Source organism: Hydractinia symbiolongicarpus, chromosome 5 (genome assembly GCF_029227915.1).
Source record: "Hydractinia symbiolongicarpus strain clone_291-10 chromosome 5, HSymV2.1, whole genome shotgun sequence".
Taxonomy (NCBI): domain Eukaryota; kingdom Metazoa; phylum Cnidaria; class Hydrozoa; order Anthoathecata; family Hydractiniidae; genus Hydractinia; species Hydractinia symbiolongicarpus.
Genome location: NC_079879.1, coordinates 6,498,891 through 6,561,230, shown reverse-complemented (window position 1 = coordinate 6,561,230; position 62,340 = coordinate 6,498,891). Strand labels below are relative to the sequence as shown.

The following is a 62,340-nucleotide window of genomic DNA, read 5'->3' as shown; positions in this document are numbered from 1 at the left end:
CAAGAAATCCAAGTCACATGAATAAAGTGCAGTAAAATAAACAAAACCTTTAGTTTAGTGCTAAAAATTATATTCTATTTTTAAGTTAGTTTTACATTTGTGATTATGAAGAAATATTATGTGTTGTGTAAAAGTTTTATGTAATAATTTATGTTTATGTAGTTAGTTTACTTGATTTATGATATTTTCATCAGAATCCATTTAAACTACAAAATAGATAATAGATTATACAGTGTAGCATGCTTAAAATGTATAGCTAGCTAGCTAGCTAGCTAAATCTATAGCTAAGAATGTATCGTTTATTAAAAGAAAAAGACAAAAATAATAGCTAGCTTTACCCAGTAGAAAGACCAAAGCCACTTGAAAGAAAGTGAAATGTATTGTGTAAAAGCTCCACGAAATTAGTAATTCCGTGTAAAAAAAGCAACTATTTCGCCTCAAAGTGAAATACCCTACGAAGTGACATACGACACGACGAAACATGAGATCGCACCAACATGAGTAATACGCCACGACGAAAACCATTACGCTGCGAAGAAAACCACGCCACGAAGAAAGATACGACACGACGAAAAGCATTGCGACGCGACGAAAACCATACACGAATATTGTCCCACATATAACTCCATAAAAATCATCCCGGGAACGGCAATCGTCACGTTCCGGCTCAGACGGGATGTTTTTTTCTCCATAAAAACACATCGTCATATATAAACAACCCCTTAGAATGAAAAAGTGTTTGAGAAAAAGACTGTAATTTGTTAAAATAGTATTTTCACTATATTTTTTATGCGAGAATAGAATCCTTACAAGTGTTTTGTAGGCAATGTAAGAAAAAAATAATTTCTATGGTTGCGCATTAACCTCGTAAGCGTTTCAACAGACGTATTCATTTCTTCCTCATATTAGAAAACGCTACCACCCTGGGGTCGAAGTTGCGTTGTGCATACTTTTCTTATTTATACCGTACTTTATTAAATAAAAGCGTTCTCTGATACGTGGCTAGCGTAAAGAAGCCCTAAAGTAGAGTGTAAGTGCTTTCATTCAACTCTTTCCATGAATAAAACTACGACTATCTTTTTGCAAAATTCACAGCCTCCAGGGGGTGAATCCAACTTTAGAAGTTATTGTGTTAAAGGGATGAAACTGAAACATTGAGTTTTTATCGACACCGACGTGAAAGAACTAGATGGATTTTACTACTCAAAAAAAAACTTTGAAATTTTACAATACAATAATAGCTATTCACTAATTTCATCTTACATTCTTTGTACATTGAAGCCATAATTTCACGGGTATAACTTTACATCATTGAGGTCATCACGAAATACATAAACCTATGAATAGGGTTCTGTTTTGAATTAGATGAATGTCAAAATAAAATATTTGGTAATAGATTGTCTTATTTTCGGAGAAGCTGGGACTTCTAGTTCAACATGTGGCCATTCAATAAATACGTTAAATACGTTGTTTTGCGTGTTACGAAAATTTAGGGCTGGTTGGGGGCACAGAGTTTTGTTATATAACAAAGAATTTTTATGTATTACGGATATTTTTAGTTATTTTAGTGTATGATCTACATCTTAAATTTGTTCTTGCCTCTCTCTGGACTTACGCAGAAGTACCAAAAAAGTCATCTTGTGTGCTAAATAAATGCCCAATTATATGTTTTTCTCATATAAGAGCACTAGTTTTTTGTTCTATAGGAAATGAATAGACGAAGTCTTTAGATTTAAAATATTATGCAGCAAGAAGTGGTGGGTGTGTGGACGGTACTAGATTTGCGTTGCCATGGTGTTATGTAATTATAAATGGCCCCTATCTAAAATTGCTTTGTTGCAGCATAACGTTTGCTGCAACAAAATAAAATAAAAGTTTTTAACCATCGAACGTACGTTTTCATGGTGATTTAATCAGGTGTACATTTTATAATTTTTGTAGTTTAAAACAAACTCTTGTACTGACAGCAACGAGACATTTAAGCAGCTCAAAAATATGCATTCTGCAAGAGAAGTGTGAAACATCCTGGGATCACACACAAAAGTAATTTTTCAGCTTCTCCTTTGTTTTTTAAAATCTATATTTTAAAAATGCTTTTTATATACTGGTGCGTTGAGAGCTACTAAGAAAATCACTGGTTACTGACTCGTTCCGGCATGCCGATGTAAGACAGATTACAAGATGCCCTGGGGACGAGGTTGGTTGGCAATGTGTTGACACGCAATTCAAGTGAAACTTAGTTAGGGTTAGGGTTTATATATATAGCATTATAAAACGAACTTTTCATGATTCAATACGATTGATTGTGCTACAAATCTATATAATACCCGTAAAGTCAGTCACGCAAAATGGTACCGCAATTAGCGAGACGCACGCAATGCGGTATAAAACGGACAGGCGAACCTGTGGATTTCCCCCGGTGCGACCGACTAGTATGCTAAAAAAACGCTCGAATCTTTTCGTTCTACCGTGAGAAACGATAGTATGAGACTTACGTTTTATATGAATTATAAAAGAAATAAAAATAAAGATGTTTTTACTTCTCACTTCACCACGACCTCATAAAGCTGGATTTCCACGAAATGAATTTTGAATTAAAAATATTTTTGATTTACATGACACAAAAAAAAAACATGTGACGTAAATAAAATACTAATTATGAATTTCGTTGGAAGTATTGAAAACGAAACAGTTTTTTAAAAATCATTGCAGTAGCTAATAAGTTTACCAAAAATAGACACTAATTCGTTCTGATTAAAATTTCGCAGCGTAATATTTTTTGTCGCTAAAAAGTAAAACTATTTCTACTTTTTGGCTTACCGAATTTCTCGAAAAAATAAACTAAACAAAAGAAAACTACGCATGGCTCCGATGTATTTTGACGAATTCGACTCCTGGAAATAAGCCTTAATGCCGTTTTCAAGTTTTCAAATTGTCATTTCAAAATTTACCGTTACGTAGCAACCAGTCTGTAATGTAAAATAATTCTTTACAATTATTGGTTACGCATGTCAATATTTTTATTGGCAAAGACAAGTGCAAACACCACAGTTGCTTGCTGTAAAAATAACAAAAATGATAGCTGTTTTAATAACATAATTTGCTATTGGGAGTTTTCCAGTAATTATTTTTTTATTGCACGTCAGCCTCCTTCCCAGGGAGATTTTTGTCTGTTTGATATAAAGAAGCCATGTTCTCATAAATCCCTTGGAACGAGAGTGATTGCGTGTTACAGATAATGCGAGCAGTTATCATTACGTCAATAGTCCTGTATTAATAGATAACCGGTTTTACAGGTCGTTAACAAACTGTATTAGTCAAACAACATTTTATAAAACCAAACCTTTTAAACTCTTTTTATTATTTAGCGATGATGACTTTGTTAAGTTGGTAACAGAGTTTTTCCCGTCAACATTAGGGTACCATATTGTAAATTACCAAATATGTCATCCACCATTTTTTATTTTTACAACTCACGGATTCTTCTCTTTTTTTAAAAATTTTTAAGGAGAGAATAATTTACTGATAAGATTTATAAAATCTTAATTTTCACTTTCGTACCCATAGCTTTTTTTTGTGTTAGCCACATATCAGAAAGCAACAAGGGACCGAAATTTTAAAGTTTTGAAAATCCCCTTACATAACAGAAAAAACATTGATTTATGTGTGAACCGTTCTGCTAATCCAAAGATCAGATGCGTTCAGTCGGCGAATCCGAATAAGTTATCTTTGCTCTGCCAGCTTAGGATCTCAATCAACAATTGAAGACCAATTAAAACGCTTTTTTATAAGAATATGCTTATAAGAAAATCAGGCTGGAGTTTCAGGTTAAAAACAATAGGTCTATTGTTAAAAAGAAGATTAAGAATAAAAATGAACAGCTTGATTAGAACTTTGATATTTTTTTTATTTTTTTCCCCCCTTTTGTATTCTTCTTTTACGTAAGTATCATATTTGAAAAACGGAAGTGGTAAGCGGTTAACTTTTTCGGATTCTATTCAAGGAAATACAGTAAACGATTTCGTAACGTAACAAATCACTCCTGAAAGACGGAAATTGTGGAAAAAAGTTGTCAGGCAAAATAGTTCACACCGTCAAGCTCTTTCATTTCGGACAGTCTAAAAAATAGCTTGACTTCCCGTGTCAAATGTTATGTCAATAGCGTTTCGATCGTTTCTATTTGAAGTGATCATATTTGTTTTTAAAGATTTATTATAACTGTGTTATTAGAATAAAAGGTCGAGCCTTTAATAATCTCATTTTCAACTGTCACATTGTTTTGTGGTCGTAAAATTAAATCTTTAAAATTAATCTCTTTTGTGCGTTTTATCGCATAATTTTATGGTAAAAATGGCATAATTATGTTAAGTTACAGAAAGAAAATTAAGGAAATTATTAATAAGGTACAAATTAAGTTAATCGAAGTTGTAATGGATATGTTTATTAGTCGAACTCTCGCATCTATTAAATAATAACAAAGTATAATCTTAATTTTAATTACAACGCTCCAGATAATTCTGTTTATTTTTACTTTTCTGCGTTCTCCTTCAAAAGATAAACAAACGAAATTTTAATACAATTTTGTTTTCAATCCCCCACAGAACAATGTGAGTTTGTAAATAAAACAGGCTTTTGCAAGAAAAACATTGACGATTTCGCAATAGCATTGACGCAAGTATAAAATTAATAAGAACAATGATCAATAACGTGCTCTGACACAGGCACATAAATGGGTGTTTTAAGCATAATTTTTTATTAGTTTTCAAATGCTACTGTCCCTTTAATGGAAAAAATCAAATCCCTATTAACTTCAGGTGTATTTCTAATTTCCAATTAGGACAAGTCAAGAATTAATTGCTGCATACACAATTCATACAATATATTTTTTTATTCACTTTTAACTAAAATTTTCAATTACAACTGTTTTATAAAAAAATACTTTATTGTGAAACTGCAAATAAGAAAACCATTTAAGAGTTGTGAACAAAAAAAACAATGTTTCACACATTTTAAAAGGACTAACCACTGCACACACAACTAGAAAATAATGAATTTAAAAAACAAACAAATGGCACACATTGGAAAAACAAACACACATTAAACACAAACAGATACAAAAAATTTATTAGGCATTGCACATCATTAAATAATAGGAGCATGAATATATATCATGCCTAACAAAATAATAAAAACACACAAAAAAACTAAATCAATAAAAACGTTTACTAATACCTTTTTAACATAAATTTTGAGTTTTTGGTTTGGTTAAGTAAAATACATTTATTTACACTTTAAAACCATATTGATGATAAAGTGTGTATGTTATTCCCTAAAAGATTTCATGCATATAGCTAATAATACTTATATACATATATATACGAGTATAGAAAATTTGTAAAATAAATCATATCCACCATGCTTATTTCACATGTCAAAAAATTAGATATACATGACATTATGAAGACTGTCATTTAGCTAGCTAGTTAAATATTAATATGCATATATATTATTTACTTATGTTGCCCAACCAATAAAGTTTTGCTTAGACAATATAAATCCATTATAATTGTCTGCGGATTTTTTTTTACAATCAACTCTGCCTTGAAACGAAATGGAATAATTTTTGCCATAGTTTGAGTCCCAATGTTCTTGGTTGTTAGCAGAGTAACACACTGCTAATTCAATATAAGAAATATCATTAATGCTACCTTTAGGAATAATTTCAAATGAAAAGGTATCAGTCCATCCAGTTGATGACCCAGGAACATATGTTGCATTGATTGTTTCATGTGTCTGCCAGTTATTTAATGTATACTTAACACTAACTTGCTTTACATAAGAAATGTTTTTAACGGCCACAGTGGCAAAAACACCATATTCTCGAAATACAACATTTTCCAAACACACATTATTATTTTCAACTCTCATTTGAAAGTCTTTTGTAGTAACTGGTTGTTTAAAGTTAAGCAATTTGTTATGTGGACTTGAAACATCACCAAACCCATCACAATTTCTTTTGAAAATGTCAACTGAAAATGTCTTTCTCGTGGTGCTTCGAAGACTCAAAAAGCTTAATCCAAAGTCTTCGTCACTATTATCAAACAAAGTTTTTACTGACTTTAAGGGTTTACCCAGAGTATCTGCAAAATGCACGCTTTTAGCTTTCTTTACAGGTACCCTTACCTCCGAATGTTCATCCTTTTGCAGCAATATACAGGATTTTAAAGGTGATATGGATTCATCTTTCTTCATTATATCAGATGTATCTTTGCTCATGCCAACCTTTGATATTTTTCTAGTTGGTGGTGGACTGTGTACAAATATACAAGGTGCATCCTTGTTGCTTTGATTATCTGAATTTCTCAACGTGTATGCAATCATTGTAGAATCTACATTAAAATCGTCAAAACAGCAATCAGGCATTGTACGATGTGACTTGTCTAGCTAGCTACCAGCGCTGCACTCAAAATATTTAATCATCTCGCTACATTGGATACCATCTTTAAAAATGACGAAAAAACAACATTAATATAAAACCAACCAATCAAAATTATATCTCTGCACGTGAATAACAAACAGATTAATACAATAATTAGGGGGCTCAATACAGACATTATTATGTAGTTAACTCTTGAATATTACCAAATAATTTAATTAAAAAAAACTAAAATTTACATGAATTCTTTTTTTAATGCCACAATTAAAAATCCACCGTTCATGTTTACAATTATTTACATCAAAATAGATTTTTTAGTGCAAGAACACCCTTACACGACCTTTCACATGGCCCAATGCTGTTACCATACCCGCGTAATACAAAAAGCGTTCGCATCCTCCCCGTCAACTTTAGGGTCAATTGAACATGGTTTATATATATATACATTTATATTTAAGTATAAAATTAAAAAACTGCAGCTGCAAATGGAGGTAAAGAGGGTGAGCAGAAGTATTAGTAAAATATTTTTCATGCACTTGCACGTGTTTTGAAAATAAACCCGAATTTTAAAGTACACGAAATTCCCCAAAAGCCGTAGTTCTTAATAAAAGCAGAATGAATTTCCTTTGTAGACAGAAAAAAATAAAACTGAGCTCTTTAATATTAATCACAGATTCTGTGGCGTTTTGTTCGACAAGACCTCCTTTTGGGATCTAGCCTTTATCTTCTCCGAGGATATCAAAATTCAGTTTCTCTCAAACCACACAAAAGCTTTGACGCAAATGTGTTGGAGCAAATCCCTGAAATTCAATTTCACTTTATCTAGCAAAAATAATTTCACAGGGCAAACCTCGAATTAAAATCAACAATTGAGAACAGCGTGGACACATTTTACCTCCTTAAAAAGTACGGGAATTGTTTATATTTGTTTGGGTAAGTTAGTGAGGCCACTTGCGCTCAAAACAAAAATGATCACGCGAGTAGGAAACAAATAAAGTAAACCAATCAAAATGCGCGGTCAGTATTCTGATGACCCGCAGGAAATTCGTTTGCGACCCAGCAAATTCTCAAAATGCTTTCTTTCTTTAAAAAAGTTAATTTTTTTTTTGTAAAATCAGTTTAGGAGAAAAACAATCGGTTATCAAAAGTAATCGTACGTACCATAGTCACTTTTTCTTGTGGCTATCATTACCTCCTGTCCACTACCTACATGCTCATAATTGTGGTCATCTACCACTAATAGTTTTAATAATATTGTTTTTTTTCGAGGACAAGTTTCTTCATTGGTTACATTAAGCGGGACTCTCATAAATATAAAACGCCTTCCAAATTCTTTTCAGTGTTGTGTCGGGTTGGTTTGGCTCAGGAAAGACAATACGATATCAAAAATCTTTTACTTTTTTTTTTATATTTTTTCAACGATTAAAGACCAAGGACAAAGCTTGAAAAATTAATCGTTACGCCTTTTGTTGAAAAAAAATTAAAAAAATTTCGGGAAAAATGTCCCCGGTGTCAGACAAATAAAGGAAGAAAAAGATGAACTTTATAATTTTTCAATTATTTTAAATTTAATTTAATTTTACGATATGTCCAGTGAAAGTCTAACAGAAAAAAAAATCACAGTGATAAAACTATTTTAAATGTTTCAAAATTATTATCGTTCTCTGAGAATTAAAACGCAATTAAATTTCAGACATGGTCAAAGAATAGCGCTAACAAGAGAACAAAAATTTTTTAATTAAACAATTATCTCCGTCAAGAAAACATTAAAAATCTTGTGTAGGCAAAAAATCTTAATCAATAAATAAATTAAGTCATGTCGTACGACATTAACCGATATACCACAATGTATATCGGTTAATGTCGGTTAACTTTCCATGCGATTTAATGTTTTAATTTTTTGTTGAGAATAAAAGGAATTCACACTCTTCTTTAGATAGATAATGAAAATAACAGACCACAGAAGTCAAAGAAATCGATTTAAGAAACGAAACATTCACTTAAAATTGGTAAAACTTCTTTTTAAAAGGAGAATATAGTTAAAAATAATAATTTATGTGCCTTTTGGATCTTGTGCTTCTAAACAATGAATTGTATGAATGAATTTCAACAACAACGTCTTTACCCCATGTAGACATGCCATGTAAAAAATACGCAAAGTTCTGTAAACTTTTAACAACCTTTATAAGTCATCCATTGTTTTAAACTCAATGCTAATCAACCTCATCCCCAGATCTCTGTCTCTGAAGGTAGGTTTCCATACAACTGCATTTTCCACTCGAGCGCAGAAAATATTGTCAGGGAGTATTGTTCTCTTGAGTTTGAACCTAATGGAATTCAATTTCTCGCTTGAGAGAAAAGATGTTCAGAATAAAATGGCTGCCGCAAACAGAAAAGAACATTTGGCTACGAAATTTAAAAATAATAACACTGTTTTTATAGCAGCGAATTAAAAGAAGACGTAACAGGAAACAACAACGAAAAAAGATGAGAAAATTTTTTCAATAAAAAAGGGAAAGTTGTTATTTATAGTGAGTTTATGAATTTAACTTCCAATGTCCCCCTTTATACGTTGAGTCAGCCGTCATTCTAATTCATTGCGCATGCTGGAGGGAAAAGCTCTAGCTTTTTTTCCACTCGAGCGGAAAATGCAGTCGCATGGAAATCTACCTTGAGTCTCGCGCTTTAGATGAAGATACAACGGCGCCCAACGCGCCAAAAATTAAAGAATCATGTCATTTTTTCGTAATCGGCGTTAAACCCTGCGAAAACTCAGTCAAGCTCTTAATCGATAAATTTAATTTGCAGATTTCCTTACGTTTTTTTTTTTAAAAAATTAATAAAAATTTCTCCGTGCCTATACCAGCGTATATGTACATAAAGAAAATTAAAGCATCAGATTGGAAAATAGCGATAAAAGACCCCAAATTTAAGACATTTTTTTCAGCTCTCCAATATGCAGATTCATCAAGCTTCTTCTTGAAGCGGAGCATTACAACAACTTTTTAATCAAATTCATTTCATCCTGTTGAAGATTTCCAAAAGCTGCTTTCAAATTGGCTGATGAACAGATCTTTTCGTAGAAGTTAGTTGAATATTCTGCTTCTGTCGCCAGCAGTAACATAATAATCGGTATGGCATTGCTCGTTTCCATAGCAACCTTCGGCTTAACTTGAATTAACGTTGAGGTAGGCCTGTGTTGAACGCACGGTCTTTTCTGTTGGCCATCATTACCCGAACTGTGAGTAAAAGGTTCTTCGTCTATTTTATGCAGCGCCAACTTGCGTTGCGCCAGAGACTCAGATAGTTCACCTTCATAATTCTCCACTTGCTCCAACAAGGTTTGTACATCCACTCCATTGTTAGGATCATTTTTACCGCTCGCCTCCATATCCAAGTAGGTGTCAATAAATTTGTATATTCTCTGCGTGCCAATGGACATTTTTCTGTGTCTTTTTTCTTCTTTGTCTTTCATTTCGTTCTCCCTCTCCTCCAACAACATACGTTCTAACTCTTGCATAGCCATTTGCGTGGCCACCGATGTTTTCCTGCGTGACGACATTTCGTTAAAAGGAGCAGGTTTTTACAATTATATTCTTCTATAAAAATTTTCACTGACAAATACAAGCAGTGTACAAGTTTAGCTGACTGACATGCCTTCTTCACTCCAAAATTTGTTTAAAAACCAAATTTGACAATATGAAGATCACATTCGAAATAGCCGTTTAAAATGTCGAGTACGTTTTTATCGATATATAAGCAGAATGAAAAAGGTCTATGAAGTACGTAAATTTGTTAGAGAGTATTGAAAGCGATGAATTGTTCAATAACGATGAACGCTTTGAATATGTTTCCAATGTTACAAATAAATAATCAAATGACGATGTATTCGGAACGCAACTTTGTTTGAATTCGCGATAGACAAAATTTTAATTTAGTCGGCGTTAAATGAGAAAAAAAATAAATAAATAAATTCACTGCTGGTTAAAAACCAGAAAATATTTGTGGGTCAATTCCATCCACCTTAGTTTTTAAAATTTACTTTCTGAAAAACATTCAATAGCTCACGCTTCGCTTTAGCAGCACATTTTTACGATAGCAATAATCAGCCATGAATGCAGTTACCATTTCATTGCGGTCGCTGAGGTTTTGCTTAAAGAGCTCTTATTAGGTCCTTGGCAGGAGAGTGACGTCATTTTTGGTTACAAAATGATAAACACTTAATTGCAGTAGTGCGTTGCATTCCCACAAGCATTTTAAAAATAAACATAAAAAACAGCGTCACACAGTCCAAGTCTGTAACAAAATAACTGGAGCAAGAGATTTTACTTAAATTCCTATTCCACACAGTATATGCGAGCTTAAGTTGCGATAAAATTTGAAATCTAAATCGGATTTATATATTAGGAAACATGGAATTGCATCAATGCACACTCAAACAATTATGTAAACGAGGCAATTTACGGAGAAAATTTAATCACAGTTAAGATATAAACCACAATTTATAAATGCGTTACTTTTTTTCCGCATTGCAAATTTGTTGATTATTTATTCTGCAAGTGAAATTTAAACGCCATTAGGTTCGTTACTTGTGTTAACTCACGTGTCAATACCCACGTGTAAAAATAACATGTGCACGTGATATTATGATCACGAGGTGAGATATCGACTTTGTAACGTTCGCTTCATGTAGTTCCAGTACTCTTTGCGTATGCAGTCGACATCCTGGGCCAGATGAGTACACAGCTAAAAGTGAGAGAGAAAATGAAAACAACTATGAGATTTCACACAAACAAACATAAACACAGGTTAAAAAACGTCACACAAACTTAACGCCAACTGAAGCGTGAATGTAAACAACATATACAATACTATAATACTAGTAAATATTACACTCAATTTTCTTTCGAATTTTAGGAGAAAACACTTAAACAAAAACAAAAAAAAACATTTAATATTTTAGGTGATTTTGACAAAATTTTAAAGGGAAAGATACTCATAAATAATAATAAAGTCTTCCCTAACATAGATAATGGTTAATCTATTTTTAAATGATGGTGATAATAAAAATAACTACCACATGTTAGGAAAAATAATTTTGGGGACTTTAGGATAAATCAATATCCCCCCCCCCTCCCCAAAAAAAAATATATATATATATTTTTGTTTTTTTTAGGTGTAGCTAATTGCGTTTCCGACATCAAGTGTTACCCTAAAACTTTAGAAATGTAGCGGTCGATGAAATCCAGTGAAATCAGAAACGTCATTAATATAAGGTACAGGAGTTTCAAGACAAATAAGAAATCGTACACGTTTTTTCTCAATGCTTTGATAGCATTATTTTTTTAAAGTTTTTAATACGTTTATTTTCTTTTTAAAGACAAAAAAAATATTAACAAAACTGTAAAACTGTAAAATATCAACATGCTTGGATTATAACAAAAAAGCGCACAAATTTGCCCTTACATTTTACTGATTGTAATTCTACGAAACTCTTATATGAACAGTGCTTCTACGGCTACCAACAGTTTTAAGGTAGCTAATTATAGACAACTGTAGTTAATACAGGTATCTTCTTATCACATGGAGTTACTATTCTCTAATTAACGGTCACTTTAAATGGCGGATACCAACAACCTACCTCGATCGCTCGTTTCGCTGTGTTTTCATTTCTTCCGTTTTTCTCTAAATCTTCTTCATAGAAATCGACAAGAAAAGAAATCAGATATGGAGAATCGCAGCCATTTAGCAGCATGTCTTCAAAATCATCCTTTAGCAATGAAAATTTATTTATTCCACCGGACGCCGATAAAATTCTAAATATGAAAATTTCTTTTTGAAATGGCAAACATTCGCACAAACAGGGAGGCTAAACCCAAGGCAATATTCACAAGTTCACTGTTTGCATTACGACCATTTGCAAATATGTACGCCTCGTATTGCGTTTAATTAACCGAAATAGAAACAATCGAAATGTCAGCACCAAAACATTCGAAAAATATACTGAACGTCACGGTTTCTTGAACGCTGTTTAAGCAAGTGCAGTGATTGTTACAATATTTTAGAAAAGAAGAGTCCCACTCGTTTGACACAAGAACTATGTACTATATTATTTGTGTCTCTTTTACTACAGTGTAAAAAATATGTTAATTTATAAAAATTTGGCGTTAGTTTGGCAAACGAATGTAATCGGAGCGATATTGATCTAATGGAGCATTGATCCGACAAAAAAAACATGTTCATTTTCTTCGACGTTGTATCATGTTTTATGACTATTTCCCATCATGCAACACCCATTATTATCAATATTATTTTTATTATTATTATTATTATTATTATTATTATTATTATTATTATTATTATTATTATTATTATTATCATTACTATTATTTACCCAGGATAGCCTCTTTAGTTTCTATAGGAACTGTTATCAAAGAGGATCCTGCGAAGGGGGTCCAAGTGCATTTAAAGCTCCCATTTGAGTTACCGAATGCATGCAAGCACAACAACCGCTGAACTAAACAACCGTCTAAGATATCAATCCTACTCTCATGCTGAACGTCAAGCAGAAAGGAACGATTCACACTTTTATAGTCTCTAGCATGAAACGGTCGGTGTTTGAACCCAAGACCTTCCGTACTGGAGGAGAGCGCTCTACCACAAGGCCACCAGTGTTGAACGCGTGCAACAATTTACGCTACATTGTTGCTAGACCAGATAATTAACAACAACAACAACAAAAACCTGGCAAGTTACATCTTAATAGAAGTAGCGAAAAAATACAAAAAACACAGAAAATTTTTAACTTATCCAGAAATAACTACGACCAAAGACGAGATCAACTTTGAAACATTCGAAGACTTAATGGGTAATCTTGGATTATTCCTATTTTAATAAATTCTTGCAACCCAAACTTATTTTAATTATTAGATATTCTCCCTTATATCAAACTAGTGCAGTGTAAAACACGTGGGTAGGCGACCGCCAACGGGCTGTACACGAAATTCTGAATGTATGCAAACCCCCGTAATTCGGAAAGTTTTTTCTGCGAAACTGCGTAAGAATTGTGTACCTGACAAGTTTCAACTTTCGCACTTACAAATTTTCACGAATAAAGCTTTATTTTACATTTCGCGGGTTCGGCAAAAATGTTTTTTAGCGTCTTTATTAGCGTTCCATCGGACCAAGCGTACGCGTGAGTTGATGGAGATAGTGCATTTTTATGGAGATAATTAACTCCGTCATTCTTTGCTACTCATTTAAAAAATGGTAGACGTTTGCAGCGAGTCGAGATTTCAGTCCCTTCACCGCTGGTGTGACCGTCTTTAGGCGGTCGATAAAAAAAGTATCACGTTTTAATTAGTTTTACCTTTCTCTTTTCTGCACCCAATAACAGATAATAAAATCACGTTTTGATTAAATTTAAAGTGTTCTAGAAACATTTCGCAAATATCTTTCCTCTAGATATCTCATGGGACTTAAGGCAAATCAGAAAGACAAAAAAAATGTAAATCGGTTTCAAAAATCCAAATTTTGCGAAAATTACATTTCGCAAAACAGTGCAAGGATTAATTTTCGTGTATTTTGTGAGTACACTAATAATTTTCGCGGAAACTACTTCTTGCGAAATTGAAAGAACTCTCGGAATTCGCGAAAATTATTTCCCTTAAGATAGTTCATCAAAGTTAGGTGGTAATAGGCTTTAAAGCAGCATAAACTTCAATAATAACGAGCGTAGGGAAAGAAGCAACATGTTTTTTTTTAAATCAAAAGTTATCAAACACTGGTATTGTCCTGTAATATTCAATTAAAATAATATACCCTTTTAAGTAGTTCCATGCACTTTCATTGTTTGGCGCTTTTTTGATCATCTGTATTGTGTACCTAAAGAAAATATACTTTTGTGAGAGCTTTGCTGAATATGTATCAAAATAAAATTCTTGACCGTTTGATAAGAGCCGAACTAGATAAAAACGTAAAACAATTACAGTGCCCTTCTGTTTCTAAGATCAGTTCTTCTGCTCGCTTTCTAACTGTATGCAGAGCCCAGTTTAAAATAATCGCACAAAATGACGTTCTTTGGTTAAACGAAACGATTTAAAAAGGTTCAAAGGACAATTAAAGCCATTCCTCATACCCACACTCCTTTTCGACGACATCTTTCTCAAACCCACCAGTGTGTACAATGGCATAGTATCGTTGGTTCCATGCTGAATTGTTTCTGATATCTTTTTCTATTAACGTAGTCGTAAAATCGACCTCTTTATCCCATAATTTGAAGAGCTCCAACACCAACTGACGATGTTGCCAGCAGTGATAGTTTTTCGCATCGTTCTTCAACATCTCCTCAGTAAAGGAAAGTTCTTGCGACGCATCGTTTAACCATTGGACGATGATGCCTCTGTGATACCTATTAAAAAGCTGTGTAAAATCCACGTGCGATTTTTTGCTAAGGGAAGTAAAAACATGGTCTTAATCTTATCGGAATTCTTTCCACGTGCATGTTACAAGAAATGTGCATTAAATATCCAACATCGGGATCACCTTTCTGCACAATATACTGCGCAAGGACCTTTAATGGATCTGAAACAGTAACGACTGAGATTTTTTTTTTTATTTATCAGAATATTTATACAGGATATGTACATTTCAGTTTTAAAAAACTGCTATAAATATGTGTCCTGTTTAAAATATAAAAGTAATGATTTAAAAAAATAAATTATATATAAAATATGCTCTAAAATTACTATAGATATGTTAAAAAGTAGAAAACTATTCAAAATAAAAATATTTATATAATAGACAGAGAAGATTACAAACTTACCCAAACAGACTATATCCAAACAAATGTGCGAGAGAAGGGTAAATTTACTAAGTATATATTAAAAATAGAAAACTATAAATGTAATTAAGTATGTATAATTGTATAATTAAGAACCACCGTACAAATATTAGGTAAATAATAATCTAAAATACGAAATCTTTGATCTTTTGATTAAAATCATTCACAGTTGTCGCTTTTCGTATATCTAGTGACAAACTGTTATATATTTTCGCTCCCATATAACGAAAACTGCCTCGTGTTACTTCCAATTTGATTTTTGGAATCTTCAGCAAACAGTTTTGGTTTCTCGTGCATTTGGAGTGAGAATTTACTTCAAAGTATTCTTTCATGTTACTACATATTTCACCAGCAATGCATTTCTTAACCGTTTTACAAGCATGTCGCAAAATAACGGTGTAAGTTGATTTAATGTTTGCGTTTTTAGTAATCTGTTTTGCACGGCTGTCAGAGAATTCAATTTATTTATTTCGGTTCTTGAGAAGTTCAAGTTTATAATACTGTTGAAAACTACCAGTGGTATAATCATAGTGTTGTAAATTGTTGTGGCAGTATTATTGTCCATGTTCTTTCTCAGATTTTGTAACAGACGTAAACAAGAAGCTTTTTTATATGCTTTGTTGAAGTTATCTGATAGAGTTAGAGTTGGATCAATTGTAGAACCAAGATACTTGTAGCGCTTCGTTACGTTAATATCAACTGTACCAAATTGAATATTCGGTTTGTGTGGTATAGATGACAATTTTTTCCCACTACCGAATAACATCACCTCTGTTTTACCCTTTTTCTAATTTACAACCAGATCGTTATTTGCGAGATATGTCGATATATTTTAAAGGTCACCATTCAAAGCATATTCAATATCCTGTACGAACTTGTGTGCAACATACAACACGGTGTCATCAGCAAATTTCACTGTTTTACTCTTACGTAGGGCTGATTTAAAATCGTTGAAGTAAATCAAAAACAACAAGGGTCCTAAAATGGAGCCTTGTGGAACACCGCATGTTATATTTGAAACGTTGGATTTCGAATTTTCATAAACGACTTGTTTGTTTCCGATTGAAAAGGTAGTCAGTGAACCAATTTAACTCATTGTCGTGAATGCCAAAAGATGGTAGCTTTGACAGCAGAATACTGTGGCCCACTGTGTCGAAGGTTTTAGACAAATCTATAAAGGTTGCTCCAACTAAATTTCCACGATCAATTTCAGTACGAATGCTGTCGAGGAATACTGTAGCTGCAATATCCGTTGATCTCTTACGTCGATATCCGAACTGTTGCTCAGAAAGCAAATTATTTTTCTCCAAGTATTCCATCAATTGTGTATGTACAGCTCGTTCAAGGATTTTTGAGGCAATTGGTAGAATCGAAATTGAACGATAGTTGTCAACTTTGGTAGATGGTCCCGACTTGTGTTTTGGTGTAACAGTAGCGTGTTTCCATTCTGTAGGTACGTCTGCTGTACTCAGTGACAAGTTGATTATGAAACACAGCGGTTGTGATATTTCATTAGCACTATCTTTCATCAAAGCTGGTGGAAGGTTATCAATACCAGTTGCCTTGTGGCGTTTTAAGTTCTTCAATTCCTTTTCTACGAAAGACTTGGAAACATATTTAAAATCAAACCTTTGTGTTGATATTGGTTCGAATTTGTTTCGTTGGCGCCAAATGAAATCTTTCATGAAAATGGATTTCTTTTCTAAAGTCAATGCAACATTTGAAATTGCTTAGTAAGTTAGATTTTTGAACAGGAGTGTCAGCTTTAACACAACCGTCTTTAAGAAAGTGTGATCTACAGAACGTTCCTTTGGATTTGCAAGGCATGATATTTTTTATTGTCTGCCAAAACTTCCTTGGTTTATCTGAATTTTCTTCTAAAAGCTTTTTGTTGGAATTAAACTTAGCCATGTTCACAGCATTTGTGCACTTGTTTCGCAGTTCAGTTTGGTTTTCCGAGCGTAACGTAGTGCTTTGTCCCTGTCAGTCATTAATACACGGATATCAGTTGTCATCCAAGGGCATAAACGACCCTTTACACGTTTATCAATTACTGGTGCATGTTTGTTGAAAATGTTTGTAAGCTTGTCGACCATGCAGTGTTTACATTCGTACATAAGTATAAAGGCTCCCAGTTTATATTATGCAACTCTTCGCACATTTTAACGTGGTCATAATTTAAATAGTTTCTGCATTTTATATTCCTAGGTTTAAATTTCTCAAAGTTTATTTTTCGTACGTATCCAACCATATCATGATCTCCTATGCTAGTTGGTATGATGTCATGCGATGGAATGTTTGTTCGATGCGTTGTAAAAATGGTGTCAATTAACATTCTAGAGTCGTTGGTAATTCTTGTTGCTTTTTTAACAATTTGTTCAAAACCAAAATGAACAAAAACGTCTTTAACTTCTTTATTATCATCTTTCTTAAGATAATTAACATTTACGTCTCCAAGGATTGTAACTTCTTTAATTCACAAATTACTATATCAAGCATATCGTTTAATAGCGAGCTAAATTTTGATGGTAGATATTTGGATCCAACCGGGGGTGTCTGTATAACGATCCTACAAGAAAACTCTTTCCAATTTTTAAAAAAATTTCAATCCAAATACATTCAACTTTCTCGTTTTCTAGGTCTTCTCTACGTACCCACTTTACTCTTTCAGAAATATACATTCCGACGCCACCACAAGTACCCTTCTTTCTGTTGCGATTTATAAATGTGTACCCCGGCAGACGGTAAAGTTCACAATTTTCGTTGAATGTATCTGTGTTTATGTGTGTTTCTGATAATGTAAGAATATCAATCCCTTTAAAATCGCATAACAAAGTTTTTACTCCATCTATATTTGCAAGTAATCCTCTTACATTTTGGTGGAAAACTTTTAGACCTCTCTTACCAAGTAATTTCGATAGGTCCGCAATCTTCCTTTGGGTCCAGGTTGAGTTTCGTGTTAGTGATATTTCACATTATTGTAAACATCTGTGCTACAATGACTCCTTTTCCAAACAATGCAACAAAATATAATCGTCAAAAGCAAACGAACAGACCAAGATACGTCCGATCGGTACGCCATCTTGATTTGGTTATATCCAACCAAAACTAGCTGCAAAGTTTAAAATAGTCCTTTTAAGTGAATGAAATCAAATTTTTTATATCAGAGAGCAATAAATAAAGAAGGCTTTGAAAGCACTAAAAGTTAAAATTTGACTAGCACTTTGGCCGATCTGGGGATCCCTCAACGATGGTGGCGACTTCTTATTCACTATACAGTGGACTCTCTATAACTCGAACCTCTATAACTCGAATCTCTCCTAACTCGAACGATTACGGTGGGACGGTGGGAATTTCCTAATAAAATCTCTTAAAAAACTCTCTATTACTCGACCCCTATAACTCAAATCTCTCCTTAAGTCGATCGTTTTTCTTAGTCTTTTCTGGTATTTCCTCTCTCTAACTCAAACGTCGCAACATTTATCTAGAACTTTATATGACACAAGCAGTTTTTTTGCATTGTTTTGGCTCTGTAAACGCAAATAGAGTCTTAACTAGATGTGTGAAGGGTCTTAAGTGATTCGAATGTCATTCGAACAAAACGTAAACAGGATTCTTAAGTATTGATGTTTTGTATTTTTGTACAAAGAAAGATTTCGTTCCCATTCCATATAAGGGAGAAAAATCACGCTTAATTGGCCATTTATACAAAATTTATACAAAAACTTGGAAAAACTCTCTATTATCCGAACCTCTCTATAACTCGAACGGTTTCCGATTCCCCGTGGCTGTTCGAGTTATAGAGAGTCCACTGTATTGATCCTTCCACTTTCAATACCAATTCGTCTGCACTGACACTTACAACAGGCATTGCGAACGTTTAATATTCACATAGCCTGTATAAAACATTCGATTACCTACCAAACTTGATAGTTCTTTGGTTGAGAACGTATAATACGAGTAACGTATTCCAATTCTTCTTTCAAATTCTTGTCCAGTGACTTCAACAATATTCTTCGAAAATGCCTGAATGAATAATATAGGTTGTTAAAAGGTATTCTCGTATAAAATAAAATGTTAGGGAAAAATCATATCCTAGGATGCTCTCCAGGAGAAAGCCAGGTGGAGATATTAAACCTTACAACAGTTTGAAACAAGAGCACGTCTTCGTAGCAACGGGTGACTTACCACACAGTGTAGTTGGCAGCATTTAACGCAATGGCGTCAGTCACTAATTGCAATGCTCTCTCACTTTGCTCGTCAGCTTTCAAAATAGCACGCAAATAGTCGAAAACATCTTTAACTAGAGATAAAAAATGATTTTAGTAAAGAGTTTGGGAATAGGTGGAAGTCCGGAAACCTTTCCCAACAGAACCTTAATATCATAAAGCACCATTATACCAAACAGGAAGAATTTAGCGACTTTCTAATACAGCATTTATGGCGTGGATGAAATTTGTGGAATAGTCAAACTATAACTTTTTTTCTAATACTTTTTTTCTGCCTAAATTATAATACTGGACATATTTTTTGCAAAAGGCTGTTATTTGGCTATTTCTCGCCGGTACTATGCAGTCGGTAGGCTATAAGTTTTACTACTTTAACAGAATGTAGGCGGATAATTTAACGTCGAAAACACGCTAGCTGCTTGTCCACAATGTCCGCATTATGGAACAATCCGCTTTACGACTCAGAAAGGTGCAAAAAGCCGAGGAAATCGGGGGTGTTGACATCAGCCATGCGGATCGAAATCGAAAACCGTAAGATCTAAGTCCTAAATTACAATTAAACTTTGGTGAGTTCGGAGTGCATTTTAAACGGCTTTCTTAAGTTCTTGTGGTTACAAACTTTAAAAGACCGCCCTTCTTTGCAAAAATTTATGTCCTGGATTGTAGCTTGGATTAAATTTGGCGAATGGTCAAATATATACAATTTGGCATATGTATTTTGACAAAAAAGACTCCTCTAAAGGTTGTTCTTGTTTTAAATTTTTAGCTTCAAAAGAGAAAATTTCTGGTAATCTGCATAGTCAAGTCTTAGTTGTAGAAAAAGCGACGAATAGACCGTTCCCGAATTTCCTAATTATGTCAAACTCGATTAAAGAGGTCGATACTAAAATGATTCTTATCCCTAAGTTTCTTAGCAAAAGGTTAAACAAATTACCTAATTTCGTTAAGATTTCTGTTCGTTAAGTGCCTCAATTGCGAACTGAAAGTTACGGTCAAGCCCTTTATTTGGATAAGCTTTCTTAAAAATAGCCTCGTTTTCAAAATAATTATATTCTTCAAATCTAAATAAAATCCAACCATTAACATTATGTTGCTTAAAAAAACCAGTTTTATCCTATCTGAATATCCTTATTTAAAGAGCATAGAACCATTATAAAATTTTGGATGACGTCATACTTTTTATAATTTATGAAATTCGGGAAAAGGTGTATTGGATGGCCTATTCCGGGCTAAATTCTTTTGCAAGAAAATACATATTTAAGTGTATTACACTGGCAAACATAACGCCAGCAATTTTAAAGCGTAAAAAAGACTCTTAAATATATATATTACCTACGAAATGGTTATACAGGGCGTTTACTTAAAAGTTGAACTTTTTCATTTTTTTGATACTCCTGACATTTTTAAAATTTCCTGACACTTTCCAGTATTCTCTCATACTTTTTTCTATAGCTGTGCCTGGTATTTTAGTTGAATGTTCAAAAAGAAGAAAAAATGCAATAGACATGAAGAAAAAAAAAAATAAATGATGAAACAAATACAAGCTAAAAATAAAAACTGACATTGAAAAACATATTAAAATGGAAATCATATGCAATACGGGGATTCAGTGAAAAGTTTACAATCCCTGTTATTTTTCCTGAAATTTCATTAAAAGATCAAACGCTACGCTATTTTATCTATATTTTCGAAATTGTTGACAACTCCTGACATTACTGACAGAATGATACCCTGTTATATTCAAGGCTTTAAATTTACTAAATGTTGCACAACATGGTAGCAGAGCTGCTACTGTATTTTAAGTTGTAACTAAGAAGGTTTAGTGTTCGAGAAAGTTTTTTACGATAACGGGAAAAAAATTTTCAAGCAAAATGGATTAAGATGATACTTAAGGAGGCATTTCAGTGTACAAAAAAATATCAAATGAAAATTTAAAAATCATACATCGATCCGAGTAGGCAATAGCAACAACAGGATGCGGTCCATCATCTTGTGGAATTGGAACCACATCTTTCCATTCTTCTCTTTCACGATACAGAATCCAATCTTCATCTTCACTTTCTGAAGAAGACATTTTTCTTTCTTAAAGATAAACTATAACAAATAAAAAATGAATATCACACAAAGATGAACTTCTCTTTTGACATTGACATGGTGTATGAAGTATTACTACAGTAAATATAATTTTATTTTTGTCAAGACTGTCACCAGATGCTAGTAGAAACTTAACCAAGAAACATTCCCGGTTAGAGAAATAAGAAGTGAAGTAATTTGGCAATATAATTAAAACAACAAGTTTCACAGAATTAACCAAAGAATGAAAACTTAATGTGCAAGCTGATGCTTTTTTTCACTTTATGTATGCCACACACAAGGCACGTAAAATCACAGATCCATTTTTCTTGAAACGAAGCACCAAGATTAACATTATTAGAAGCTTTTACCAGTGCAGTTTATTTACTGGACACAATGAAGCCTTTTTGAGAGCATAAAATTATGCACAATTTTTTCCTTACACAGTCTTCAGTTTTCAAGACAACATAACCTTTAAAGCAAATTTTAAGGTGTTAGGTACACACAAATTTTTGACTAGAAAAGACTTGCAAGCTCAATATTTAACATTCAAATAAAAATCTTTTCATTCTCAATAAAAATACAAAAAATAAAATAAAAAACCTATAGACTATTAAGACCTTCCTTTGGTTTCTGATAAAAACAAACAAACAAACAAACAAACAAACAAACAAAAAATTGCAATGAAAACATAAATTATAAAAGAAAATATAAATATTTTTTTTAAAATACAAAATCTTGTTCTCTGTAAGTTATTTTAATGTACAAAAAAACAATACAAAACTCATCTGGTAAAATTTTGCTGGGCTATTTTTCTAAAATCATAACTTATTCCAGCAACTAAGGTATATTTTTTAAAAAATATTTCAAATCTTTTATTACTCCAGAACGCATAAATCAAGATGGGGGCAAAGCTGCAACAATATATTCGCTTTCTCTTGGTTGTTCAGAAGGTGGATGGAGGGAAGATTTATTTAAAAACTGTTTGACACACATCTTGCATGTATAACCTTTACTTGAGTGCATCGTCTCGTGTCTTTTCAGGTTGATTTGATGATGGTGGAAAGTTCGATGGCATGTTGAGCAAGAGAATTGATGATTCTGAAATTAAAAAAAGATACAATTTAATTCGAAGGGGGCGCTAATTTGAGCCGGGGCGCTAATTCAGATAATTATGGTAGATATTTTTATCATACATAATACAATGCAAGGCCGAAGGTTAAATTCATAAAGGATGAAATCACGAATAGATCTGATCCAGAGTATTTACAGAAAAGTTACGTTTAAAATTTCGACTGAATTTATTCAGGCATCAGAATACTATACAGATGCGGCATAGCAGATGGGAAATACCACAGATGCGGAATACCAAAGATGCGGAATACCACAGATGCGGAATACCACAGATGCGGAATACCACAGATGCGAAATACCACAGATGCGGAATACCACAGATGCAGAATACAAAGTAGCAGTGTGTTTTGGAGTTAATTAGATATAAAAAAAACCCATAGGTTTTTAACTTAATCTAATGTTCAAAGTTCAAAACAGAATGTGTTTATCCGAGATGTGTATCAAATTTAAAAATGCACATTAACATCAAAAGCAAGTAGAAAAAATAATGTCTTCTTGACGAAAGAAACCTGTTTCCTATAGAGAAAAATTTTAATGTATTGATTCTTTTTTATTTATTTTATTTTTATTTATTTTTAAGATAAGACTGCTGTAGTTGAAAATTACGGATTTTATTACTACAGGATTAGGTTAATCCATTTCTACCTCCGTCAGATGGAAAAATTAGTATAAATCGTTTTTAAAAAAGAAAAAAAAACAAATTTCGCCAGAAATAATTTTCGCGAATTTCGCAATTAGTGAGTTTTCCAAGGACTTTTGCTGAAATAAATTTCGCCAAATTGACTAAAGATTTATCAAAGAAAAGCATAACTCTATGAGTTTCCGTTGTCTATATCTTTTGAATTAACACACAAACTAGCAGGATATTGGAGTGGCTTATTCGATCATGTGCGTAAATTTCAAGTTAAACACACCTTATTCCGCGTGTATGCCAAATTGAATAGTTACAGTAAAAACACACTGTCACTTTTATCATGGATTGTTTGAAAATATCACACGCCCAGAAAAGTTATTATTAACATATCCATATTTGTCTGTATTTGGCTGATCCATAACATGAGACACTTTTTGTTAAAATCCTGTCTTGATTTTTGGTTAAAGAAGCAAAAACAATGGGCTTGAATTTAGATCCCTCATTACAAAATCACATTTGGATTAGATGTGGCTAGGTAGCTTCCCCAACCTCAAGAGGCAAACCTACCTTTCTGTGTGTTATCATATGTTTAGTTAAGTTTGAACGTTGAGAGAAACATCTTCCACAGTCAGTGCAATGGTGAGGTTTCGCACCTGTGTGAACACGTATGTGTTTGTTTAAAAAGTCCTTTCGAGCAAACGATTTTCCACAAATCTAAAATCGAAGATAATATCATAATACTGTTGCAGATGATCTTAATTTTTTTTTCACAAAAAAACCTATATCGTTTTCTTATGGAAGAAGAAGAAGTCATCCACACAAACAAGTGCATAATGAACAACAATATAGATAATATGGATCAAGGTAGATGCCTGAAACGAGTATAATAAACTACTCTTGAAGTTATATACCGTTCAGAAGGAGCCATGACTGATTACTCTGTTTAAAAAAATAAATGTCACAAAGTTGCTGTTGCCAAATTAAGTTATTAATATTTTAAAGCTTTAACAAAATTTAAAATATCGGTAATACCTACAAATTTGTGGAAGATGTTTAAGACTCACACGCACACAAGAAAACCGTAATAAAAACATAATTTTCAACTTCCAAGATGGCCACCCCAATTCCACTTGTTTTATCAGGGAGCTTATTTCATTTTCAGAAGTTTCAAGGAGTTTACCAGAGTAGCCAGTAGAGGTTATTTTATTTTTTTATTTTTGATGTCCAAAAAAAAGAAAAAAAACAAAAAAATTTGAAATTTTGGGGAATGACGTTTATAAAAAAAATGATATTAAATATAGTAGAAAGAGAAAATTGAAAAAAGTTGTGAATAGCAATGTCATGACTGCACTTACATTACAACCAAATGGTTTCTCACCAGTATGAATTCGAATGTGTCGAGTTAAATCTCTCTTCACAGAGAAATGTACATTGCAGAACGGACAGTTTAAATCTGATGAAACAGCATTTAAACTGCTTGTATTAGAACACATTGCAACAGATGAAGTAGTTTCAGCAAAAGAAGCTTTCTCGGTGGATCCTTTATTAAATATTGAAGTTGGGTTTAATTTGATTGGATCGGTTTGCGGTTTATATCTTTCAAAACTTGGTGAGCTTGATGCAGCACTTTCAGCATTCTCGTGCACTACAAAAAGTTGATAATTTTTTTATTTCGATTCCTTTTAATTTAAACTGAAAGAGCCTTGATATTTTTAACTTACTTGTCAGAGAAATGGAAAAAAATAGAAACGAAAGAATAATTAGCAGAATATCCGATTAAATTAAAGTTTTTTTTTGTTTCGTTTAGTTCCATTTCATACCGTTCCTTTTTGTTTTTAAGTGAAAATTCACCTGCAGGTAATGTGAACATACCCCACTCACCTGATCTTTTTTCACATCATTACCGCCCAATCACTTTATGACCTGTTTTAAAACACCCTCATAATGCTTTTTTAAAATTTCAGTCTCCTACCACCCCACCAGCCCCCTTATTTCAACATAATCATCAACCTGTCAATTACACATTTCTACAAATGAAACAAAGACAACACTATTTAAAAGAAAATCGAAGGATAGAAATATTTACATTGTGATCTGCAATAGCGAATAATAAGACCACTAGGAAAGAAGTAAATGCTTGCACCAAACCTTGTTTACTTTTGCAGGGATTTTATAAACATAAATAAACATAATTAAAAAATTGATCAAAAATTAAATTATAATTAAGATACTATTTTAAAGTAATTATCAAATAAAATGACCTACCTATTGTATATGAGATTGTACTTTCATGTCCGTCCTATAAATAATAATCATAATAAAAATCATATTTTGAAAGCGGAATTTTATACATTATGTTCCTAGGAAGGTTGTCACATCTATTTTCATTCAAATTCCATACAAAATCTATTTGCTGCTTCCTGTCTGGCTGTTATAACTGCCTTGATTAATTGGCAACTGACTTATAACTTTCAGGAAGCAATACAGGCAATAAACAAACAAATATACAAAATACAAATACTTTCTTGTGATCTTTGCCTCTCTCATCTAGACGTTCGACTCCTTGATTACTTGATAAGTTTATAAGAAGAGTTAGTTCTCGTAACTGAAGCATGGCATCCATCAATCTTTTAAGAAATGGATCTTGTTGTTTTTCAATCAGATATCTTTTAACAGCTTCAACCTCCTTTATAAAGAGAATCAGACTCTTATTTTATAAATTTCAGCACAAAAGGTTTAAATAAACTTTGCCACGCTTGTGATTAGTTTAAGTTTATTACTTTTAACACTTCTTTTCTACCAGTGGCATATCCCAGTCTTTATATTCAGTTTTGAACTCGGATGATAAGAATAATTTAAAGACAATTAGTATAGCTTTTGCTCTAAAAATCACTTTGTTTGGTACATCTTTGTCTTATTAATAAGGCCTAGAAAAGTTGATTTTCTGTTTTGTGTGACGGCACACACTCACCTTTTTTATGCATTTGTTAATTTTATATTTAAATCAGTAATTTTTTTCGTTTTCGCATTAACTTGGTCTTATTAAAAAGGCCAAAAAAGTTAATTTTCTGCACAATTTTTTTTATGTATTTGTTACTTTAGTTAAATCAGTGAATTTCTTCTTTTTTCCATAACTTTTTATTTCATTATTTTAAAAACAAAAAAATTTCTGCTTGTCAATCTGTCAAAGTTTTTTTTTTTTTAAGTTACAGCTGTGAAACATCCATTGAATTGCTTATTTATTATAAGATAATTAAACCCTATGACCAACTTGGTGGACAGTCACCACAAAAATCATTAACAAAAGTTAAAGAGGTGTCAAAAAGTTGATCAGGAAAATAAAATAAAACGAGAAGATATACAAATAAAAATGATTGTCAAACTTATGAGGAGCGGACTAACATTGGTTGTGACGATGCCCAAGGATGACATCCACTACCGAAATGTGAACAGTTCCAAGAAATTCTAAAGGTGAAGATGAAAAAACGAAAGATGATTGAAAATGAAGACATGTCTGCTGCAAAAATGTAACAAAAATAAATATTATTTTTTGTAATTTTTACTAAAAAAATTGTTGTGTCCATAGTTCACGAAACAAGTAAGAAAGTTATTTTTAGTTTTGTACCATCGGTTTTTTACTGTACTCATTTCAGTACCTTGTCTTTTAATTATTATTCTCATACAGCATCACAAAAAATGGCCATTTTTAAATTTCATAACATGGCTACTTAGATGTGCAAGGAGCTAGAAAAGATGAAATAAAAGGGCAATTTGCACATTGATTGTGGCAAAAAATAATTAAAAATTAGTGTAATTGATTTTTTTGTTCATAAAATTCCCCCAAAAAGTTAAAAAAATTATTGAGGCTGGAGTACGGCAAACATAAAATTAACTTTCCTTGGCCTAAAATGTACGTAATGAAAACCATTTTGAAGTAATTCACCTTAACCCACAGTGTCCAAATATATTATGTATCAAACCTTAACAAATTTAGGCATCTCGTTTTTTATTTATTAATTTTTCTGTTATCTAGCTGATCTATTTAAAACCTAAATAGCAAAGCAAATCAGAAATTCATTTATTGCATATTAAATTATTTTACTCATTTAAGCATGCAGCAAAGAAATGAGTAACCACCATTGGCTGTACTATGAAAGACTCTAAAGGTAATTGTTAATTGAGGTGCAACAGCCTTAATTCAGAATTTCTAACTAACTTATCCTTTACGGCTTTAAAGTTCAACGATTTGATGAATAATCTAGGCTACATTTTAAGCCTTAGACAAGCAAATTAAAGCAAGTATACAAAAAACATACGCTATCAATCAGTCTTTTAATTTTCTCTATCCCCAATTTGTACATTGTCAGCGTGTTACTTGCCTAAAACAAATATCATGCTGCAAAAAACTTTAAGTTGGACTTTTTTTAAAAAGATCCCACAGAAAACAATACACACAACTGTTCATGGAGGAGGTCCTGAAAATAAAAATTGCCAACTGGGGTATGGGCTCTAAAAATGTAACTGGTATATACCTAAACAAGGAGGGGGAAGGTGAAGGAAGTGGGAATTAAAAACAAGTGAATGGAAGGGAGTGTAAATACCTCTTCGAAAAGTTTCATCAAGTGAGCATTTTCTAAACGTAACATCTTTGCTTGTGTTATCTGTAAACAAAACACAACAAGAAAAGTAAAATCACTTCACAAATTGGTAGGGCAAATAAAACCAAATATGAGCATGGAAATTAAAAATGTTTAACTTCAACACCAAAAACTTACAGTCTTTTAAAAAAGAAACTTACAGTAAAAACTTCCGATAAATCATCATGAGTTTCCATAGGCTGAGCATGCGATGTCATTACTTTTATATTTATCAGTTTTTACTAAAACAATGATATATCAGTTAATAAGAATAGGCATAAGCTGAATTAAACAACAAGAGTTTGTTTAGAAGCACATGCAACAATTACTCCAAGCAACTTTTCTACTACAGACAAAAATCTAAAAAATCTAGCCCAACCCCCTCTCTCAAGTAAATGTCCCTGTAAAGAGTGCCCTATAAGATTTTTATAAAAAAAACCTTTTCGCACCAAAGAACATAATTATTACATATTATATTACATTAAAAAATGACTTGTTTGAATCTGCCCTGTGTGTTTAGACAGGCTTATTTTTATTATTTCATCCTTAATTATAATTCTTATTCTCCTAGCTGCTACAAAATAAAAATAACATGAAATTCTCTTGATTAAGTTCCATTTTTTAATAAATAAGATTCCATGCACCTAATTGAGCATACAGCAATTATATTTTGTCAAGTATTAGCCCAGGCATATGTGATGTGTTTCTTTGGCTTTATGGTCCTTAGTTCCTATTTTAGACAAATCAGGATAGTTTTTGCGTGAATTTAGTGGCAATTTTGCAGATTCGAATTCATGAACTTCAAATCCATTCCCCTTTTACAAAAACTATTTCTACACTGGACAGAGCTTGACGAGGTGAAAAATTGTATTGTAAAATTGACTTTATTTAGTTTTAGTCTGTTAAATGCTAATTTAAAATTTGTGTTTTGATTTTTATACAAAGTTCACATTTTACATCATAAGCATCATTAAGGCCCAGAAACAGAGAACAAAACTGAATAACAGAACTTAAGTATATAGTCTCACAAATGAAAATATAAACAACTAAATAATGTTTAAATATAATTTTGTATAAATATACTATGTAATTATAGAAAAATATTTTTACATAAAACAATGTATAACAACAGCAACATAATGTTAAAAAAAATATTAAGAGTTTTTGTTCATCTAAGAAATTTTTAAAGCTTTATATCTGCATACTCCATTTTCATATCAGACAAAACGCTTGCTAAACCTCTCACCTTTCTCTCTATATCATTTTCTTTATTATTGACACCTCTTAACAAAATTTCATACAAACGCTTGACTGTGCTCAAATCTAAGCCGTCTTTTTGCTTTTTGTGTGATAACAATTTTAAAACATCTTTTATTGTTGAGTTTAACTGTTCACCTATGAGTGTTAAAGCTTTCGTTAATTCATCCATGTCATCATACAATTTACTCTCACTCTTTAAATTTAATTGATTTAAAACCTCTTTCAATGCGCTAAGTAAATTTCTTGATGATTCAACATCTTTGTGAAGAAACATATCAAGTTTCGATTTTAATGTTCTTCCAGTACTTGCTTGTTTTAACATATAATCAAACAAAGCCGCATGTAACACTATAACACGCAGGTTCTCCAATAGATATGTACAGGGGTTCAAAATAGTGTAAACTTTTTTATAATGAAGTTCAGCGAGCGATCGATAATTCTTTTTTCCATGATCTGACAACTATAATCAGAACATAAATAATTTTTTAGTAGAGCCAAGAAAGTAAAAACAGAAAAACAAATTCTGTATTTTATTTGTACAGGTAACTTAGTAGTTAGTTGCTTGCAACTTTGTGTGTCCAGCACTAAAAAATTGTGCAGAGGCAGACAACTATTATTATAGAGACTAGTTATTAGCCTGTAAAAGAATCCACAGGAATTTATTCACTTGCAGATGCCATCACAACATGTATTATAATTTTGACTAGTTGTTAATGAGTGTAAAAATCTAGGGGTTTCCCCATCAACAAGAAGTAGTGAATTACTCTGCTAAGCATCTGAAAAAAGCTTATTGCAATCATTTCGAACAGATAAAATACGGGTATTATTATTGAAAATATTTTTAAGCATTATAATGTATAATTTTATTTTTGTATCTCTTAAAACATAAACTTCCACTTAATATTGAAAAGTTTTTTTAGAATAACAAAAAAAAATACAGTGGGGGTTTCAGCTGGTCAGAAAAACAATGCTTTACTACCTAAATATTTTCAATTTCTAAACAACTATTTAATTCTATAATTTATTACATATAAAATTTTATCTTACAGCCCTCTGAATTCACAACGGCATTCAGCTTTTGCCACCGTGAATACTGTCAAGGAAATTTTGCCATAGTGGTGTTTAGACCACATAAAAATATAAATCAACTTTTTCCAACTTACCGATCTTTGCTTAAAAAAACAAGACTTTGTTTAAAAAAACCATGTGCATGTGCCAGTAGATGGAGAAGTTGTCTACTTGCACCACTATTGATGTTGCAACTTTGTAACCAACTTCTTCTATAAACTTAACTTTTTTTAACATTTTCTATTTGCTGCTGTGGCAGTTTTTCTTTTAGGAAATAACAAAAAGACCTGCGATTTCAATTGGATTGAAGTGAGAAGATGGAGAAGCCTGAAAAAAACCTTTAACAATTTTTTTTGTATTTCAAAAATTTAATTGCAATCAGTTTTTGATTTTTGCTTTGGTTAGTTACGATAACTGTTTTAAGATGCCAAACAAACACTAATCCAGCTGGAACTTTAGTGGCCTAGGATTTGATGGTGCAGAAGGGAAAGCTATGAAAATATGGTGCAAAACTTAAAATTCTGATTTCAAAAACAAAAAAATATCAATACTACAAGATAACCTTGTAGTAATTAGTAATTTTAAGTATCCACTGAAGGTTTTTTTTTACCTGATTCCTTAGTACATGGTGATATAGAGATGCTAATCTTTGATGTACCATCCCCAATCTAAGAACAACAACATCTCTCTGTTGTTCACTACAATGCTGCAGAACAGGTTCACCATATTGTAGTACTTTCATCAATGAGCTTGAAACCTCTTTTATAACCTAAAAGTTCAAATAAAATTACAAAACTTTGTTTATTATTTTTACCATTAATAAAGTTGCTTACCAGTAAACCACAATAAAGAGATTTAACTGGATTTGACACTTTCAAGATTTCTATCCTTTTTTTATAGGTTTTTGTTAAAATTTTTTATTCACACTGATACAGGAAACCTCTAAGAACAACCAAAGTGCATCAAGAAGACCCAAAAATGTCACTGAAAATATTTCTGAAAATATTTCAAGCTTTTTTTCTACAGAATAACAGATGCTCAAGATTTTCAGGGTTGTCTAGTTTAATTTAAGGTCCAGAGGGTATTTAAAAAATAGAATTTATTGCATGATCTCTTTTTATTTTACTATCTCCATCTTCTCCAATAGTACTAAATCATATCAGTATTCTGCAAATACTCCTTGAAACCTAAACTTTGTATGTTAAGATCAACTTTTTGCTAAACAGTCCTCCAATGTTGCAATTTTACATAAAAAATACAGCTTTTGACAAAGAACATCAGCAGCATACACACGAACTGCTTTCTGCATTTATACAAACCTTTTCTTCTGCCATTGAATTAAGTGGAGCATAATCTTGTAACACAGTAGCCATCATGAAGTAAGCACCGGATAATTCTATGGACACATTAATCCATATTGACGATTTCTCCTGTCTGTTTAACAGAAGAAGAGCCTTGTGATAGTACTCAAAAGCTTTTCCAAAGTAAGTCTTTTCTTGCTGTGTGAATTGCCCTCGCGATTCTTCAAATTTCGACCTGGTGCTATAGCCATACACCTGTGCACAGAGACACATTAACCTGCCTCTATTAGCATAGACCAATGCCAAGTTAACCCTGTATTAGAAGTAAACAATGATAAAATCTTGTATTATGATGACTAAGAGAGTATTATTATGACTAAGGGGGGCTCATTATGAGTCAGGCCTATGGAACTGTATCAAATCTCAATCCCTGCAGTTGAGTAAAAGGGTTACCTTTTTTACAAATGCAATGTACATTTGGCATCCAAAGTTGGTATAAAACAAAGGTGATCAATTTCCCTTGTTGTCGCAAGACTATAGGTTTTTCAAATTAGGGAGGAAAACATTATCGGCCGAAAGTTTATCTAAATAAATAGCTTATCACATACTTATCATTAGCGACTTCAAAAGCTCTGATAGAATTCTCAAAATAATCAAAACTTATTTTCCATAACTCCACTTCTTGATCTGAGGGAATTCCATACTTTTTGGCCATCAATGCAGCTTTATTCATGTGTAACACACCTAATTCATTGCGTACATTTCCAAGTCTTCTTGTTAACTCAATAATCTAAAAAAGAGCATAAAAGTATAGGCCTGCCATCAATGTTACTTACTCAAATCAACTGGAGTTGAAGATACAACATACCCATATTAATATGTGTGTCTATAACAAGTTGATTATATTTTCTAAAATTTTCTTTAAAAATGCCTATAAAACATTCCCTAAAAACTATGTCTGTATTTTAGAAAATTTTTGTTTATGAATTAAATTGGTTAGAACAAATCATGTGATCAAGCTTGGAGGAAGAAAACACTTCATCACAAAGTTCCGTTTTTGAAAAAATAATTTTGAGAAAAAAAGTAAAAGTAAATAGTTTTTTATCTTATATTTTTTTAATTTTAAAAAGTAATTATGTACTTTACAAAGAAACTTTTATTGACAAATTAACCAACCAGAAAATACAGAATTGTTTACTCCAAACCAATCATAATTGCAAATTTCAATTTACGAATTAAGTTTCAGACACCTGCCAGAACTTCGTGCTTTGTTTCAATAGAATCTAAAGAGTTTTTTTTTTCCTTCTGTTTTTTTCAAGGATAAAGTAAAGCGATTTGATTAGCTAGATATTGTATTCTAATTTTAATTTACCAAGACAGGTTTTAATACCACAGGAAAGTTACTGCTTTGTTATAAATTAATATACAGGCAAAGTCATGGGTAATTTAACATTGTTATTGTTGTTGTCTACTTCATTTAAAATGTTTTTAAAGTCTTTTTAATTGTGATTAGCACAATAAATTTTAAAAATGTTTTTTGAGTGAATACTTTCACAGGTTTAAAGAACTAGTAATTATTACTGAAAGAAAGAGACTCTGCAAAACCGGTTTCCAGAGCTCATTCTACCATCTTTAAAATCATAGTAAATGTGTTCTGAATGGTTTTACATTTCCAAAAAATGTAATTATGTGAAGTTGGGTTTTATTTTATGACATATCATGCATATTAGTACAAAAGCAAATTATTATGATTTCGGGGCATTTTGTAGCTTTGCAAGAACATACAATACCTGAGTCATTACATTTTCTTCTTTTTCATCTCCAGTACGCTTCACAGCTTTCTCATACAAACTTACAGAACATAATAACAATTCCTCATCAGTTCTTTCAAAGCAGTCACAAATTGCCTTAACATTCACATCATAAAGCTCGCAATCATCGCTTGGTTTTAACAAAGCAATGAAACGCACATCAATATCATTAGGTGAGGTAAAATCCTCTTTCTCTGAATCTTTATTTGTTGTTGTTTTAACCAACATGGTTAACAAATCACCATAAAGCATTAAAGACTTGACTGATAAATACGTACATTCTAAGCTTTGCTTTTTTACTGACATTAGACAAAAGCACGATATCTGAACAAACCGAAGAGCACGTCCAAACTTTTTTTTTGTTACATTAATATCGGATAGTGTCAGGTAACATCTAGCTGCTGTCTCCAATAAGCCATCTTTCATAATTGCATACGAAATAGAAGACTTTGGCTGACTGCTTAATGGCATCTTCAATATTTGCATGTCCTTTGATATCAAATCAAGTGTAGTTTTGCCTTGTTGTTGAATAGCAACAGTTTGACTTTTGCTTTCACATAATTTAGCCTCACTTTGAGGATTGTTACTTTCATCATTCATTGTTGCTTCTTCCGATAACGAGTCTAACCAACCTAGAGCCTTGGATATAAAGCACAAAGACTTTTTGCACTTACATTCTTTATCTAATGATGACAATGGCACTTCAAAATGAACAGATTTCCTCCTTCGTCTTGCAGGGACTCGTAAATTATTAACAGACACTGTTACTGCCTTAAAAGAATTTTCATTTTCATTCAGCTCATCATCTGTATTGGACCGACTCGTGTCGTCATCAGTCTCATCACAACTTGATGTGTTTATGTTTTTGTATATATCACCATAAAGTTCTGCAAGTAAGTAGTTTGCCAAGAAGGATATGTCAGGTCTTCCTCCTTTCTCCAGTAACAGATCACAGTTTTGTAGGAGAGCTCTAACTCTCGTAATATTTTGTTCAGTAATCTCGTTTGAGCTGATTATATTCCGGGCTATCTGATACAATAGCAATGCAACTGTAATCGAAAACGGGTTGTGCTGCTCAACTGAGCTATTGGAACATATTGAAGTCAAATCATATAGTTTGATTATGTCATCTTTAGTGCTTTTATACAGCCAATAGGTATGTCCTTCTTTTGTACAGTTTGCCTTTAGAAAGGATAATATATTTTGGGCAACATCTCTAATAACACCAGGCGAAAAACTGCTTCCTTCTAATTGGGGTAGATCAGTTGTTTTAAGTTGCTCATATTTTTGCACAATGCCTTTTAAATGGTAGCACATTATTAATTCAGGAACATTACACATCAAGTTATCCAGCCAGTAGTCAATTCCAGTCAAGATAGAAATTGGTTTTGACGAATCCCTTAAAAAATTACAATATGGATTAAAGCAGTTCTACATAAACTCCTCTGAAGGCACAACATTAGGGACAGATAATACAAAAAAAGAAAATCCTTGATTAGTAGCATCTTATTGACAAAGGTTAATTGTTTAAAAGTAATTAATAATTTCTTAAAATCAATAAATCTGGTACAGAGGTTTAGCAACGTAGCCTACCTTAATCTCAAACTAACAGCAGGATACTTTCCTCCTCCGAATATTGGCAAATTGGAGCCCACTAACATAGTTATATCTTCAAATGTCCACAAAACATCTCGGAGGAAACAAGAACTTGCAGGAATGCTACTTTCTGGGTTTTTCACATTATCTACTGTATTCATAATCTGTCTTGCATGGTCTGTATTTTCTTCCTGGGAAGAAGGCAGTGATTCAAACTTAATAATATCGTCTGAGTGTGCAGTACTTTCATTTGTACTGTTAGGAACTTTATCCTCTGTACTGTAGTACATAAACTTTGAATGAATTGTTTCAATCTCGCTTTTTAGTTTGTTTCTCTTCTTGGGTAACAGCTCACTGCCTAGTGGAATGTTTGCAGCTGAACAATAAAGGTCATGCAGCCATTGTAAGTTAGGATCACCACAGTAAATACTGGATTGTTGTAATAATCTAGGCACATCGATTTCGTTCAGAAGAAGAGATTTACCAATGCAATGGACAGACATGCTCAATTCTGAATTACTGAATGGGGTTTTTAGCAATTTTTTGATATGATCTGCAGCTGATATAACATCCACTTCTCCAATCAGCTCAGGGTATTTATTTGCCATGAATAAACTAAAAATTAAAGACACATTCCAATAATATATTTCTTGACACTTCAACTGAACATTTATCTTAATTATCTTTAAATTTAACATATAAACATGTATTAAATGGAAAGTTAAAAACCTAGATTTAAGGCTTGTGTAATAGCAGAAATTCTTCAGGTAAAACCATATAGTTGTTATTCTGAATTCCAAATTTAAAACTTTGTTACTGTAAGTGAAGTGCTAAATTAACAAAACTACATGGTAACCAATCAAGATTAACCATCGTACATACCTACTGCAGTCAAAGGTTTCTTTTGTTTTTTGTGTTGCAAACCTCCCAGCCATGTTATCTCTTAGCCAGTTTGATGGTGGCAGATTTAGGTCTGTGTGCTAGGAAGGAAAATTACTTTTAATTAAAGGAGAAAACATGGTGATGCGCATTTGGCAATTTTATGCAAAATATCAAATTTAGTGAAATAAAGTGGGTAAAACAAGTAAAAAATAACAAACAAACAAAATTTTTCTGTAACTTATTACTTTTCTCCAAAGCAACATTAGAATATGCTCGCTGCAACATTTTACAATAAGGTTTTTAATCACAAATAACATCATGTTCAGTTGTTAATAAAAGTAGATCCATGCTAATTGTGTGTGTCTTGTTTTTTTTGCTGACAAATTAGCAATTTATACATAATATATTGATTGATGTCAATAAGTTAATCATCATTAATGAAGCCATTGCATTGCAATCTAAATTTTATGATCTAATAACTTGGAAAGGGGTAGGGACCACCTGGGACTAAAATGGGACTAATGTCTAAAGGTGGGTTAAGCCACCCATTTCACAGGTTTATGACAACATCAAGAATCTTTAACTCCAAATTTCTTTTCAACTGTTTATCAACAACATGTGTTACTCTAAATTTCTTCAATCAGCGTGTATTAGGTGACTCCAATTTAATTAGTTGTTCTATGGTCGAAGTCGATAGGAGCTTATGGTCAGTCGGTTGGCGAATTAAAATAATTTTATCGAGAATGTATTGTCGGAACAACAAAAAAATAAATGAAAATAACAACAGAGGAAGGTGTTACGAACCGTTTTTTTCTACGTATTTTTGCATAACGCACGCAGTTTATATATTTTAGTTGCGAAGAAAAAATAATAATAACTTGTGTCATTAAATTAGTTCTCAAGGTGAAAAGATAAAAATACTTGCATGCTTGAAAACTGGTTTTTAAAAGTTACCGTATTTTCTGGTATATAACCCGCGGGTTATAAGTTGATTTTTATGACTTCCACTGTTGGTGCAGGTTATAATGTTGTGCGGGTTATGTGATAAGTTTATATTTTCTGTCATTTATTGTGAAATTTAAATTTTATACATTCAATGAAGAAAATAGTTTCAACGGGATAAAATGTGTACATTAATATAACTGCATGCGCGATCCTATATCTACGTTATCTTACTCTATGTGATTTAATTTTTTTCACACAGTGAAATTGCTTCAAATTTCTATTGCTTGCCAGTAATATTAGCATATTACGAGCTCTCTCTGAAACACAATTCTGGAGATCATTTTTCTTTTGTGTTGAATTTAATTCTAATCTATTTATATCTTTGCAATCACATTGAGCACATTGAAATTATTTGCTTCTGGTAATAGAGCAATATAGCAGGTATCATTTTTAGGTTTAATTGACGCGTATTTCACAACCTAGTGCCCAGGACTCAATTATTAATTCCTGTTAAAAATATTGAAAAATGTTAAAATTAAAGTATAGATAATAATTTTATTTTTTTATTTTCGCTACCTTCGAGCAACAGGTGGCCACTGAAAATATCAAAAATAAATATAAAATACAATTGATAAGACACACACAACTATCTCCTCCTCATTGCCACCATTCATTTTATCATGTACACTGTGATTGCTGAGATATAAATAGATAACAAATTTCTATAAACATTAGAAAAGAACGTTAAAGACAATCCGTGATAATTATTATGTTGTTTATTTTTACGCCAAAAAACTTAAATATACATAAAAAACAGAGATTTTACTTTAGATTTATAACCTGATAGCATGGTTTCAATCTCAGGAAGCAAGAGTTATTATTGGTTGAACCTAATGTTTACAAAGGAAAACAGCGTTGTCAAATTAATTTTAATTCATTATTATTTCGGCAATCGGAGACAAGGAAGTTAAGACTGAGAGAGTCGCTAGTTCAGACACTCGGTTCTCATGTTTGAGGTTCACGAGTTTAAACGTTAAGTAAAACACATCGATTAAAATTTTATGCGGGTTATACAAAGGTGCGGGCTATCTGATAGCATCTAGTTTATAACTCCCTAAAAAAGCCGCTGCAATGTGCGGGTTATATACCGGAAAATAGGGTATGCAGCAAGAATTTTTCTTGTGTTCTTTTCAAAGTTATACAGAAAGAATTATTTTTGTGCTGTTCTTAAAGTTGTACAGAATATACTTGTATTGTTTTGAAAGTTTTACAGCAGGTTATACTTGTGCTAATTCAAAGCTTATACAACAAGTTATTCTTCTCCTACTTAAAATAATAAAACAAACAATTTTAGTGTTCTTTTATTGTTTTTTGCGCAGTTTAAATTTAATTGCAAATTCTTTTTCGGACTATGGTTGTTTAGTTGAGAATATTTAAATTTTTCCCAGCGATAAAATCATTTTTAATTATTTTTCCTAAATGATATCAACTGTATTACAGTTTAGCTACCGTTTAAACATTATTAATCATAATGAAGGAGGGTTTACGACAATAATCTGTCTTGTTTTTCGCTTCTATTATAACTATTTTAGCAAAAGTCGTTTTTGTTATAAATCACATAAAAATTTAAAAACTTCTGTTTAACCATATTTGTGATTACAAAATTAGCGCATCGCGCATTTTAGTTTTATTGCAACAAATTACCATGAACGAAGAATCAACTTCCAGTGGCCTAACAACAGTGGTCCTAAGTAAAGTAACACCTTGTTGACATTCAACCAACAAAAAATAACATCATTGATTATCTTCTATGCTCATTATATTTTCACCAAGATGGGATGAGTATTTGTTTTTTTCCCGTTTTTTTTCTTTAAAACTTTTTTGCTTGATATTATTTTTTTGTTTTCGTGGAAATTAGGGTCGGTCGTACCCGTAGAACAACTAATTAAATTGGAGTCGCCTTATTATTACTAACATTGTTTACCCAGGATAGCCTTTTTAGTTCCTATTGATACTGCTATCAACAAGGGTCTGCAAATGGGGTCTTAGTGCATTTAAAGCTTAATCGCTTAACTCGACAACCGCCTAAGATATCAATCCTATTCTTATGTTGAACGCAAAGCATAAAGGATCAATTAATAATTTTATAGTCTCTGGCATGACTCAGTTGGAGGTTTGAATTTAAGACCTTTTGCACTCCCCCATAAGGCTACAGCTCAAGTTTTACACAATAGATAGGCAAGGTGTGAATTAACAGGGCTTTACTGACGTAATTAAAATTCAATGAAGGATCTTTCAATTGTTTTTCTGCCAAAGGGGAAAAGATGCTCTTGACGCTCAGGGCACCATTGTCATTGAATAGGAAACATGCGGCTGATGCTTAGAGCATGCCGATGTACAGGACACTAAGGGCATCTCAACTGTCTCATGTGCCTGAAACTTAGGGCATAAAGAACACCAGTAATTAGCATGTGTTTGATGCTCAGGACATAAGGAAAACTTGTTGTGCAAGAGGCATCCACTCAATGCATACATAACCTGTTGCTTTCTCTGCAACTTGTATTAAAATTCATAACCTAAAGCAATTAATAGAGACTTAAAAACAAACCTAAAAAATTAATATTTTTTTACCTTTTCTAACTGAACATATTGATTAAGTGATACTGCATCTTCGTATTTTAAAACAGCTCTTGATGAAACTGTTTGAGAACTTATCTCCTAAAAAAGAAATAGCTTGGATTTACCAAACATACTGTATATGAATTGAATTAACATACATCTTTTAAGAGCCTAAATAAAGTCAACTATTTATGCGATAGTCAGCAGTATTTTAGCTAGCAAGCGTAACTTACCATCATATAATATATGATATATATGATATACGTAATAATCATAACGAAGGAGGAAGTTACAGCAATAACGGGTATCTTGGTTTACTTCTTTTCAGATTGATGTCACAATTACGTATGCAAGTTACAGTTTTACAAAAATAGATTGTTTTAAAGCAATGTATGTAATAAACGATGTATCGTAAGATTAAAATTAAGATAATGCAGTAAAGTTTATTTTTATATTTTTAATTGCTTTTGTTTAGAAATTCTATAGACTTGAGTCGAAAGTATTTTAAACATTGTCACAAGCGTGTTATTGTTATTTAAATCTTTTAAATTTCTTGTGGTGTAATTATTTTTTCTAAAAGGCAATAGTCTATTATGAAAGTAATTGTTTATGCAAGTTGTGCATACAGAAGCTTACATTTGGATTGTACTGTAAGATAGAATTGTAGAGAAATAAAAGTGTACCAAATTTTAGCTTCCAACTTCTTACGGTTCCTGAGATACAGATACATTTTTTTAAAACAATAAAAAGTAAGAAGGACTTTCCAAAAAACAGAAACAGTGATGAAACTATTAACATTTTAAAGATACAACATGATAAAGCTAACCAACAAAAATGCGAGTTATAAAAGCGATTAAAAAGCTGCTGCTAAAGCTAGTAAATCTAAATCCAGTAGTGACCTGAAAATTAAGTCGCTCTTCTAAAAAGAAAAGATTTTTAATGGGGTCGGACAAAGAGTCAGAGGAACAAAAGACATGCTCCTTAGACTCAGAGTTTGAAAATGATAATTTAATGATTTTGGTGAATGCAGGAAAAGATTTGTGGAAGGGGAGGTTTGGACTTAGTGTGACAAGTGTTTGACTTGGTTCCATGCTGCATTCACCAACTAGAAAAAGAAAAAAAATAGATGCGCTATTCCAATTGAAGTGCAAAAATTGTTTATAATTTCTGGTCTTATTTTATTTTATGACAAGAAATAAAAATTGTAATAACAAAGATACTTTATTTTTGTTTCAGTTTGCCAATTTCCAATAAGAAATGTGACAACCAAGCACAAATTTGGTTAAGTCACAAAACATGTAAAGAAACATCAGTTTTATTAAAACAATAAATCAAGTAAGAATATCTCAGAAACATTATTAACATCGATTACCCTTAAATACTGTAAATAGTGGTATTGATGACCAATGTAAGATGCAAAATAAGCATAATATTGGGTAGCCAATTTAGGGCAAAGTGGCTGTGAATAGCCATTTTAACCATGGGCAATTTTGTCATATTCACTGTACAACCAGGGTCTATTTATACTGCACTTATAACAAAAGGCTCGCCACCCAATGTGTGATCCACGCCAATGCTTCTTCTATGGATTGTTGTTTTGGTATAGAACAGAACATCTAGCTTCAAAAGTTATGATGCATATTACAATTATTCGATTAAATGGTCTAATTTTGGGAGCGTGAGCAGCAATACTTTTGGAAGACACTTAAAACAAGACATACTAAGAATCCTAAATTATTCAAATTAGAAAGTTAGGTTTGTATTCTGAAAAAAAGTTTTCTTCATAAATTCTTAGCTTTTTTTAAAAGGGTTACGATATAAGGACCGACTTTCCAGCCAGCACAAGAAGTCTTTTTTAAATCTTCTGTGAGAAAACGCCTTTAATGCATCTTCTTAAAAACGTCCTTTGAAAGTAAATAAATTTGAATCTTATAGTATATGCATTTTAGATGTCTTTTAGAAGATCTTTAAAAAAAATCTTTTAAAAGACATCTAAAAGTTATCTAAATTAAAAGATGTCTTTCTCTTCTTGCTATCATCTAAAACGCATCTTTTAAAAGACGTCTTGTCCTACTTCTAAAAGTGGTCTAAATTGCATCTTTCAAAACACGTTCGTTTTTCATATGAAACATTTGATTTAAAAAGACGGGGGTGTTCGCAAACTTAGTTAGCATGTTTATTTTTTTCGTAAATCAATTTTAGTAACCGTCACTTTTAGTTATTTTTAAATACTAATGTGTTTTGCCGACCCTTGATAAAACGTTTTTATTTCAAAACGTCATAATTTTGTTTTACTGCACCCCTGGTGGATATTCTTTGACAATTGATCTTAGGAACATTCAATAAAAATTGGCGGTATTTTAATGAAAGCATCTGCGAGACACACCTGTTGTTTATAAAGTAAATACTTTTGTTTTGTGATTCTTGGCAAATTAATTTATAACATTATAGTGGGTAAGTGTATTATCTCATGTATTACGTTGTTATCCTTCTATGTCTATTATTTATTATGTTCTATGTCCATTATTTATCCGGAAATAAGCTATTTTTTTCTCTCTAGAATCTGCCAAGAGCGTGTCAAGGATACGAATAAGCAAGAAATGCGCACATAATTGGGACCAAGCTGCGAAAGGCTCTTAATCAGAGGAACAGAGACATAAGGGGTACATTAAATGTATAAATTTACAAAAAACAAAGGAAAAGCCCTTAATTCTTTTTGTTTCTTCTGAACTGACTTCTTTATTATTTAAAATATTTATTTTGTTTCTTTCGGCCTTGCAAGCTTTATGTGAATTTCAACTACAAGCAATTTTCACAGAATTTTTAAGGTGATTCTTTCCTATGGCCTAAGCTTAATATGCTTAAGATTTTTTCAATTAGAGTTCCAATTTATGCTTTAAATAACATGCTTTATTTAAAAACTGACGTAGAAATTAGTGTACATCTCTACGCATGGATAGGTAGAATTCTTATGAATGATTTAATTGCATATATTATGTTTATTATAAATAATATTTTATTTATTTATTTCCGGTTATATATACTTGCAGATGTAAAACATATTTATTGTTTAAAGTGTCAATATGAATTTGATATAAAAAGTTCAAAATATTTTAATCCAAAATATTTGTCGTCTTTGATATCGTTATTTCTGCAACTTATTAAAAAAGTACGTTTCAATGTTAACGTACAAAAACGTGTTAAATTTATTTTTTAAAATGCCTATTTTTTCTAAAAAGTTAAATTAAAAAAAACAACTAAAAAAAACAATAAAAACCAAGAAAGACGTCTTATAGATATTTAAAAGATGTCTTTCTAAAGATGCATTTAAAAAGTTGCCGGCTGGGTTGGTGATAATAGCAGAAGTAATCACCTTTTCATTAATAGGGGCTAAATCTTACTTAGAATCTTTCTTTTCTAACTTCAAACCTGTCATATTGTGAAGAGGGTGCTGACTCATCAAAAGCGCCATATATATGAAGGCGGCTGAGGCACTTTTTCATATTTTTTCAAGGTTTTTCATTTGTAACAGCCCGGAAAAGCCTGGGCCCGTCTGAAACAACCCGAAATGCAACTCGTGAGCTCATTGTTCTTATTTAAATTTTGTCAAGAAAAATAAGGTGCTATTTTGTCGTTGTACTCTGTTTATTATTTGTGGGATTTTATTACAGCTATTTATGGTATAAAGGATCTTATATAATAATACGAGGTGTATGTGACGGTCATAATGGATATCATCATTTTCCTTTGATGTTGCTGAAATTCTCTTTGAAATCGCCGAAAAAATTAAATCTGAAATGTTAAATTTTATCACGACGCAACGTCAATAACACTACTTTAATGCCAATATCCTATATTAAAGCTTTGAGGCCTACTAACTTGCAAACAAGGTGGTGACGTCAATGATTTTTCACCGCGTGGTTAACTAGGGAACACCTAGGACCAATTTGCGCAAGTTTCCGAAACATAGGTCCCCAAATCCGTTTCGGAATGAATGGGTTGATGACGTCATCAAAAAACCTTCAAACCCTGATATCTTTGCAATCGTTTGTAAAAACTACATGATCCTATACATTTTTTTGATCAGCGTTTCAAGATCTATACGATGAAGGCAACATGCAAATTTCTAAAAAAATTGGGTTTTGATGGGCTATTGCTGACATCAGCAAAATCTTTAAGCCCTTACATCTCATTAACCGTTCATCAAAAGGACATTTTCTTCATCAGCAGTTTAAGCTCTACAGAACAGAGGCAATATGAAAACAAGGTTCTAATTTTTTTTTTGTGGCTGGGTTGCTGACGTCATCAAAATTCAAATGGCCATTCTTTTTCATTTTTATTCTGCCTCAGTGGATTTTTCCATGGGCTTTATCGACTATAATATAAAAAATAATATAGAAAATAGAATATAAAAAAACAGTTTTTTGTGCAGAACTCTTCCACTACCACTGTTCGATTATACCTGGTAATAAATGTTTTAAAAAATGTTGTTTCAGGTTGATTCAGGATTTTCTGGAAGAAATTTTAAGTGTTTTTAAAAACACCGGAAGACGTCCCACAGCCCTGTGGTTTTTGTGGCATTTCTGGCGAGTCGGCACCCTTATATATATATTGCGTAGTTTTAGTTTTAGGTGAGTTTTTGCTAATTTAGCTTTACTTTAATTCAGATACTTGTAGTTTTTGTTTAATTAAAACTTCTACTGTGAGAGTTTGACCGTCAAAATACTGTTATTTTTATGTAAAAAAAGTGTAATGTCGGTCATGATGATCAGAAAATTTTAAGCGTGTTAATTAGGATTGAAGAAATTCTCCCTAGCTAACTGACTACTTTTTTATCCATTTCTATTGTAAAACATCTTACCTTACTTTCATTTGACATCTCCATATTTAGATTTAACTAGTTATCCTGAAATGTAGTATCCTTTTTTATACAAAAATGTCATCCTTTTACTTCTTCAAGAAGATTCGCGGGGAAGCACTTCATGGAAGGATCCATATAGTCTGTGAATATGTCGTATACTTGAACCTCTAACACAACCTCACCTTTACCCGACATTGTCGTATTCCTTCCCTCACGACAGCTCAACTGCATCCGACACGCGACGTTAAACATTTTATCAACGTCGTGATGTTGTTAATACATACTACTGCCTAATGTAATATCTTTGTAATATACAGTAATACACTGTAGTACTTAGTAATATGCCGTATTGTATACTGTAGTACTTAGTAATATGCCGTATTACTTTGTAGTATCCAGTAATACACTGTAATACCTTGTAGTATTCAGTAATACACTGTAATACCTTGTAGTATTCAGTAATACACTGTAATACTTTGTAGTATTCAGTAATACACTGTAATACCTTGTAGTATTCGGTAATACACTGTAATACCTTGTAGTATTCAGTAATACACTGTAATACCTTGTAGTATTCAGTAATACACTGTAATACCTTGTAGTATTCGGTAATACACTGTAATACCTTGTAGTATTCAGTAATACACTGTAATACCTTGTAGTATTCAGTAATACACTGTAGTACTTAGTAATATACTGTAATATTTTGTAGTATTCAGTAATACACTGTAATACCTTGTAGTACACTGTAATACCTTGTAATATTCGGTAGTATACTGTAATACCTTGTAGTATTTAGTATTACACTGTAATACCTTGTAGTATTCGGTAATACACTGTAATACCTTGTAGTACACTGTAATACCTTGTAATATTCGGTAGTATACTGTAATACCTTGTAGTATTTAGTAATACACTGTAATACCTTGTAGTATTCAGTTATACACTGTAATACTTTGTAGTATTCAGTAATACACTGTAATACTTTGTAGTATTCAGTAATACACTGTAATACCTTGTAGTATTCGGTAATACACTGTAATACCTTGTAGTACTCAGTAATACACTGTAATACCTTGTAGTATTCAGTAATACACTGTAATACCTTGTAGTATTCAGTAATACACTGTAATACCTTGTAGTATTCGGTAATATACTGTAATACCTTGTAGTACACTGTAATACCTTGTAATATGCGGTAGTATACTGTAATACCTTGTAGTATTTAGTAATACACTGTAATACCTTGTAGTATTCAGTAATACACTGTAATACTTTGTAGTATTCAGTAATACACTGTAATACTTTGTAGTATTCAGTAATACACTGTAATACCTTGTAGTATTCGGTAATACACTGTAATACCTTGTAGTACTCAGTAATACACTGTAATACCTTGTAGTATTCAGTAATACACTGTAATACCTTGTAGTATTCGGTAATATACTGTTATACCTTGTAGTACACTGTAATACCTTGTAATATTCGGTAGTATACTGTAATACCTTGTAGTATTCGGTAATACACTGTAATACCTTGTAGTACTCAGTAATACACTGTAATACCTTGTAGTATTCAGTAATACACTGTAATACCTTGTAGTATTCAGTAATACACTGTAATACCTTGTAGTATTCGGTAATATACTGTAATACCTTGTAGTACACTGTAATACCTTGTAATATTCGGTAGTATACTGTAATACCTTGTAGTATTTAGTAATACACTGTAATACCTTGTAGTATTCAGTAATACACTGTAATACCTTGTAATATTCGGTAGTATACTGTAATACCTTGTAGTATTTAGTAATACACTGTAATACCTTGTAGTATTCAGTAATACACTGTAATACCTTGTAGTATTCAGTAATACACTGTAATACCTTGTAGTATTCGGTAATATACTGTAATATCCTGTAGTATTCAGTAATACACTGTAATACCTTGTAGTATTCGGTAATACACTGTAATACCTTGTAGTACACTGTAATACCTTGTAATATTCGGTAGTATACTGTAATACCTTGTAGCATTCAGTAATACACTGTAATACCTTGTAATATTCGGTAATACACTGTAATACTTTGTAGTATTCAGTAATACACTGTAGTACTTAGTAATATACTGTAATATTTTGTAGTATTTAGTAATACACTGTAATACTTAGTAATATACTGTAATACCTTGTAGTATTCGGTAATACACTGTAATACTTTGTAGTATTCAGTAATACACTGTAGTACTTAGTAATATACTGTAATATTTTGTAGTATTCAGTAATACACTGTAATACCTTGTAGTATTCGGTAATACACTGTAGTACTTGTAACATCTAACTGTAATATTTTGTAGTATTTGGTAATACACTGTAATACTTAGTAATATACTGTAATACATGTAATAGATCTTCGACGGTTGCGCAAAGCATTCTGGGTATATTTTCTTCCCAGCGTTCACATATCACATGGAACGTTGGCTGCAGATACAGATATAGATACAGATACAGATAATCTTTTCTGGGAATGACAGTTTACAAAAATTGAACTGAATAAATACAAGGAAGTATTAACAAACTATCACAACCAGCAGGGGCCCTGTCAAAACAGCCCGAAGGCCAGTTAAAAGATGCGAGTAGGACCCTATGCAAAAAAATTTGTACAAACTTCAATACTGCAAGAGCTCTGATTGCTCATGAGCAAAAAGTAAAAGTAAAAGCCACTGCTGAATATACAATTTGCTTCTGCGTAACATGCGAAAAGACATTTGAATCAGACGATGCGCTGACTTGGAATGTTTGGAAGGGTAAGTCGGTTTAAAATAAATGAAACAAATACCCTTATTTGGTTGGTTCGTTTCTTATATAATTTCGAATGTTTTTTTTCCTTCGAAATTCGAACTGTATATTCTAATTTAAGTAGTTGTGGAGGAAAATTTGTCATTGGTATTCTATCATGTGCAAAATTTGATTATTGCTTTAAGACGAGAATAGAATCCAGGTAATAAAATGGCTACTGACTGGTTTTGATCCTGCCCTGTACAATACAAAGCCATTTGTCAGACCTTGGAGCATGTGCTATAACTTTGACCTCCAGGAGGAGAAAATCCCTCTGACAACTACAACAAAAAAGCTTAAAAAATGTTCCTTTAAAACAAAACTTTGGCTGCGAGAAAGAGTAAAGCTAAGTCTGTAACCTTAAATTTTGTTAAAGTTGGATTTAAAAGCAATCCAGTGCAATTTCCTAGAGACAAAATTAGGGGCCTTCAAAAAATTTTTTGGTCCCCGTTAGCGGGATATCGCCGCTAAGATTTGGACCCCCTCCCCCTCTTTTAGCAGATTTCTGTCCGTGAAATACATACATTTGGATAAATCTTAGAAGGATCAGGGGCGTGTTTTGTAGATAAAAGTTATCGGAATTGATGACATGAGACATTATGCTCGCGAACGAAGAATTTACAGGCCACAAACAAATTTTTGAAATTTCTCAATCGTTCGCAGATTCTTTTTTCAAACTTGAAACCCCCTCCCTCCCTTAGCGCCAATATCCCGCTAACAGGGCCCCAAAAAATTTTTGAAGGCCCCCTAGGGCTCAATTAGGAAACTCTGATTGTATTTCGGCCACAAGAACACAAATATTGCCCTCAACTGTTACTGACACAACTTCAGCTGCCATTCTCCTTTTGTGTTTTGCTGTAATGGCAATGTTGATGCTTTGCGCACTTTTTTCCCTTTATTCCGCCTACCCATCCTGTGCCCAAAAGGGACGTGGAAATAATTAAGAAGTGCTAGTATGTTAACTTTGACCTGCTTCTTCTCCTATGCTTAATGCTCTTTTAGCCTTGTGTATTTCAATGGATGATATAGGTGAGTATGACCTGAATGTAAAAACAGTGGCAGTGGTCACAATGTCTCCCTTATAAGAATGACCACAAATAAGTCACACATAAAGGGTTAAGTCCTGGTGTGTTGTCTTTTTTCTGCATCTTTGCAAGGAAATGATTACATACGACACTTTGTAACTTAGTTTGCCAATCAATATAAGTTTTTTTGCTGTCTACACATTTGACCAACTCCATTGCTTGCACATGGCTAGTGATCCAGTACGTTGGTTGGATGCATAGATGACCTTTTACAGTACATGCATAGTGCCTCATTGCTTCCTTCAACATCATCCTCGCAATCCCTCTTCATCTCGCGTCCAGGACCATGACCTGTTTTTTTTTTCGTTTCGAGAAAGGGCATTTTGCTTTCACCTCTCCAAACCGGTTGAACAAAGGTTTGTAAATTAGTTAAAGTGGGATGTAATAACTAAAACAGGTAACTACCAGTCTCCACAGAACCAGCAGTCCCTGTAGAACGACCAGAAAACCAACAGCGAACCAGCAGTATCATCACAGAACCACCAATGAATAAATAATTCCAATATTAAACTCCCACGCCAAAGTGAGCGCAACGAAGCTAATTAAATACATTACAGTCGAAGACCCTACTTTCCACTGGCTATTTCGTGTCCCTCCTACACGAACTAACGGTCCTCGTGCAGGTGAATTTTAAAAATGACTCTCAAAGTGTTATAAACTTCATTCTACGTAAAAAAAATAATCACAATACAAAAAGTCGATCTTTTGTTATTCATTCCATAAAAATTCATGATTTGAATCAGCAAGAAAAGTGTTGTTTTGCTGGAGGTAACATATGTATTTTAGACCCTCGTTAAAAAAAGATGGTCGTTGTATTACCAAGTTCTATGTTCTAGCTATTGTTGTTATCATGGTAATCATTAGCATTCCTGATTGAAATTACTGAAAAAGATTGAAATGTTGGTTTGTTATTTATTGCGTTAAAGAGTAAATTGCAAGGAAACAGAATGAGTCTTGATTTTTTAATCCCAGAACGGTATAATTTGGATAATATTTCACTAATATAGTGTATACTGTGAATAGATCTGTATTCTTTATTATGGCATAAAGCCGTACATCTAAACCTAAAAGATATAATGAACATAATGACAATCTTGCCACTACATTCTCTCTCAATAAAACAAAATCATAAAGTATGTTCAAGAAAAGAAACTGCAAGACGCAGGAACACAATGTAAGAATGCTTTTAAACTGTCATTTGGCATACTGTTATATTTGTTCTAATTAACCAAAACTTAACGGTATTTCAACTGTTCTCTACCGGATAGTATACGTAGCAGGTTTTCAGCTGAAGCAGTGCCTTCGTAAGACAGTCAGCAATCTGATCACTTGATTTCGTAAGAATGAGTTCCCCCATTTCTCCTTTTTCGACCATCTCACGAAGTGCACAAATATCAATATACAATCGTTTATCTTCTATGACGTTGGTATTTTTGACTGCTTCCGCAAGTGATTTATTTTCTGATATACAGATAATTGGTATATCAACTGAAAAAATCTCTTTAATTAGGGATCTGATCAACATGGCATGTTCCGCACCTTCTAAGAGAGCCATGGTTTCCGCACCCATGGCGCTTTTAACAACCCATTTTAACTTGTGAGATCTCAAAATATGTGGCGGAATTTTGCTTTCACCATGCAGTAGCAGAACAAATCCACCTTGTGAGCCGCCATTAATTAAATTTCCATGTGATGCATCACTGAAAAGTATGAGTGTTTGAAATAACAATCTTTACTTCAGTTTGCTGCAGATGTTTCAGCTGCTTGTTAGCTCTACGAGCATCAGCAACTGTTCCATGTCTTATGCGAGTGCTTAAATCACAGGCAACGTAAGCAGCATCAGGTCTAGTTTGTTTTGCTGCCCATTGAATTTGACGTGCTTCATATTTTGTAAGTGGAATTGTAGACGTACTATTGGTCAAATTATTTGGTGAAATGTTACTAATGTAATTATGCTGATGAATAATTACTGCACCACACTCTTGTTCAATTTCTAATCCCAAAAAGTTAAACGACTTTGAATTCTCTTTACTAAGTGAGAATGTCTTACGTAAATGTGCAATGATAGTGTCATGAAACAAATCACTTCCAACGAAAAAGCACTCGTCAACATGACAGCAAATTACACCTTTGAGAGTTTCTTTTCTCCAGAAAAATAATGCATTGTCATAAATGCTTCTTGTAGCTCCAACTTTATCCAATTCGTTAGATAATGTCTCATACCAAGCGCGTGAAGCGTCGCACAAGCCATAAACAGGTGTTTTTAGTTTCCACAACTTGTCTGTGTTAGCTTCTGGTGGTGGAAGAAGATGTACGGCTCTACCAATCTTGGCACCTTGAAGAAACCCAGCTTTAATATCAAGACTGTAAAATTTTCCATCCATGGGTTGCACCAATATTACACACAAGACGAAAGTTCTCCTTGTTTACAGTTGGCGAGTCTGTTCGTATACCAATAGTGTCCTCCTCAAAACCTTGTGCCACTAATGGTGCTTTAATTTCTGCTTTACCATCATGACTTTTCTCAGATATCGCCCAGCCGGTTGTGGTTATGTCTTGCCCTTTGTCTTCAACTTCATCATAAACATTGTAATCACGCCATTTAGTTAATTCTTTATGTTGAGCTTCACTAACATCGCATGACGTTTCTACATTATATACTGACTCTGTGTTTACCTTTTCCCAATCCAAAATGTTTTCAAAGTCAATTGATTTCATGGCTTTGGTTTTAACATCTTTGACATTCAACCAATTCTTATATGCTCCAACTCCAGATTTTCCTACTTTACCAGCACGACTAACAACCATAAATTCAGCAAGTTTATTAGTATCAGGATCAATAAACCTAACCCTCTCCCTGACTTTTGGAAGGGTCACTGTCAATGACTGTTCATTGCGAGGTGTGTTAGAAACTTCTTGCTCAATGCTTGATTGATGTGTTGTTTCAACCTGAGCATGGGAAATAGCAGGGATCTCATTTGTATTTACTAGGATCACTAGGAATGTCATCAAGTACAACTTCTGACGATGTGTTGATATCAAAATCGTTTACGCTTTCAAGCAACCCATTCGCTACGCTGTTTGAAATCTCATCAACGCAATCTTCTTCTTTGGTTGTAGTTTTCTTCACTTGAGGGTTTCCACTTGTGCTTTCCTGACAACTACGGTGTCTCTTCACTGATTGCAAGTGACAAGGACTTACTCGAACGTAAGTTCCTCCATGTTTAACAAGGACCTGTTTTCCATCAATGCCAAGGACTACACCAGGTCCTCTCCACTCTTTCTCTCCACGTCGCTTATGGTATACCAATTCACCATTATAAAAATCTTTGCTGGTAGATGTCCGTGTTTGATGACTGAGTGCTGTTTTAAGATTCACTTTCAATGAATGCTTTGCGAGCAACATGCAGGGCACTCAGATGATTCGCAATTAATTGACTGGGTGTAACTGTTCGAAGAACAGGAGGCTTGGTTGTAAGCACAGATGGGAGATTTGAATTGCGTCCAAATACAAGCTGATTGAGACTGAATCCACGGTTATTATGCAACGCATTCTTGGCACAAGTGGCCCATGTAAGTGCATTTTCAACAGAACAACTAGTGTTGTCAACAATTTTCATAATCATATTTTCCAGGATGACATTATGATGCTCACATACACCATTTGACCATGGAGCTTCTGCTGCTGTTGTATACACTCTTGTGTTTAACAGTTCTGCTACATCTCTTAAAGGGGAACTCCAGTAAAAATCACTTTTTTTCTTTTTTGCTATATACGTACTCAGAAAGTAGTTACACATCTTTCGTAGCGATCAAGTTTCTGTTCTTTGTTTTTCAAAAAAGAAGCTTTTTTGATGGAAGGACATGCCGAATATTTTCAGGGGGTAAATGACCCATTTTCTTCATTCTTTGTAATGTTTAAGGCTGCATGTGATGCTGATAATGCAGTTTCTAAAACAGCTTTGTCAAAACAACTACTTATAAGTCAGTAGCTTCTGCAACGCATTTATGACCTACCATAATCATAAGAATGATTTTTATTTGTACAATATTAATACTCCCGTTTTACCAACTTTACCGTTTTACGAACATTATTCGATCTTTCGATCACGCATTTGAATGGTCCTCCATCATGGTGAAAATTTCAACGTTACATAAAATTTGTTTGCATTTGTGTGCAAAAAAGCATGTGCGGATGAAAAATATTGCTGAATTGTGAAATAAAAATAAATTGGCTTGTAAAGTAAGAAAGTTTTTTTACTGAAACAAATGATAAAGTTTTTGTGATGAAAAGAATGTTAAAAAAAACCAATTAAATATATTTTCTATTTCTTTAAAAAATATTTTGCTCAGAACGTTATTTTGAGTCAGTAAAAGACACCTCGTCACTTTGCATCATTATTAATTTCTCCCTTGTGAGACACAAGAGGTTCGAAGTCGTGTGGCTGTAGCTTTGTAAAGTCTTTTTCATGAAGAGATTATCCTATTCTATGTTTATCCTAATTATCCTATTCTATGTTTTCTAAGTTAAAATCTTCGTCATTACTACAAGACGTTTTATCAACGAACAATATAAACGGTAAGTAAACAAACTTTTAGAAGGTGTGCTGCTGAGCTCACGGACTGTCTGCACGATGTGACATATGCCTATTTATTCGGACCTAGTCCTCTCAACTTTACGCAACCTTGCAAATTTATTTAAAATTGAAGATGTTTACAGACCCATTAAGGTATAAATAAAGATTTTTAACGATTGTAAAAGGTTTATTCTGACATATTTATGTATTGTCTTCTTAAAATAACATTTTTTCAAATATTTTTTTTTCACTGGAGTGCCCCTTTAAGAGCTCATTGTTGAACTCCCCTCCGTTGTCTGAAAAAATCGAGTTTGGTGTGCCAAAAATAGCAACCCAGTGCTTGAGAATTGTGTCTACGATAATTTCCTTATTCTTGAATTTGATAATTGTTGATGCACTGTATCTAGAGAACACATCAATCATATGAAGTATGGTTAACTTTTTATGATTAACTGTCAGGAATTTTAGGTCCATGGCAAGGCATTCATTGACATCTGAGGCTATTGGTAGTGAGACAATTGGCCCTTGATCGAGCCTTCTTATATCTACTGCATGTGTCACAAGAGTTTGTAATATTGTCAATTTGCTGAAATAACTCTTTACTTCAACATTTTCATCTTGGAGAAGAGTTTTCAGTTTGCTGCTGTCTATGGGATGGCCAAACTGTTTGTGAAGCTTTGTAGCTATTTTGCATTTTTCTTCAGGTGATTTTACAGTGAGATTGTTGACTGTGAATATAACTCTGGTGGCATTTACACCCGGAGATGTTTTGTTAACAGCAACTTGCTTAGGTGTAAGAGGTATACAGTAATGGCCATTTGACGTGTGTTGTAAAGGAATGTCTCTTCCAAACATAGTGACTTTATCATTAACAAAATCAAGTTGGCTATTAGCTGCTTTCAGACTCTTTTTTGATAACAATAATGGTAATTCACAATCGACAACATCAGTAAGAATATGGGCTTGCATTCCAGCCATAGTAAAAGGGATGTTAACTTGTTTAACTGAGGGGAAGCTTCCACCTGGCCCAAATTTAAAGGACTTGTTACTCTTACTTTCAGCTAAAGCTGTCCCTTCTGGCATAGTGTCTATGTAACAGTCAAGCCAATTTTTACCACAAACTGTCGATGAACATCCTGAGTTTAGCAAAGCACAATTCAAAGGCTCAGACACAACTTGCTCCATAAAGCATTGTTCCACACCCTTTGCGAAAAACTGCACATGTACTTTATCCTGCCCTTTGCTTCCTTTATTTTTATCAGGACAGTCATTCATGAAATGCATTATAGATTTGCAATGGTGACATTGCAATGGATGTCCATCAGGATCATTAGGGTTGTACTGGCTTCTTTTAGCACTGAAATATTTACCACCTCTGCCACGTCCACAAGTGTTCCAATTGTTAAAACGTCGTCTGTCAAACTTTTGACCATATAATACTTCTTGCTCAACACCAATATCATTACTGTCTCTACTACTTTCACTTTGAGCACATTGATCATAAATGGCTTTTATCTGTTTTTTCATAGAGTCGTATGTGAGGGAAGGAACCGTAGCACGTGTTAGTTCACGTGTAGCTTTCGGTACATGTGCATTTTTTAGTAGTTGATATGCAAGAACTGCAGTTGGTAACTCAATTTTAAAACTCTAAGTTTTTGATTCAGCTGTTCAAATTCATTTACATAATCACCAATCGACATCGTCTTGGAACGGTGAAAGGTCTCAAATTTTTCGTAAGCATTGAACATTGCTTGATCTTCAGTAATGCCATATAGTTCTTTTATTTTATTAACAAGTTTATTTAAACCATCTTCTTCATTCAATTCTTCTTTCGTTAAGGCTGACGTACTTCTGAATTTAAACTCAAATAAACAACTGGTCCTTGTTTCTTCTTTGGAAGTTCTGTAACTACTTCCCATAAATCCCCATCTTCAGAAAATTGGGGCAATCCATACTTTTGTGCCATCGTGATTGTTCCAGTTGCCATCTTCCTAACTAGCCTCTGCTACCAGAATGTGAATAGATCTTTATTCTTAATTATGGCATAAAGCCGTACATATAAACCTAAAAGATATAATGAACATAATGACATATACTACTAATTTATTCTTAAAATTCCCGGAAATAAGGGGCGGGATAGTAAATTCTACCGAAATTTTGCAGTTTTTTTTTTTATAAGGCATGGAGTGTTGTGCATTTACAGCGATCGCTATTCTGATGATTCCGTCAACTATTGTTTTTTCTCATCAACATTTTCTGGTGGTTCTCAACCAAGACTACTCGTTCTGTCATAGTACTGCCGGTTCGCTGCTGGTTCTCTGGTTGTTCTACGGAGACTGGTGGTTCGCTGCTTGTTCTGTGGTGGTTTTGCAGAGACTAATCGTTACCTGTTTTAGTTATTACGGAAGTGGGAGCATTGTCCATATTTTTACAACATTTGTAACATAAGGAATAAAAAAAGGGCATGGCATGATTCACATAACTTAGGCATAGCCAAGGATCATTGGACCTTGTTTAATGAAATAGGTATTCAAAAGTATAGATTTCATTGCAATTACAGTGGGACCACTTATCACAATAATTGCTTAAAATTGCATGTCTGTTGTTTTTAACTGGTTTTCCACACACACTACAGGGAAACTGTATCATTTCCACTTTAAACAGAAAAAGTAACAAATAATAAATCGACAAAAAATCGAAAGTAAAAGCGATCACAGAAAATGAGAAAAAAAGAGAAGATAAAAAACATCTACTTACAAGAATTACTCCTGGCACCATTTTAAACTGGAGTTATTACGATAGCAGAGAAGCAGTGATGGGGCCGTTAAGATTGTACCCTTGGAACATCTTATTTAACTGGAATTTATTAAAGATCAAAACTAAAGAGGCGTCTAGGGCCTCAATCTTGACAGTCCCACCAGTGAATCAGAACTAGAGATAAGACTGTCACTGTATAACATATGCACATTGTACCAGGAATTCCATGAAAAAAACAACACGAATGAACCTATATTTGTTGATTTGCGCATGTAATTTTTTATTTTTTATTATTTACTTATAGAGTGGTTTAAAAGTGTTAATATATTAACGAAACACAATAATAATATTATAAATTAATAATAGCATACAGTAATAATATCATTAATATCAATATTGCTTTGTCGTTAGAAGTAACCTATAGCAAATATATACTGCAGGAATACATGACAAAGGGAGGGCTATGTCGTACCATGTTGTATTCACTGCGATCATCTACTATTTTGTTTGCTATGTCAATCCGCCCCTCCACATGGCCGCAGACTATATTTTTACGGCAAGTGATATTTTCTCCGTAACGATTGTGTTTTTTACTAAAAGACATTTTTTTTAAACTTCAGTTCCATTTCGATCTTTTGCTCCATACAATTCTTTTTTTGTACGCAGCGTGTCCATAGATGTTTTAAAAAAGATGATATTTCCAATTACTTTTAATTTTTTTTTATAATTTTTTAGAATTTGTGCATATAATGTTTACAAAATCAAGATTTTTAATTTTAAAAATGTTACTACAAGATTTTTAGTTGTGTAAATTCTCAGTGATCTGCTGTTATAAGACCAAAAAGTAACTTTTTGAGGAAAATTATGATTATTGGTATAATTTTCATATAAAAATTGATTCTTCCAGGATACAATTTCTGGCAACAATAAATTTTTAACTGTTAAACGTCATAATACGTAATAAAGCCATGCTATTAATAGTATACATTAACTCTGGAAATTTGCTATTAAAAAGTTTAAATTGATATGTTTTTTTCGGTTATCTGTTGAATAATAATTTTATAAAAAAATTAAAATATTTTTTTGAGAAAAACGTTAGTTTTTAAAATCTGATGTGGTGAAAAGTAGGCCAGAGTTGATTTTTTATATAAACAGAATACTTTTTTTAAATATATTTTCTATCAACATGAAAGGTAGCTAATTCCATACTGAATACATGTTCCAAAAGAGCTAGTGCATTTGCATTTATTGTTGACAAAAGAGGCAGTGTATGGCATCTTTTCAAAGATATCTGAGTTAAGCATATAATTAACTTTTTGTAGCCTGAGCTAGATTGAATTTTGTTAACGAATTATTTTAATTAATCTTATTTTTTAAAGCAAGAAGAATAGTGTTGTGTGCTCACTTAGTAGTAAGAATGCTTTGTCTTGAAAAGTTGTTTTTTACATTTATGATACATTTATCTTTGATGTTAACATGCTTTATTAAATAAAATACCAGTTATGCCAATTGAAATACAATTGCTCAGAAGATATTTTTTGTCTTGTATGAAAGAAATTTGTGAATACTTTAAGGCAAGAAATTCTATTGTTTTTTGCTCACGTGATCAGTATTGAGAAATCTTTAATGTTAGATGTGGTCATGCTGGCTTTATGTTTATTGGTTGATTTTAATTCGGTTTTGCACTGGAAAATTATTATATAAGAAACTCAATTTTAATATCTCGAAGAAAACTTAGTTAACTAGGCTAGAAATGTCTGAAATCTGGACAATCCTTGTTAAGTTGAGACAGTGTAGAGATACTGCTAACTTGATACCATAATTATTCAAATAAGTAGTCTAATTTTTATTCAGTATATTGACTTTCAGGAGGGTCACATTATATGTACAGGTAATATTGCCAGTTGAAATACCCCTCTCTCTTCAGTGAGCTAATTTCCTACCTTTTTTTATTATTGACTTGTGTTGAAAAATTGAACAAGCAACACCAAATTTCGAAAAATTTTATGACCCATTTCAATTTATTACCACCCCTCATATTAATAATTAATAGCTTTTTCTGCTATGGAACTTATGCCAATAATTCAAACGAGCTTCAGAGAGTAATTTATTTATTTATCATAAAGATTTACACTTTAGTAATAAGTTACTGCTATAATTGCGTGTTCTGATAAAGAAACCGACAAAGACATACGTATATATAACAAAAAATCATGTAAAATATACATTGTGACTGAAACAAATAACATAGAAAAACAAAAAATTGAATAACACTTTAGTCTGTAAACTAAACTCATTTCTCCCTTTTTGATATTTCTCAATAAGAGAAGCGTACAAAAAAATTATAGGGCAATAGCGAAAGCAGGGAAGAAAGACAGGCATTCTTTCTAATACCACTCTTAAAAGACTCAAAGATAGGAGTGTTTAAGTAGACGGATCAAGGGTCAAACATACACCGAGAAACAAAATTATAAAAATATCAAAATAATAAAAATTATTTGCAATTAAAATGACTCATGACTCTATTCCTAAAATCTGCGACTGAACCTGTTACCGTATCTCTATGGGCAGTGTATTGAAAATTTTTACATCCGTTATAGAAAAGAAGCCAGATTATTTTTCGAGCTTAAGTTTCACTTTAGGAATAAATAACACTATAGAGTTTTGACAAGTATTTTGACAATGGATTATAACTCTCTAGATCTTTACAAATAATACAACCTAAACATTTCTTTACAAATCCAAAAACATAGTTCAAGTCCAAATCCAGTAAGGTATTTCCAAAATCAAAAATTTCTCCCTAAAGTGAAGTATAATCCAAGTTTAAAATCCAATGCCAATATGTTTATAATGCACAAAGTAGCTACACAATTTTAAATATCTAAATATAAAATGAAATTACCTTTAACCAAGCATTAATTACTAATTGCAGCCTTATAGCTAGCTACAGTACAGTGTCCTAAAAGCATTTTTGGGAGACTAGCTAGCTAGCTAGTTTAAAGGCTTTTAGGATATATTAAGTTGCCTTTATTGTACAAAAAAAAATTAAAAGTACAAATAAGTGCCTAATAAAAGTTTTTTTCAAAATATATATCATTAAATTAGTATCACAAAGATAAAAACAGATATCAAAAATCAAAACTGTCCTGCCGCCAGCAGTTTCGCAAGGCAAATGACTGAATAAACGCGAAGTCCAAAGTTCAACTTGCACCACCGAGTTCCGCAAATTCATAATGGCGCATAATCTCCGAAATGGTCTATTCAGAGCTATACGCTATCTTGTGAACTGCCTTGGTCAATTAGTGTTACTAAAAAACCTTTTAGAAATAACTCAACAAATTTTCCTGTTTTGCAAAAAAAATGCTACAGTACTATTTCTTTTTAGGAGTCGAAATACACGCAATATTAGCTAAATCAAATTCTATTTACCCTATTATTAACTAATAGCTATTTTCAACCGGTTATGAGAAAGTCGTAGCGTTCAATGGCTAGAGAGCTTTAAGAACGGGCCATGTACAGCAAAATTTAACTTAACTTCGTAGCAACCATATCGTCGTTATAGATGTAGACAATTAACATTGCCGGTAAAACGTGAAAGATGCAGTCATAACTTAATTTTATATAGCTAGTTACACTATATTAATAACTATGTTCCTCCGAATAGTTATTTATTTATTCATTCTTTATTCATTCATTTATTTATAATGAATATTTATACAGTATAAAACATCGTCTGCTATTAAAATGTGTCCTATAAATATTAGCAATATTAGTTTTTCTAACAGCTACGAACAAAAAAAGTCCATATACTTTTTATCATTGTTGTCATGAGGTTTTAGTTTTAAAAATATTAAAAATTCAAAATCAAATTACACTGCTTCCTATAAACAGCAAAAAAAACATGACACACAATTATTTTTCTAAAATATCGTTTTTATTTGTGTATGGATAGTTATCCAAATCTACTGTTTGTTTTAATATCTCTCCTTTGATAAATGTATGTATAGGTGTCCCACATTCCAGCAAACTTACTGTGTTAAGATAAAAAATGAAGTATTCCATGAATTGAGCTGTTAGAACATCTAATTTATTATTTCGTACAAGCGTATTTGCGACTTTTTTCCAAAATCTCCTTCTTAGTGGTGTATGGATGGGCATCAAACATCAATCCTTGTTTAGTGTCTAGCATAAAGTTTTCTACCAGGTTGGCGTGCTGAATATTTTAATTCGCGAGAATGGTAAATTAAAAAAATGCGTTTTTTAAATGATGCATGTATATCGATAGAATCTCTATTTTTATAAGGTATGGATGGATCTCTCATTTTCTTGGTTGTTTACTGAGGAGAACTAATGTTGTATACACAGGTCTGCTACGACATGCTGTATGTTTTTTCCGCCTGAAGGTATTTTGCAAAATATCCTTTTAATATTGTATGGTGGTATGGATTAGTCTCCCCCGTTCCTGCTTCTTACTGAGTGGGATAAAGTCTTCCTGTGAATTCACATGTTAGGACATCTGATATTATCTAAATATCCTTTTTAGTAGTGTATGGATGGATATCTAACTTTTTATTCAGCGTGAAAGGCAACTTCCAAAATTCTCATTTTAAATGATGTATGGATGGGTCTCACACTCTCGTGCCTGTTTTCTGAGTAAAGTAAAGTCTTTTCTCGAATTGGCCGACCAAGAGATTTAATACTTCACCTTTCGCGATGTCGTTTTTATCAGATCTCTTTGTTAGGTTGTATTGCAGGATCTTTTGCTCCCTTGCCTTTTTACAGAGTAGAAGAAAGGGTTTTTTATTCGCTTGCTAGAACATTGAACATTTCATTTGGTGCGAGAGAGCTTTAACAAAATCTTTGATGTATGCACATGCAATGATATACGCACGCGTGTGCTACTCGCCCTTTCGATTTTTGAATAGAAAAAAGTAATCGTTTGACGTTTTTTTATTCTGTTCTTTTTTTATATTGCGTAAGGTTATTCCCCAAAATACTTTTTTAATGATGAATTGATAGGTTTCGCTACTTGTCTAATTGTTTTTTAATCAGAATAAGCTTTTCCTTGTTTAGCTTCACAATACATTCAATATCGTATTTATTGCGGGAATAGTTTCCTAAATTTTGTTTTCAGTATTGTATGTGTAGGTATGGATGGGCCTGGCTACTTGCCTAAATATTTACCCTAATAGGACATCTTCCCCTATTACTTAATTCAGTTCGCTTGCTTGTGTATTGACTAGAATGAAGTTTCCCCTTGCTTTTTTGTACAGCATGCGTTTTCGAACAAGCTCGTTAAAATTTAGAACGGTTGTACACGTTTCATGTGATCAAAATCGACCTTAAATGTTAATTCAAGATATTTAGTAGGCCTAAAATTTTAAATTTTGTTCAAGGATGAATTTCACGTTGCAAAATATTAAATGCGTACGATCATGGATGGAGGCGTTGTTTTATAAATGGCAAGCATATGCTATAACCCATTGGGTAATTCATTACTCTGCAAGTAATAAAAGAGAAACAGTTACATTAATACATGTAGTCATGCTGTCGAGCATGGTGATACATACTAACTTTTTGTTGCCCTTCCCTGACCTCTTCCCAGATTAACTTGTATTATGTTTCATAAGTACAACGTCGTCCGTAGCGAGGTTATAATAATACAACCTCGTCCCGGGTCTAGGTTGTATTTAAATTAACGTGAATTTTTTAAAAAATTTGCTTAAAAAGCAAAAATAGCCGAATACCAGTTGGCTGCAACAAAAGTTTTCAAATAGCTTTACTTTAATAAAAACTTTGGCGAAGTCTAAAGTTTGTTAATTCAAGGAGACAACAGTTTCAATAAACCTGTAATACTTAGCTAGGGTTTTTAACTCACAATTAATTTTGTAACAACAAGCTTTATGATGTGTTTTTATTTGAAGTGACATTGAATTTTGTGAATTCCAAGCAAATGTCTATTGTTGTAAAACCATGAAAGTTATTGGTTCGAATCCAATCCATCTTTAAAAGGTGGTAGTTCAAATGGAAGAACAACATGGTGTGCAGTAATTAGTTTCATACTGCAACAAACCATAATCCAAATCAATTCAAAATTTAAAATTCATACAGTTATATCCTTTTTCCGTCTCTTTGTGTGCAAAATTGCGGTGAACAGAATAAGCTCCATTAATCTACAAAAAAATCGAAGGTTCAATTCGATATTGGGGTATTTTAATTATTTTTAATTGCCATTAATAATAAGAACCGCCGTACGCTTTGTTACGCAGTCTCTTGTAACCACATCATCAAGTTCTAATGCCAGTACCGATAAGTAACGATATGGATGAAATTCTTATTTATCTTTTGCAGCTTTTTTAAATGGAAACAAATCAGAAATTTAAGGTCTTCGAATTTTCTATCGTGGTTAATCAAAAGTTAATGGTTCGACAACGAAGATTTGAACAGTCAGATTTAAATAGTAAAGTTGTTGGGTTGGGTTTTGACAAGGTTTAAAATGTCCTCGTTATGACTTTTTTGACTTCTAAGGGCTTTGTTTTTACAACATCCTCACTATAAAAAACGGACAATATATCGATAATGTAGAATGGATAATATGTCCATATGCACTGGAATGAACGGGCTTCTAAATATTGATATATTGACCATATGTATGAAAAATGGATATAATGATGATTTTTTCAGGAGATCCAAGAATCCATATAATGTAGAGACCTGGTGACCATGTCAGGGCGGAGCGCATCGCGGTTTACGGACTA

The 62,340-nt window shown here is 32.6% G+C and overlaps 4 protein-coding genes across 5 annotated transcripts; all 4 read right to left on the bottom strand.

Annotated features, from left to right (window-relative positions):
• Positions 1–4,862: 4,862 nt before the first annotated feature.
• Positions 4,863–6,695, bottom strand: LOC130644443 (protein phosphatase 1 regulatory subunit 3B-like). Its single transcript, XM_057450057.1, has one exon. The coding sequence runs from the start codon at positions 6,421–6,423 to the stop codon at positions 5,515–5,517; it is 909 nt and encodes a 302-aa protein (XP_057306040.1). The 5' UTR covers positions 6,424–6,695; the 3' UTR covers positions 4,863–5,514.
• Positions 6,696–10,895: 4,200 nt separating this feature from the next.
• Positions 10,896–21,630, bottom strand: LOC130644442 (protein farnesyltransferase/geranylgeranyltransferase type-1 subunit alpha-like). Its single transcript, XM_057450055.1, has 7 exons — positions 21,452–21,630; positions 19,467–19,581; positions 19,200–19,304; positions 14,574–14,846; positions 14,258–14,320; positions 12,078–12,252; positions 10,896–11,182 (listed from the first exon to the last, which is right to left on the bottom strand). The coding sequence occupies exons 1-7, from the start codon at positions 21,579–21,581 to the stop codon at positions 11,087–11,089; spliced, it is 957 nt and encodes a 318-aa protein (XP_057306038.1). The 5' UTR covers positions 21,582–21,630; the 3' UTR covers positions 10,896–11,086.
• A 115-nt stretch (positions 21,631–21,745) lies between these two features.
• On the bottom strand, positions 21,746–28,291 carry LOC130644441 (gastrula zinc finger protein XlCGF8.2DB-like). Of its 2 annotated transcripts, none has more exons than XM_057450053.1 (8): positions 28,147–28,291; positions 27,950–28,009; positions 27,665–27,727; positions 25,870–26,034; positions 25,614–25,647; positions 24,704–24,993; positions 23,916–24,062; positions 21,746–22,681 (listed from the first exon to the last, which is right to left on the bottom strand). In XM_057450053.1, exons 1-8 carry the CDS (start codon positions 28,201–28,203, stop codon positions 22,478–22,480), a joined length of 1,020 nt encoding a protein of 339 aa, XP_057306036.1. In that variant the 5' UTR covers positions 28,204–28,291; the 3' UTR covers positions 21,746–22,477. The 2 variants fall into 2 exon arrangements, with proteins under 2 accessions (XP_057306036.1, XP_057306037.1); XM_057450054.1 differs by having other exon boundaries at positions 27,665–27,744; positions 28,147–28,212.
• Positions 28,292–28,986: 695 nt separating this feature from the next.
• Positions 28,987–44,507, bottom strand: LOC130644440 (erythroid differentiation-related factor 1-like). The gene is made up of 9 exons (XM_057450052.1): positions 44,329–44,507; positions 39,480–39,566; positions 35,904–36,001; positions 35,019–35,636; positions 33,405–34,824; positions 32,223–32,404; positions 31,633–31,927; positions 30,924–31,082; positions 28,987–29,705 (listed from the first exon to the last, which is right to left on the bottom strand). Exons 1-9 carry the CDS (start codon positions 44,350–44,352, stop codon positions 29,169–29,171), a joined length of 3,420 nt encoding a protein of 1,139 aa, XP_057306035.1. The 5' UTR covers positions 44,353–44,507; the 3' UTR covers positions 28,987–29,168.
• Positions 44,508–62,340: the final 17,833 nt, after the last annotated feature.

What these genes read in the sequence shown, in the direction of transcription:
- LOC130644441 (XM_057450053.1), bottom strand. Translation starts at nt 28,203, where the DNA reads ATGACATCGCATGCTCAGCCTATGGAAACTCATGATGATTTATCGGAA. An exon ending in GAGGCAAAGATCACAAGAAA is followed by an intron (nt 25,648 to 25,869) that starts GTATTTGTATTT and finishes TATTATTTATAG; the next exon opens with GACGGACATGAAAGTACAAT. An exon ending in ATATGATAACACACAGAAAG is followed by an intron (nt 22,682 to 23,915) that starts GTAGGTTTGCCT and finishes TTTTAATTTCAG; the next exon opens with AATCATCAATTCTCTTGCTC.
- LOC130644442 (XM_057450055.1), bottom strand. Translation starts at nt 21,581, where the DNA reads ATGTCTTCTTCAGAAAGTGAAGATGAAGATTGGATTCTGTATCGTGAA. An exon ending in TATTGCCTACTCGGATCGAT is followed by an intron (nt 19,582 to 21,451) that starts GTATGATTTTTA and finishes TTTTATCTCTAG; the next exon opens with TTAAAGATGTTTTCGACTAT. An exon ending in CAGCGAAACGAGCGATCGAG is followed by an intron (nt 11,183 to 12,077) that starts GTAGGTTGTTGG and finishes TCTCACTTTTAG; the next exon opens with CTGTGTACTCATCTGGCCCA.
- LOC130644443 (XM_057450057.1), bottom strand. Translation starts at nt 6,423, where the DNA reads ATGCCTGATTGCTGTTTTGACGATTTTAATGTAGATTCTACAATGATT.
- LOC130644440 (XM_057450052.1), bottom strand. Translation starts at nt 44,352, where the DNA reads ATGGAGATGTCAAATGAAAGTAAG. An exon ending in AATATGTTCAGTTAGAAAAG is followed by an intron (nt 36,002 to 39,479) that starts GTAAAAAAATAT and finishes TTTCCTTCCTAG; the next exon opens with CACACAGACCTAAATCTGCC. An exon ending in TTTGAAGTCGCTAATGATAA is followed by an intron (nt 31,928 to 32,222) that starts GTATGTGATAAG and finishes CTTCTAATACAG; the next exon opens with GGTTAACTTGGCATTGGTCT.